This window comes from Pagrus major, chromosome 12 (genome assembly GCF_040436345.1).
Source record: "Pagrus major chromosome 12, Pma_NU_1.0".
Taxonomy (NCBI): domain Eukaryota; kingdom Metazoa; phylum Chordata; class Actinopteri; order Spariformes; family Sparidae; genus Pagrus; species Pagrus major.
The window spans coordinates 13,545,362-13,616,260 of record NC_133226.1 but is presented as its reverse complement, the minus strand read 5'-3'; the positions used below and the strand labels follow the sequence as shown (position 1 = coordinate 13,616,260).

General features: G+C 39.8%; 6 protein-coding genes across 10 annotated transcripts in view; all 6 read left to right on the top strand.

Moving 5' to 3' along the window:
• Nucleotides 1-5,121, top strand: part of fam163ba (family with sequence similarity 163 member B, genome duplicate a) — a 5,856-nt gene extending 735 nt beyond the window's left edge. Inside the window, exon 2 of the mRNA XM_073478715.1 lies at nt 4,684-5,121. Within this exon, the coding sequence (XP_073334816.1) occupies nt 4,684-5,121 (438 nt within the window). The remainder of the gene's footprint in view (nt 1-4,683) is intronic.
• An 8,171-nt stretch (nt 5,122-13,292) lies between these two features.
• Nucleotides 13,293-24,891, top strand: swi5 (SWI5 homologous recombination repair protein). 2 transcript variants are annotated; one of them, XM_073478302.1, is made up of 6 exons: nt 13,293-13,474; nt 14,477-14,525; nt 14,619-14,722; nt 15,069-15,163; nt 19,527-19,613; nt 24,829-24,891. In XM_073478302.1, the coding sequence occupies exons 1-5, from the start codon at nt 13,377-13,379 to the stop codon at nt 19,589-19,591; spliced, it is 411 nt and encodes a 136-aa protein (XP_073334403.1). In that variant the 5' UTR covers nt 13,293-13,376; the 3' UTR covers nt 19,592-19,613; nt 24,829-24,891. The 2 variants fall into 2 exon arrangements, with proteins under 2 accessions (XP_073334403.1, XP_073334402.1); XM_073478301.1 differs by lacking the exon at nt 24,829-24,891 and having other exon boundaries at nt 19,527-19,979.
• On the top strand, nt 19,532-42,749 carry slc27a4 (solute carrier family 27 member 4). Of its 2 annotated transcripts, none has more exons than XM_073478299.1 (14): nt 19,532-19,613; nt 24,829-24,990; nt 29,846-30,056; nt 30,192-30,375; nt 32,103-32,261; nt 34,358-34,427; nt 34,615-34,706; nt 34,956-35,065; nt 35,178-35,387; nt 35,955-36,081; nt 36,450-36,587; nt 36,751-36,915; nt 37,816-37,962; nt 38,135-42,749. In XM_073478299.1, coding segments are annotated over exons 1-14 (1,935 nt in total). In that variant the 5' UTR covers nt 19,532-19,611; the 3' UTR covers nt 38,293-42,749. The 2 variants fall into 2 exon arrangements, with proteins under 2 accessions (XP_073334400.1, XP_073334401.1); XM_073478300.1 differs by lacking the exon at nt 19,532-19,613 and adding an exon at nt 22,603-22,899.
• Nucleotides 42,750-46,098: 3,349 nt separating this feature from the next.
• On the top strand, nt 46,099-50,759 carry ptgdsa (prostaglandin D2 synthase a). The gene is made up of 7 exons (XM_073477347.1): nt 46,099-46,302; nt 48,319-48,458; nt 48,653-48,729; nt 49,708-49,818; nt 49,917-50,018; nt 50,115-50,143; nt 50,315-50,759. The coding sequence occupies exons 1-6, from the start codon at nt 46,210-46,212 to the stop codon at nt 50,141-50,143; spliced, it is 552 nt and encodes a 183-aa protein (XP_073333448.1). The 5' UTR covers nt 46,099-46,209; the 3' UTR covers nt 50,315-50,759.
• Nucleotides 50,760-52,014: 1,255 nt separating this feature from the next.
• Nucleotides 52,015-55,151, top strand: LOC141005494 (protein AMBP-like). 3 transcript variants are annotated; one of them, XM_073477345.1, is made up of 8 exons: nt 52,015-52,220; nt 53,347-53,492; nt 53,584-53,660; nt 53,831-53,950; nt 54,061-54,162; nt 54,309-54,346; nt 54,457-54,532; nt 54,960-55,151. In XM_073477345.1, the coding sequence occupies exons 1-7, from the start codon at nt 52,101-52,103 to the stop codon at nt 54,526-54,528; spliced, it is 675 nt and encodes a 224-aa protein (XP_073333446.1). In that variant the 5' UTR covers nt 52,015-52,100; the 3' UTR covers nt 54,529-54,532; nt 54,960-55,151. The 3 variants fall into 3 exon arrangements, 2 of the variants coding, with proteins under 2 accessions (XP_073333446.1, XP_073333447.1); XR_012179872.1 differs by lacking the exon at nt 54,309-54,346; XM_073477346.1 differs by lacking the exons at nt 54,457-54,532; nt 54,960-55,151 and having other exon boundaries at nt 54,260-54,336.
• A 1,203-nt stretch (nt 55,152-56,354) lies between these two features.
• On the top strand, nt 56,355-62,640 carry LOC141005696 (protein AMBP-like). Its single transcript, XM_073477657.1, has 10 exons — nt 56,355-56,576; nt 58,085-58,227; nt 58,832-58,908; nt 59,071-59,187; nt 59,546-59,647; nt 59,907-59,962; nt 60,335-60,428; nt 60,600-60,767; nt 62,087-62,260; nt 62,474-62,640. The coding sequence occupies exons 1-10, from the start codon at nt 56,457-56,459 to the stop codon at nt 62,494-62,496; spliced, it is 1,074 nt and encodes a 357-aa protein (XP_073333758.1). The 5' UTR covers nt 56,355-56,456; the 3' UTR covers nt 62,497-62,640.
• The last annotated feature ends 8,259 nt before the right edge of the window (nt 62,641-70,899 follow it).

Here is a 70,899-nt window from a genome sequence, read left to right as displayed (position 1 = left end):
AATATGACATGTGAGAAGAGAATCTTTCAGCATAAATCAGAAAATAGATAAACCAAAAACTCAAACATGACCAAAAATAGTTCCAGGTGATTTACGCAAAACACGATTACAAATAATACATTTTGATTCTGTCCCTGAATGCTCCTAAATCCTACACACTGGACCTTTAAAATGGCCGTGTTATGGTCACGGGATCTGTCATTTTCAAACTTTCCATTCATTTCTATGTAGGGAGACAAATTTATAAATTTCAACATGTTGATGCATTCAGCTACCTACCTACTAACATGTGCTGACACTGCTAACATAGTGATGTTTAGTAGACAGAACCTTAACGATGTTCACAGTATTAGTTTGTTGTATTAGCATGCTAACATTTGCTTCGATCGGCAGTTGGGAACATTATAGTTTTATAGGTAAAGCAAACAAAAGTTTTTACAATTCATCCTGAGGGGAACATGAATGTCTGAACCAAATTTCCTGCCGATCCATGATGTAGAATTTTCAGATTGGACCAAAGTGTTGGACCAAGCCTTCAAATGACCAAGCTGCTAGTGTGGCTAAAATGCACAATAATGGTAATGAAGCCAAATTTGATGGTATGTCAGTACTTCTTGATCCTCGTCTTGGGAATTCAGAGCCTGCTGGCCATCAAATTAGGGACAGATCATTACTGGAACTTCGGGTAAATCATCAATCATTGATTCACTGTGAGGTGTAGGGGCTATACCTGCACTCACAAAAATAAGCTCCAATTCTGTTCATTTCACACCAGTAGGCAGAAAATGAAAATGCATTTGCACTTTCCCTTTCAACAGCACTTCTGCCTCAGTCTGAACTCAGTATTCTCTCCAAAGTATTCAAGTTTAGCAAATTATTCCTTTGATCCTTGTCTCCCATTGATAAGTTACAGACTTCAGTTTCATTTCCCACGAGGGAAATCACATTGTTGTACGTTTTAAAAAGTCCGTCCATCTTTCTAGGAGCTTGTGCACTGCTATTCAGATATTCAGAGCAGCCGTCTTGGTTGTGTGAGAATAAAATGAAAACGGAATGAGGTGAAAAGAAGTGCTTTGTGTTTTCATGCTTGACAAACTCCAGTTAGGTCAAAATATCACACTAATAACACCACAGGGAAGCATTACTGCAGCTCGTGGATTAGTATTCCAGCATGTGGGCTTGTTGCTGTTTTACATTATACTTTCTAGTAATCCTCTGTGAATTTCACTGCTTGGACAGGCAATGGAGCATTAAAAATCTTTCTGTGATAGAGAAGAGGAAACAAACTGAGTTACAATTTGACCCAAGCTTATTACATTTTAGTCCGTTCCTTAAAGGAAAACTTTGGGGACTAAGCTTTGTTTTGCTTTCTGGTAGAGAGTAAGATTACCACCCATATGTCTGTTCATTAAATATAAGGCTACAGACAGCTGCTAGTTATCTTAGCTTGGCACAAACACTGGAAAATTTGACATTTTATCAGATATAAACTGGTTGCGTCATTATGGATCCCACTGCTTGCATCGTTGAGACCCCCTCTACTTTGCCTCTGATTGGCTAGGACTCGTACCCTTCACCATACTCTGTCTCTGATTGGCTTGCCCTGATATTCTTCCCCTAACCCCTTAGCAATCTCACTCATCTTACCTAAACCTAACCAACCCAGCCAACGAAGGTAACCAATCAGAGACAGTGGAGCAGTGGAGTCCATAATAACACAATCTGCAACCTCACCGCTAGATGCTACTAAATGCTACACAAAACATACTAAAAATTACACATCACTTTTTGTACGTATTAAACAAACAAGATGTAATATGTTGATGTTACAGCAGCTTTTGTTGGCATTTTATGCCAAGTTAAGCTAACCAGCTGCCAGCTGCAGCATTTACCTTACAGGCATGCAAGTGGTATCTCAAAATATCGAAGTTTTGCTTTAATTTATCAACTTCTACCCCAAATCCGCTTCATCTTGTGCAAGCTATAAAAATTCCCTGAAAGGAAACGCTAGAAATCACAATGCAATACACCCACTCAGACCAAAATGGTTTGTATTGATAAAACAAAGGAGCAGCTGCAACACCAACCAACTACCTCTGGCCTTGTTGCAGAGTACAATGCTTTGCTGCTATCACATACCTTTTAAAAACTAAAAGGCATTTTCACACCTGAGGGACTGAGCTATTTTTTAACACTAAACACTGAACCTCATCCTTGGTATCAGAAAATATGTGCGAGAGCAACCTAATCTTGTTGTCATGCGGCTCCTAAATTGAACATCTGGGAATCATGAAGTACTGTCATTACTTTAGCGTTAATAAACACAAGATTGGGATCTTAACAGCTTCGTCTATAGGGACATGAAAAATACATAATTTTTCTCAAGGGGGCCATGATAATAATCTAGTCAAAGATTTTCAAAGTCCTGCTGAAGCTTAGTTTAGAAAGCTCCTTAGAGTATTTTTATAGACTTTGCTCCAAATACTCAAATGTATTCATAAGAAACATTACAAGAGCTGTGTCTAAGTATATTTCAGTCAGACCATCTTAACTGATGGAACATAATGCTGTTTCTTAAAGGTGTTTTTCCTCTTACCAGTAGTGCTATTTATCCATTTAGATTGTTTTGGAGTGAGTTGTCGAGTTTTGAAGTTTCAGCCCTAGAGATGTCTGCCTTGTCTCTAATATAATGGAAATAGATGGCAATCGGCTTGTGGTGTTCAAAGCACCAAACAAATAAAATATATACAGTATATATTTGAGAAACTCAACAGCAATGTCTCTTTTACAAAAATCATCACCCAGTTACTCAAGATAACCCACAGACCTTTTTGTGAGCGGGTTTAAGTAGGAGCTACTTTCTCTCCATATCACTGCGCAGAGGAAAGCATACATCTATACATGAATTAGGGGCGAGCTAACTGAGCTAGCTAACGCTACAACTCAGCCAAGGAGGACGGCATTATTGTTAACTGTCATGAGCACGAGCCTCCTATCCATGAGTAGATGCATGTTTCCCTCTGCTTGGTGATATGGTTGGCTTATGGGGTCTTTAGTAACCAGGTCATGATTTCTGTGTTGCTGTTGAGTCTTTGAGCACCACAAGCTGAGTGCCATCTAGTTCCATTATATTCAAGAGAAAGCAGACATCTCTATGGCTGATATCCTCAAAACTCAGCAAATAACACCAAAAGAGAGAAGGCAGAACATTTCTAAAACTGGGCAACTCACACCAAAACAATATAGATGGATGAATAGCACTACAGCTAACAGGAAAAATATGTATTTTGATTAAAGAGTGAACTGCACCTTTAATGTAAAAAATGTAGCTAAATGGAGTTTAAAAGGAGCAGAACAAACATCAAATGTTGTGTTATTTACATTTCTATGTCTATAAAGGCTTAAAAATCTGGCTTATTTCTTTGAGGCTCTACACACAGGGATTCAAAAGCTCTGAGGGCCTCGACATTTACCACCTTAAAAATGTGAAGTCAAACTCACACTGAGAGGGGTGTCAGTGCCTCAGCAGGTAGAGCATTTATCGCAGACTCGGTGTCATCAACTCATATAGTTAATAGTGTGTGAGTGTGTGTAAATGATTTATTGAGAGGCAAATTGTAAAGCACCTCAGATAAAAGCACTACCAGAATGAGATCAACTGGGACCTAAGATAATATTGGTGGAGTGGAAATTATATGATCCTTTCCACTTAGAATTGATTACAGTTCATAGGATTCTCATATATTTCACAGCAAAATCAAAAGCGATCCCCAATGGCTTCATATTAGCTGGCGGGATGCCAGGAATGAATTTGAGAGCTACATTTTGTGGGCCAGAAATAGTAACCACAAATTCTCTGCTGAAAAGTGGATTCTCGAAAGTCTGTTTGAACTTTAATTGTTTGGGGGGAAAAACCAGAGGCAAAACACTTTTGCATCATACTGTAGCACATGCTTCACTGAGATGGGACGTGCAAACATCTTGAGTGATGTAGCCTGGAGAACACCTCATGGGGAAAATGGGCTAGATTATGAGATACATCTTCCCTCTAAAGAGTTTTGAGTGACTGCATGCTTTGATAATGTTCAAACAATAGACACGTGTTATGGTCTTATGTTGCTGATGAATGTGTACGGTTTTACATGGCCATTTTCTCCTACTAAGTAAGCACAAAATCCATGGTTTTATGTCTGCAAACACTGTAAAATAGTACTATATGACCGTAATTAGTATGATGTTGAGGCTGACCTAGACTTTATTGGCTAGATAGTAATATAAACTAATTTGCTTGCAGGCATTGGCATGCAACTCTGTCTCTTAAATGTCCTCGAAAGCAACATTATGTGACTTTTTTTACCTTCAAGGTGCAATATGTAAGAATTTTAGTTAAAAACATTTTAAAATTAACTAAGACTGCCAACAGAATGTGAAGAAATATCAGTTTTGAGTTAATGACTTTGTAGTTAGCACCTACATTTCTATTTGGTGGTGTTGGACTCGAAAACTGTGGGGGGCATCAAATCGCTTACATACAAATTTCTACATAATGTGGCTTTAACTTTCTGTCATGCCTCTTTTTAACTCCCCACCCTCTCCCTCATCTCGCTTACATTTTACATGATACTGTACTTTTTTGTCCCAAATATTCACTCTGCCTCTCCCCTCCTCCTCTCTCACCACCAGTATTATTGCTGCAAGAAAGAAGAGTCCGAGTCGGAGGAGGAGGAGCCGGACTTTGCCGTCACGTCCCGCCTCCCACCCGTCCACTCCAATCACAACATTGTGGCGGCGACGGCCGCCGCCTCCTCCATCCCAAATGGCCCCGCCCTTTTCTCCACCCCTCCTCTGGCCAGGAAACTAACACGCTCACAGACCTTCTGTCCATCCTGCACACACTATGAGCTGCCTTTCTACCTCCAGCCGCCTCAGCCGCAGCTCCATCATCAACCAGATGGGTTGAGGAACGGAGGCGACCGGATCAGCTACCGCAGCGTCCAGCAGCAGGACCTGGACCTGCCAGTGCCTGTGAACATTTCAAACTACCGTAAACCCAACCTGGCCCGGTCGGTCACCATGAGGGACATGTTTACCCGCAGCTGTAGCATCAGCACTGATGTTTAGCTGGGCGAGGTTGGAATTAATTGAGATGGCCTAATCTGGACTGGGCTTGAGTCAGACTGTTTTTGTCTTTTTGACCAGTTTAATTCAGTCTAGTATGGTCTGATCTAGTCTGGTCTTGTTCTCCTGGTCACCTCTTGCAGAATGGAGGACTCAGCTGGCTCTCAGGACAGGATTTTCAAAGGTACTATGCTCAGGTCCAGGACCTTACACTTGGGCAAATGTTGAGTTTAAAGTATTTAAAAAGTGTTAAATTATCAATAACATGAACTCCTTTGTTTTGTTCTGTTTTGAATATGTCTTTTTTAACGATAAGAATGGAATTTGTGTTACGATTTGATAAAGTTTGTTTCGCCCTACTTCCTCTGGATTCTTCTACCCATGGCCTGAAAGATAAACAGATTCCCGCCATGTCAGAATGACATAATCGGCAGGGATTTTCTCTCTGCCATAGCTGCTACAAACAAAATATGATTAGGTGAAGTCCAGTGTTTCCCCCATCTATGACGGGATGATCTGTCTGTTCCTCCATCCACAGATTACAGAGATTAAACATCACTAGACTAGAGTAGGAAGGGGGATGTCATGTTTTAGCTGCCACCCATAGATATTTTAGATAGACGTAACCTAGGCCATAATATTTTAAGACATTAAGGGCTCTCAGAAGATGGAAATCCCTGCTTGTTTTCCACATCCGTTCATTGAGGTCTGGTTTCTCTGAGGATCTGCTGACAACACAAAGTGTACATATAGAGTATACTACACTTCAGCAGAGACAGATCTCTGTGTTCTTGCAGGCTGGGCTGGACTAGGTGCCAAAGGGGGATGGGTTCTTGCAACGTGTGCATTCGTGTGAGTGTGCTTGCATGCATGTGTGTGTGTGTGTGTGTGTTTAACTCGATCAAACCAGAATTCTTATTCCATACAACTAAACACAGTCTGTCCCCCCCCCCCCCCTACTGTATGTATACTGAACCCAGCAGTGGGTTGCAATAACATTTATTATTAAGGGTGAAGGGATTGTATTAGTTCCCATGTGCCACTTTACCTTTAAATTCATTTTAAAGCTAAGAATGACCCAACCAGATGATATGACAAACTCTAGGTGGGTTTGCAACTATTTTGTAAATGTTTATTTTACTGATTAATGCTATAACATAGGTCGTAGGTGCCAGTCAGCTGAGCAAAAAGTTTTTACAGCAACACTTAACTTTACAGCGTGATATTCATTCTAGTTCTTCACTGAGGTTTCAGTTTGTGGACTCTTCACTGCGTTCCTTGTGTTGTCTCTGATTTGTTGATATATGGACTCGTGGGCTAGAGATTAATTCACCTTTAAAGGCACATCTATAAATATTTAACAGGCCATAACATACACTCCAGTCTCTCTCTCTTCTCTCGACTCGTTGGACCGAGGAATATTTGCTCTTGCTCTGAGGTACTCAGAGAGAGTTCCTTCTCGGGGCCGGTTTTATTTTCTGCGCTTGGCTGACCGGCCTGATATTCTGACTGGAGTTTTATGGACACGGGACACACATTTAATGAATGAAATTATTTACTGCTTGATTTCAAGAAGAAATGCTGGCGGTTGTGTGAGGGGCCTGAAGCTGATTGGATTGTCTACGCTGCCCCACCACTCAAAATGGATGGTAAACGCTGTTGTACCTCTCTCGATCTCTTTCTCGCTTTCTGTCTCTGTTGATCTTATCAGCAATCATGCTCATTTATTTATTTTCCCAACAGGTAAAACAGTGAGTGATTTTGTTTTAAGTTTTTCCTCTTGTGACATGTGCTTCCCTGCAAATACATGACGATACACATGCACACACACAGACACACACACACACAGTTCTCACTGCTATGCTTTCCTTACTTTTTAACAGAATTGTGACAGTTGCACAAGAAATGTAGTGCCATAAAGAATTACAAGAGAAATTTATTATTACTATTATTATGATTATTACAAGTGTTTATTCAAATGCTGTGTTGCTTTTACCCTATAGTATTTGAATTACTTGCTTTATTTTATGATCCAGCTGGTTTTTCAGACTCAGTACAGTACAGCAGAAATGTTTCTGTCCTTGTTTCTAATGTATAACTAACAGACACATTGTTTCTAATAAAATGGTGTGAAAATCCTTCTGATCTGCTTTGTTGTTGCTGCTGATTTCACCAAAGCCGAATCTTCCTGCTCAGATGCTTTTGAATGACATTAAAGGTGCAATATGTAAGACCTGGCCACCTGTCGGATTCCTACTCAAACAAATAGGAGGGCAGCATATCACCAAAGTAACTGCTAACTGTAGCTGCCATTAGCTAGTTAGCCTAGTTAGCTGTGCAGTTAGCGCCCCTTACTGGCTGACTCTGTCCGGACTGGGAGCTTGGAGTGCCATGGAAGCGTTAGTGTTGTTTACTATTTGGACTATCACCTCTTGAGGTACTAGGTAAGTGATTTGGGGATAGTAGGTTAGCATGCTAACTTAAGTAGATATCTCTGCATCACAACACATAGATGTTTTTGACAACGTCAAAACCATTATCTCTTCACATTTTAGTATATTTTTGAATGTTTCAAAATAAAAAACAACATATTGCGGCTTTAAAGGGGCAATATGTAAGAATTTGAGTTGAATCACTCAAAAATGTATTAAATTGTCACCAGAATATGAAGAATTATCAATTTTGACATTCTGATGTCCACGTATTGTGTTGCAGAAACATCTACCAAAGTTAGCATGCTATCCAGCTAGCCCCGATCTGTCCCAGTCCAAAAATCCTGTGTTAGCAGCTGTTCTGCTCCCCTGGCTAACTGAGCTAACTGAGCTAAGTAAAGTAAAGTAAAGCCTCTTGGTCTAAAGGTTTATCAATGGATATTTACTGTAATGAGAATGTGTATTCACTGGGCATGACTCCACAGGACCATATTTCTGCTTCCTGCCAAAATGTTGAACAGTGGATTCAACTAAAAGCATGGAGCATTATCCTGGATTACCTTATTTAGTGAACTGCTACACACAGGGTAAATATCAGATAGCTGAAATATATGCTTTAGTCGAAGCACCACAAAAAAGTAAAGCCATACAGAGAGTCCTGCAAGTAATCTTGTGGATTGCGGGATTCAACTTTTGTTTGGGCTGTAGGATTAGGACCATTTGGTTTAGTGATTAAAGTAGCTTTGTTTGGATATCTTTTGAAGAAAAAAATGTGCCATGCTGAATTGAAAATAGCAATCCTATTCTGTTTTTTTTCATGCATATGTTGAACATCTGTTCATCTTCTCAAGTCGGAGGAAAAGTTGTGCTGTACTCTCACAAAGCTTAAGGGTGTAAACATGTCTGAAAGGGAAACCGCTGAACCTACTAATACGTTTAAAAATATGTTAAACGATAACCATCAGGGACAGTGAAGCAGATGAAATGTTAACATAAAAGAACAGTGAAGTATGCCAAACCTCTAACCACAGTGAGAGCAATGTCTGTTTGCACACAGTTACATGCAGCCCTGAGGCGACGAGGTGAGAGTCATGACAGTAAATATGTCTGAATGGAAGAGGAAGAAACAAGAATGGGATGCTTAAGTGCAATGATAAACCTAACCTGACAGCTCGAGGCGAGGAGATGATAGTCACAATGAAAAGTCATCTGTACAGGAAAGCTAAAAGGCGAGAATTGAGAGCTTTATTCTGACAATAAAATGAGTGAGTCAGAGAGGCAAGCGGACTTATCATACAATAGAAAAACAACTGAAAACTATTTCAGAGAGGAAATAGAGGTAGTTATTAGAAGGATGAGTCAGAGCTAATGAATGAGAAATAGCACATAGCACAGAATACACAGACAGATGGAGGCGTAGAGGAGCTGATATCAAACCAAGGCCTCCCTGGCAGAGACATGAATAGCCATTTTGTGATGGCATTAATACAAAAGCACTGCTTCAGACATGAAAAACCTTTCAGATTATGATGGATTCTCTTTGAAGTGGATACATTCGAACTCCCACTTATTTCTACATGAACTGCAAGTACTGTAACATGGAATTACCGTCGCACTAGCTTTCCACCCACAAGGCAAATTGGCTGAAATGTATTTATTGATTCTCTTTCCAGTCACCATAATTTACATGTAATTATACTAGGGCAACTTCTCTGATCACACTGCATCTATGTTTCAGGTCTGGAACTTGAGACTGCCCAACAGCTCTAAAATGAACTTCCAGTTAATAAACACCTTATGTGGGAATGAGGTCCATCAAAACTGAGCTGAGATGAGATGTTGTTGATGTGAAAGTGAGGTCGGAGGCTTGTGACAGTTTCCTTCCATCATGACTTGTACTGTCCAGTTTTGTAAGAGTCTGCCTCCACAACAGCCGACTAATCTATCAGCTGCTTCAGCCCAATCGCCAAAATAAAATGTTAATATTTTATATTTATTCAAACCACGCATACCATCGAATTTGTACCTGTCATTGATGTGAGGCGGCTGCCAAGGGAGAGACCACTGTTGGTGTGGCATTTCGACATTTGTGAGCGTGAAACCTTTGGCTTTTCAGAGTCCTTCAGGCTCTGGGTGCTACTCATACTAAACATCAATGCAAATCTTTCAATCTGAAAACCTTCCAGCCAAACCTCCAAAAATGTGTGTATTTTAATGAAGACACCGATTTGTGGTTTGGTTGTTTATACTCTTTGTTTATACATTTCCTCACACTACAGGATTATACCTTTTTGTGTGTAGATGTTTGGTATAATGTGTATAAATGTTTGCACTGTATATGGGAGAATAAGTGGTTGCACAAGCCATGTGAATTATTTAGAGGCATAATCGCCTCCAGTGTAAGCAGAGCTCATAGCACGGCCTTTGGAGGTGTATCGATGTTTTATGACATGCTTTGAATCATCCCCCTCATCTACCCCTCAGCCTGCAGCAGTGTGCTCACTCTCCCTCACTCTGTCTGTCCACTGCATCTCTTGTGGTCTCTCTCTCTTTCTCTTCTTCTTGTTCCTCTGCTGTCTTTTACCCCTCCCTTACTCTGTAGTACTACATGTTGTGTGTGTGTGTGTGTGTGTGTGTGTGTGTGTGTGTGTGTGTGTGTGTGTGTGTGTGTGTGTGTGTGTGTGTGTGTGTGTCTGTCTGTCTTATGGTCCCTGGCCATAACTCCCCAACAGTGGAATTTAGATGCAGCACAGAGGAGCGGCCGGGATTCCATGAATTATGAACATGATAGATACGAGGCTTTCCAGCTAACAATACTAACCAAGGCTTCCTACCACTTCTCCTCCTTGTCTCTTATTATCCTGCTGTTTTCCTTATATTTACTCTTCTACCTCCTCCCTCTTTTGCTCAATTTTTAAATAATGCTTCTCTATGTAAGACAAATATGAATATTTCTTTAGATTGTCGACAGTGAAAGGTAAAAAGACAGTCTGGAATTTATTTATTAAGGTTTTGAGATACATGTTTTAGAAATTTCTGCCGTAATGTCTGTAATTTTGTTTGTTCAAAACATTGAAAAATAACAACTTGTCTTCACTGGGCAGGCAAATGTGGTTGTTTACCCACTATTTTAAAAAAAATGTGTGGATTTTATGCATAACAAGCACAAAAAAACAAGCACAACAAAAACAAACTTAAAATTGGCTTCGGCCTGTCGAAAGTTCCTGAAAATTATTCATCTTGGAAACAGTAGTCTGACAAAAGAAAAATTTAAAGGAGCAACTTGTAAGATATGGACAGAATTTTAGTTTAAAACATTTTTTTTTTTTAATGAGCCAACATCGTCAAATGAATGTGAAGAAAAAACTGTGTTGACATTAAGTCAAAGACGTCTATGTAGTGTGTTACAGAGATGTCTACTTAAGTTAGCATGCTAACCAGCTAGCTCCAATCCATCCTGTCTCATAATAACAATTCGTACTAGATGTGATAGTCCGATAGGCCCTGTTGTTTCAGCTGGGTGTTATATGCCAGTTTTTAGCGTAATTAATGAACAAAATAAACAAATACTCTTTCTTCTACTGAACTTGGACACGCTTAATTGCTGACAGAAACAAATTAAAACTCACCAAAACTTAGTCAAGTCATAATTTGTTTTTCCACAATCAAGCTAGCTACAGCCAAGGATAGCTAGCAAAGAGCAGAAGTCGTCTGTTGCTCTGGTGATATGCTGCCCTTTATGGTTTTGGAGCTACCTTCAAATTCTGACCATATTGTTTTTACAAATTACAAGGAACTAAATAACAAAATTGACAAATGAATGATTCCATCTGCAATCACTGAGCAATTGTTAATGTTATTAGTAAAACCTGTGTTTTTTTCTACTATGACAATTCAACATGTCTTGTACAGCCACAAGCCTCAAATAATACAACCATCCACCTGCAACCTCAACTACTTTTAATTAGGTTTGTGTAGCATACACCAACATTCTTGAGTATAAACAAAAACTGCTGGTGAATTCTGACACAATGCTGTGTTTGGGGCGGCTGTGGCTCAGGGGTAGAGCCAGTATATTGTTATCGGAAGGTCGCTGGTTCAATTCCCGTGGTCTGCATGTCAAGGTGTCCTTGGGCAAGAAACACTGCTCCTGTGCTGGTCGGCACCTTGCATAGCAGCCACCACCATGAATGTATGCATGAATTACTGTAATTCACTTGCCCTAAATGAAAATGTAAAATGTGTTCTACAGTATTATAGAATAGTCCTTGCCAATACTTTATACCTTGCCAGCACGGGGACCCAGTAGGCCTATGGACTTAACCAGATTGCCAAAATAAATACAGGCGGTACAAGCCTCGAGAGCTTTGTTAAGAAGGAGCTCTTTCCTCTAAACAGAAGTCCAACCGACACTTGTTCTGCATATCTGCTGTGACATTTTAAATAAATATTCTGCCATTACTGCAGGAACTTTTGCACATTCTCACACATTAAAACATATTACTTTGTGTCATTAACAAACAAAACTCAGACATGTGCAGCAGCCATTCAGAATATGTGATGGAGCAACACACACATGCACACAAATGCTTATTGCTGTGTCAGAGATGTGGAGAAATAGCCATCCTCCACAAATCTCTCCCTCTCTGTCTCTCTCTCTCACACACACACACACACACACACACGAGTGCGTGCAGGAGCCATTACCGCCCAGTGTGTGTAATCTCGCAATTTCTAAAAGGAGATAAGGCCATGCCTCCTGTCTGAATTTTTCATTCCCCACCCTCTCTGTCTCTGTATAACAACTGATAAATAAGCAATGAATCCTGTGGACGCAACGCAGAATGGACTTGATTTTATGTCCTCCGCGGGGCCCAACACCAGCTCCACGGGATTCACATTTTGTCTGCCTTTTCTCTTTCTGTCTCACTCTCTTCTTTTCTCTATGAACCCTGTCTCTCTTTCCAACTCATGCTCTCACTCTCTCTCTGTTTTAAGACCTAAATCTCATGCTGTGTTCCTCTTCCTTTGGTACTTGCCCAGTGAACCGTGCTGAGACTAAAACTCTGGCTCCAATATGTGGTAGAAAAGTCTCTCTCTCTCTCTCTCTCTCTCTCTCTCTCTCTCTCTCTCTCCCCCTCTCTTTCCACGTGTGTGTGTGTGTGTGTTTCTGTGCGTTTCTGTGGGTTGAACGTGACCTTTTGCTTTGTTAATCCACCACCGATTGAGATTTAAGGCGCCGGTGGTGAGCAGTTCATGGTAGCCTCAGTTTAGACTACCACATGAATATACTGAATGCCACCACATCACTCTCCGATTATGCAATATTCTTCTCAGTCAACAAGTGTGTGGGTTGCTTCAGACACACGGAGAGAGTGAGTCTGTATCTGAGTGCTGTGCCAGGTGAAGATGTGATGAGGGCAGAAATAAAAAGGAGTCAAATCAAATGGTACTTTGTCGCCATCAGGTGGTCCAATGAGGATAGTATTTAAATACACCATCAATAAGTTCGCATAATATGATTTTTTCTCTATATATAAAAAGGCAGAGGGTGTACTTAATGACTTCCTGTTTAGACATTTGACAGATTGCTGTATTTTTATTCTGTTTGCCGTGACGCAATCGCCATTTCCACACGGCTGTTGCTATGGTAATCAAACATGTAAGTCCCGCCTCTCGTGTCACAAGAACCAATCCGGTTGTAGTCTGAGTCTATTTACCATAAACCGCGAAATGCGAACTTCCTGTTCCTGTCAGTGGTAATATGCTCTTCTTATTACTTCAAAATAGCCATAAAACACACATTTTCACGACGTTTAAGGCAGTATGAACACTGAGCACACTGCTGAAACCAACCGCAGTGCAAATAATTGTCCACTTTCGACGCCGGAGGCGAAGGACTTGAAGAAAGGAGTACTGAAGAGGTAACTTGTCAACAGTTAGCCCTAATGCTAAGTTAGCTAGCTGATACACTGTCTGCTAACTATATCTAAACGCTAGAACAATGTTTCCCATAGCCTTCTTCCACTGTACCTTTGTCTCGGTGTTATAGTGCTCCAGGACTTTCTCGAGAAGATATGAGCTTTAACTGTAACGTTGTTGTTGTTGTTCATGTAACTTCAAGATGCTCAGGAATGCCACACCTCTATATGAGCGTAGGAAACACTTTTTGCCCACTTTGTTTTCAGAAAGGCTTTCTATTAGATAACCTCAGACATCATTACATGTTGCACTGTTTATTTTACATGATTTCTTTTCGGTGAAAGTGTAAATTAAAGCATTTTCTGTTGGCTGCCCATTAATCACTAGAAGTGAAAGTTTATCCACTTTAGTTGACCACAAAATCAGGAACTAGCTAGTCTTTATTGTGTTGTTAATAAAATCTAACAACCTAATTGGTTGAGGTTTCTCTAGTTATCCCACTTATTCAAATGGTTAAAAAATCCTTTAAATTAATTAATAAAACATATGGGCTTCATGCAGAACTTGTCAAATGGAAAATCAGTTAATTTCGACAGTATCATCAGAGTAATTCCTGATTTGATCATTTATCATTATTGAGCCATAGCTTGGAAATTGATAAAGACGTGCCTCAAATCTCAAATCTCTGTCAAAGGGGCTAGAAATTCAATTAATTCCAAATGATATAATGTATTACTGGTTGAATGGTTTCTGTAGGACGTTTGCACTCTTGCTGTAAACCAGTTTTCTTCGCATGTACACACACACACACACACACACACACACACACACACACACACACAATACAGCTTTTATTGCTATTATTGAACATTAGGAATGAGAAATTAAATGAAAACTGAGTGAACATGTAACCAGCTCCTTCAAAGACATTATTACTTATACATTTTCTCATTAGTGAAACGTATCCTGTCTTGAACAGCTGTTTCCTTCCTCTGTCTCCCTAGAACTCCATTCTCAAAGTTTAAGAGAGTAAACTCCAACTTCAAATCACCTGTAAGTAAACCCCCTCTTGGTCTGTAATACACACAAACACAGACACACAAATCTTAGTATCAGTGTCATGGCTGTCTGTTTTGTACCTCACAGCTTCAAGTATCTGAGAGTGCTAAAGTTAGTCCTGCAGAGGAGGTGGCAGAACTCGAGAGGAAAAGAGAGCAGCTGGACACAGAGATAGCACAGCTGGAGGCTGAGTGAGTACAGCTGTGTGTGTGTGTGTGTGTGTGTGTGTGTGTGTGTGTGTGTGTGTGTGTGTGTGTGTGTGTGTGTGTGTGTGTGTGTGTGTGTGTTAAATTAAGCATTATGATTTAGTTTAGGATTAGGAGATAGGGAATCAGTAGTGTTAATTCCCGTAAATAATAACCTGAAATAACTATAATGCATGTGTGTGTATATTTGTGCCCCTCTTAACTACACATAATTTTGTCAGCTTTAATCTGATTTGCCACATTTTGAAATGTTTCTACGTGTGTGTGTGCCTGTAGCACTTGCACAGATCTGCTTTTGATGGAGATCGATTGTATGTATGTGTTTCCCCAGGGGATACAGAGTAGAGGAGCTGGAGCATCATATTGATATGCTGCATGAATACAATGACATCAAAGACATTGGACAATCACTCCTCGGCCGTATTGGTAAGAGAAATGCTCATTTAGATGATTTAATTCACTAGTTTTAGTAGTATAATAGTGCTAATGGTAGCCTAGGATTACAGAATTTACAGGGCCAAGATAACATTTTTATGTTCAAATGTTTATTAATGAATTGTGGGTCAGCTACATACATACACCTCAAGACCAATTCTAACACAGGTGAATGGTAAGGCCTCTCCTTTCTCCTAAAACAGAATTTAATTTTGAACTGAACTCACCAGAAGTTCAAAGAGAGACACATAACCAGTGTTGGGTAATGTTTTCTTTGAAGTCACCAAATGTTAAGAAAGGAAATAACTTTCCACATTCAGTAGAAAAATACAACCGTTCACCTTGTAAAATGAATTTTCTCCTTTTCACCAAACAAATATGAGCTTTTGGTTTGATTCATTCAACTCCACTGTGAGCTTTCGCTCCTTCAGCTCAGTTCTTCATATCATATAAGCGCAATTCACATTCTAATCCATTCTAATTCTGGTGCATAGTCACATGCAGACGTAGGACTGAGTCTAATTTCTCTTCCAAGTGAACTGAGGTGTGGAAAATCTATGGTATGGCAGCAACTTACTTGAACCATCTACATTATACAGCATAATACTCAGCATGTCAGCTGATCGTGGCAGCCATTATGATGCATCTTATCTTCCCTCTGTTAGCAATAGCCTTTTTTGTATCCATATCTTATGAGTTATAAGTCGGTTCTTCACACCAACAAAAAAGATGCGTCGCAAGATGACAGGAAACCAGCACTGTCAGTTGAATGAGTTGTTTGACTGTCTGTGTGACTCATGTTAACACCTTTTGGCTCATTTATAATCAGGAAATGTGCACCCTCAACAGACTAGATGAGACATATAACAGTATGTCTTTTCCGGGTGTGATCTGGACCAAAGAAAACAAACTGCAAAAAGATGTGTGTGATCACATCTTTAAAAACTCCTTGAATATGGATGATTGTGAAAAGACACCCTTAAAAAAAGAAGACGACATCTAATTTACCACATGGTCACATATAGTTGTTGTCATCACAAACTAATGCCTTATGGTATTTTAATTGATATGTACCATTATTGAACAGTTAATAGGGGGTGAATTAATTTAACTAACTAGTGAAAACTAGTGAACTAAATACATTGTTATTTAAACATATACCACAGAAGGAAACATTTCAATAAGCTATTATCTTATCAGGTATTACAACTAGAGCTTGTTGGAAAAATGTAAACTGATGATGATGGGCTTCGCTTGGTCTAATTACAGTATGTTGAAATTGGTGGAGATTCAAATTGTTCTACAGGCAGCCACTAGAGGGCAACAGAACAGTGTGTTTCTGTCAATAGAGCTGGATTAAAAACCAAAGCCAGTCTTTCATTTGACTTTGGAAAGTATTTACACAACACTGATTATGTTTGCGTTTAGATTACATTGACTTGCCTTTCAAACATTCAATCCAATAAGCACAGACACATGTCATGGTTGAAGTGCCGCTCTTAATTGGGGCGAGCTTGGTTATACTTAGGTTCTCACCTCATACAGCTTAAATTAACTGGCCACTGACAGTCCTTTTAATTTTTTGTGTCCACTCATATGTTTGCTAATATTATCAGCATTGCCATCATACATCATATGATGAGAGAAGTATTTATTAAGTTGAAATTACAACACTCTTGATGTAATGTGTATTAATCCTCTTACTCAAATCAATGATCGGATACTAGCTAGTACAACAATTGCAGACTGCAGACCCATCACTTTTCTTTCTCAGCAAGATCAAAAAGTTATATTAGCATTTGACCTTCTCCCTAAAACTCTTGTGACACTGCATAGTTCTGTGTAAACCCCTCAAGAAGTGATGTACAGTGTGTCTGGGGACCTACCAGACTGAGGAAATAGGCTACAATGAGTGAAAGACAGTTGTAAGTCTCTTTTGAAATATATTTTCAAAACCTGTAACTGCATGAGGTTAAGGAACTGTGGAGAAGTTCAAATATTTCACCCTGTCAGGGAGGTTTTGGTGACACACAGCCAGCTCACATTATGGTCTGAGCATATGTGTCATAACAAACATGACTTTTTACCTAGTTTTTCATGAAGAGACTAGTGTGTGTTTGGTGTTAAATGTACGACAATGAACTTTCAACTGGCTATAAAACAGTCCCAATTTAATACTGATGCCTCTGACCTGTACAGGCAAACAAGATGTGTAAATAATAGTGATTCTTAATGGCTGTCACCAGGTCAGATTCCATTTTATCCAAGTTGGATAAATTGTAAAAATGAATACCTTTTTTTATGTTGGAGTGCTGAGGATGAATAGAGGGGTTTCACAGCCTGAGGGAAAAGGCTGCTCTGTAGTCTGGTGGTTCATTACATCACTAAAACAAAGTTTACCCTGTTTTACCCTTGTCATCTTTAGTCTAATGAGGCCAGCAGAATCAACAAAAAATAAAAGTTCCTCGTAGTAGCTTTTAAGTAAAATCTGGACATCCCCTGATTTTGTCTACTGATCTTTACGCAACAATGTACACAGGAACAACACACAAAGTCTTACAATTCTCAAATGCTGCAACATCACTCATTTCCCACTTCTATGGTAAACTAGGAAATCTCTTGATTTAAAACTATATTGTGAGTTAAAAGCATGCTATCTCTTTAAGTTCTCTCATTACAGTGTAGAGTCAGGATGATAATGACCTCTTAGTGAATGGAGGTGGCCTTTCCCCTCTGACACAATGACAGTCTTTCACATCACTTACACACATACAAGTACAGTCTGTGTCAGTCGTGCAGACACACGCGTACACAAACTGTCAAGCACAAATACATGCTATCATCCTCTTTCCCCCTTCCTGCGCTCTCTTTCCCTCTCACTTTCTCTACATACACATACATACACACACTTTCACAAAGAGTGTACACTTGAACACTGAGTTGCTGTCATTCTGAAAGGGTGGAGATGGTGGGCAGGCTGTAGAATGAGAGAGGAGACGAGGAGATGCCCTGCAGTACCCTCTAAAGACAACTGTCTCTTTGTCTCTCACCATGTCCATCTGTCTGTCTGTCTGTCGGTCAAGATTAAGGTCATTGTCACATCGCTCAAGAAATTTCTTTTTTTAGTCTTAAAAATGTCTATGAGCTTCCTTAATGAGGAATGAGACATTTTTCCTTAATCATTCATGCATTATTAAACAATTGAACAAGTGAGATTCTAATGTTACTATTCAGCGGTGTTATGTATATTTATATATATATATATATATATATATATATATATATATATATATATGATAAAAATTCATCCATTTGGCACTATAGTCTGACCTTAGCCTTGTATTCAGGTGCAGTGCTTTCTAAACTGAAATCTTGCAAAATGTCAGCGAAGACAGACAGAAGACATACAATTTTTAAAAGGAAACTCCCATCAAATAATCTTGTACTGTACATAACCTATTGTTTTGAGCGTTGCGCAAATGAGCAAAGATAATTGACAAAACAATGAACCTCGCTGTAGCTCAAGACCTTCAACCCCCCTCATTCCAATAGCACTGTACTATATGTAAAGTGTTGACTTCCTAAACAAATATAATTTGCATCAGGAAAAGAGAAACGATATATATCTGGATCATGCAGTCGTTTCTCTTTATATATGTACAGTATATATGAGGGAGAGAGACGTAGAGAGAGCGATAGGATTAATTAAATAAAATTCTGTTTCACATCGTTTAATTTGTTAAAAATAATATAATTTAAGTCATCAATGTTAGTCAAGATAAATTATAATGTTTCTTTCTTTCTTTCTTTCTTTTTCTTTCCCTCTTTCTTAAATTTTTTTGGTTGATCTAAAGTCCATGCATTAGCTGACAATAAAATGTAATACTTTTTCAGCTCTGGAAGCATTCTACCAGTAACCACGTTAGCATGTCGTAGTAACAAATGCCACAACTTCTACTGTATATAAGAAAAAAACAATAAAGATCTCTGTATCAGGCTCAGCCTGGCACAGCTCACCATAGCTTGGATCCACATGATGTAAAAGAGGCAGAGATCCAGCTAGTGGGGCTGATTTGTCAGATATGTTAGCTGACGTATCAACAACAACTTTTTTTTAATAAGCTGAAAATGATGATGAAGATGGGCTAAGATGAGATGACTGTCAAAAGCATTTTAAGGCCACTGTATAAAATCCTGTCATCGTGCACAAGCCTTTTGTTTAGTGTGGTTTCTTTTCTTGTACTGTGCTCTTGATCTGTTCAGTGTTTTGTGGATTGTTTGAAAAGCAGACCAGAGGGATCTGACCCTGTAATCTGCTGAAGGGGCCTAACCCCCACTTTCCTCTGTCTTGCAGCTGCTCTAAGGGGGACAACCACACGAGATCTGTACAGCCACTTCGGTCTGGAACTTGATGACTGAATAAAAAAAGACTGGTAAAAATGTACGAAAACACAGTGTTGGGAATTGTTCGTCTGGCCAAGGGTAGAGGGGCATAAAGAGAAAAAGAAAAGGCCAAAAAACTTTCTAATAGGAGGATGGATATAGACTAACTGGAGGAAGTGTGTTGACCTCAACCAGCCTCTTCAGACTGTAGTTTGCCCATTTTCTTTGTGATTCTGTTTTCACCTTTTTACAGAGAGAGATTTGTTTTTGTTTGAGCATGATAAGATGGGAATGGTGTTAGTCCAGCAGGCAGGCCTAATATTTAAAATAGGCCATCTAATCAAAACAAATGTTTGTATGTTTTTATTCTCCAGCCTGTTATCTGCCTTGGTTGTACAAGAATATAAATGTTGTGAAGACTCTAGTGGCTTTGAAAGGACTTGTTTTGTTTTGACATTTGAGCTTATCTAAATGGAGACAAAGGGTGAGTCCATTTTCCAACAGACTTTTGTTTGTTATTTAAAGCGTAAAATAAAATGTGCTAGCACTTAATATAATATGTTTGTACGCTGGTAATAACAAATAACAAATAGGCACTCGCACCACCACTGACAGGATGTTCCCATTAACATTTAACAGAACATTTAACCCACTACGGAAACTAAAGAAGTTACAGATACATTGTAGTTTTAGCAATACACAGTACACTCAATTTTTAATACTCACTTCACAGCCTCCACCACAAGCAACAACACAGGACAAAACATGAGTTTCTTCAATCAGTTAATCTATAATAGACATGGATCACCAGTTCACCTTCCTTTTCCTAGGTCACCGCATGCCCGATGGCAGACAACATTGTATAGTGATAGCAAGGTTTGTAGGAAACCAATGTAAACGCCATTTGTGTTATTATTCCATATCTATAACATTGTGTCAGCATTTACTTGATAATGATATGTTGAAGCAGAAAGCTTGTCTATTGGCAGTTTAAGTAAATACATTCATCTAAGTGAAAGTGTCAAACTTGGTCAGATAAGGTCACCAACCAGCCACTTCTTAAAAATCTCATTGAAGGGAAAAAGGATATTAGCCAACCGTCACATTTGTTTCTAGTTTCCTGTCAGTCTCCACGGGACCATGTAAGGTTTAACTACAAACTAATTGTTGCGTACCTACTTCCTTTATTTAAATAAAGTACCCAATGTTGCTCTGTTCAGTGTATCTACTGGACAGAGAACACGGGCTAGTGGCATAATACTCTGGGTGTGCCCTTATCTGTCTGAAAAAGGCTGATTATGTGTCCTCTCTGACTGACAGCGGCGAAGGAGCTTCACGTCCCTGATGATGCTCTTTTTGTGTGTCGATGGACGCCTGTTGTGAGAGTGTGATGATGTGTGTGCACCTGTACCTTTTATCTCGTTTGTTGGTCAAAGCTCAATCTATTTTCTTATCTTGATCTTTGCATCGCTTGACATTTATTTACAGTCTCACATACTTGGATCAGTGTGGTATATACAGTATACTGTATGTTAGTGTATGTGATGGTAAATGCTGATCAACGTGCACCAATGTTCGCCATGCCAAACTTTGACTTTTATCCCATGCATCTTTAGTATTGCTGCAGATGCATCAAATATGAGAAAACGGGCTGCATGCAAATTATTTTGGAAGCGTTAACAAATACATGTGTCCACATTAATAGGTGCTGTCTTAACCACTGGGGAGGTAACCTAGGTTAACCTGTAAAGTGACTTGCAGCAGTTTGTTATAGTAGGTCTTTTGTAATCTTCCCTGATTATGCAATGTGCTTTATGACATGACAAACTGCTGCAGTGAACAGTGTGTAAAATGTCAGCCTCCTTGTGTCAAAAGTAGGCCTAAGTTCTTCTGTCATGTGGGCTAAAGTTGAAGGAATCAACAAGTCAAAAAAATCATCTTTTAGTGCTGTCTGGCCCTGCAGTCGAGATATTAGAGTATATGTAAAATATATCTACAATGTTTTCACATTTATTGTTTACCAGTCGTGGTTGCAAACTGCAGGTTTTCATTTGAGAGGAGAAGCTCAGGCTTTTCAATTAATCAACCAGTTGATGTAGAACACCTGCAGGATGGAAGCTACTTGGTTCCTATTGTAGAGCCTCAAAGGACAGTTCACCCCAAAATCAAAAATACATATTTTATCCATTTATCTATTTATCCTTCTAGATTGTGTTGGTGTGAGTTGTAGTGTTTTGGAGTGGAGATGTCTGCCTTTTCTCAAATATTAAGGAACTACATGGCATCAGCTCCAGAAATTATGACCTGGTTACCCAAGATAATCCACAGACCTTGTTGTAAGCAGTTTCTTGTCCAAACTATTTTCTTTCCGCATCATCTCGTAGAAGAAGATGGTACTCTGTGCCATCTAGTTATATTAAAGAGAAGGCAGACATCTCTACAGCTAGTATGTCCGAAACCCAGCATCTCACACCAAAACAATCTAGATGGATACACTGCACTTCAGGTGATAAAGGAGAAATATATGTATTTTTGATTTAGGGATGAACTGTGCCTTCAATCCTCATATGGACATGAAAAAAGAGCCCTCATTACTGCTTTACGGTGTGTCCTTCCTCATTTAAGTCCCATCTTGTGGAGTGAATGAAGGGACGTGGTGAGGCTGCCTCCACATGCAGAGGCAGGGTTCATTTTATGCCACACGGCTCAGCATCAGGGCCTCGTCACTACCGGGTGGAAACTGCTGTGCGTGCTGGCTTCGTTGTCTGTCGGCGAGCAGGCAGGGGGCCGCACCGCATTTCCTCCTCACCAGTGCCGCAAACCCCGCCCCTGCCGGAGAGGATGTTGAAAAAATCGCCGTCCCCGATTGGCCCGCGCACCCGTCCGTCAGCGCTTATTCCTGACACACTGATGGGACGCTGACGGCGGTGGGCGGGCGCAGCTAAGAAAATTATAAGGTCATTTGAATTACGCTTGCTAGCGAGCTTATCGGCTACAATGAACCCAGAAATGATATCAATGATTGTGACAATGAACGGATGATGATCGCGGGGTCAAAGTCGAAGCGCACACCCAGGCGAGTTTGACGCCCGAGCCGCCGGAGGAGAGGAGCAGCAGCGCGTTGTGATATTAACAACAGGAGGGGATCCCGGTGCGTGTGTCCGTCTCTCTGTGCGTTTCTGTGAGCCTCTGTGAAGCCGAGCCGAGCGGCGGTGAGGAGCGGAGCGGAGGGGGCGACCAGGCTAGTCTATAAGCCGATCAAGGGAGAATCGCACCACAACGAGTTTCACGTCTGGGATTTTCTGCGCATCTACATGCTTGTGACGGTGTGAGCGAGGTGCAAGGTATGTAAGCAACAAAAAAAAAACCGACCACCACAGCCAGCCACAGCCCAGGGTGACTGTGCGCCCCCGCGATGCTCAACTTCACGGATAGGTCCGCTTATTATAAGAGGAGAAAGGGGAGGAAATTGACTCCATTGTCCTCCGTCCACCTTGTGAGCGATCGACCCACTCACGGGACACGAGAGGTGGCTCGACACTTTTAATATCTCGGTCCACGAATATGTGAACGTGGACAGCATATTCGGCACGCCGCTTTATCCTTACAGAGGCTGCTGTCACACTGTCCATCCGCTTCCTCGCTTAAAGCCGATGCGCGCAATACGCTGCGCATCCTGCTTCTGAGCTTGTTACCATGATAACCTACATCGGGACGGCCCGTTAAATATGATCCAACCGGGTCTGACGACTGAAGGCCCAGTCCGCAAGCGCACATGGCACGTTCTGGTGAGGCGCAGTCTAGTCTAACCATCAGTGGGTTGAGCCTCACTGTCGTTTTCAAATCCACTACCGCAATATGATGCTAGTCCGCGCCTCTTAAATTTCCGGGTGTAGCAGCAGCGAATGATGAAGCTCTTTTCCTACTGTGCATTTCCTTAGCTTGACATCATGTCGGACATTCACAGTAATTTAATCGTCCATGTTTGAGAAAGCTGCAGACTTGTTGAATTGCATTGATCACCATTCTAACAACATCCAAGGAGACAGAGCAGTAAATACCCAGTCAGCATCTTTGGCTCTGTAAAATGGGTTTACACCATCAGATTAAACAAATAACCCCGCAGTGTTTTTCTACATGGGCTAATAAATAGATAATAAGCAGTCATGCAAACCTATCCTTTACCACTTTGGGATCATCTTCCTAGCTATCTGGTGGCACTCAACACCAATGTCAACACATGCTGTCCTCTGCTGCTGCTGCTGCTCTCAGCTGTCACTAAGGCTGATTTGCTTTGAGTTAGGGTTTCCCCAAGGTCTCAGCAGCCTTGGGCTCTATTCAACTGCAAAAGAGAAAAAAACTAAAGTAATTTCTCGGTTTTATCAGACTGTTCCTGTGAAAAAATAGCCTATTTCACTCATACGCATGATTGTTACTCACAAAATGTTTGTATATTTTTCTCTTACATGCTCATGACCATGCAAGATGACAACATACAGTATACAACTGGTTGCGTATGGGTAAACTCTTCCTCATATCTTACAAGATGCAGTGTACCCGAGCTGCGTCAGTGGATAAAATCAGTCACAGGATGTTTGATAACATTCTTAAAGGAGAAGTTCATCCAAAAATGAAAAATCAGTCATTATCTACTCACCCTCATGCAGACAGACAGTCGGGTGAAGTTTCGTAGTCCACAAAACACTTCTAGAGCTCCACAGCAAAGCAGAGTTACAGCATTGTCCTATAAGCTACTAAAATAAACATTAAATGGTCCCATACTGCTTGTACGGTGTAGTCAAAGTCTTCAGAAGCCCTGTGATCCCAGATTGATTTGAAAAGACGTTATTTACACCCTTGACATGCACTCAGTCTTGTGCACCCACTTCAGATGGGCTGCGCACTAATGCTTTTAGCCTAACAGCGGCAGTGAAGGTTTTAAAAACGGTGTATGTAACGTCTTTTTTTTGTTTGTTTATTTTATTTTGATGTGAAGCTCCAGAAATGTTTTGTTGAATATGAAACTTCACCCTACTTTGCATCAGCATGAGTATGAGTAGATAATGACTGAATTGACATTTTTTTGGTGAACTAATCCCTGAAGTGGTTTGAGATCTAGAAGATACATATCCGAGATAATTTGTTTTGCTCATTTAAACCACATGTAACCTTTCTCCCACTGAACTGATGCTTGGTCTGAAGTGTTTTGTGATTAGTTGCCACGCTCTGCAGCCACTATCTGTATCTATTTATATGTGTGTGCATTCTTTCAGGATGATGCGTCTAGCGTGCTGCACGGCCCTGCTGTTTGTGTTGAGGCTCCTGGTGGGCTTGCCTTGGTACCAGGTTCTCCCGGCCATCCTGATCTTCTACCTGGGAAGCGGAGGATGGAGTTTCCTGCAGATCTTTGCCAGAACAGTCGGCAGAGACTTACAGTAAGCATGGGGATGTTGTGTGTGTGTGTGTGTGTGTGTATTTGCATGGTTCCATTGTCAAAGGAGCAAATTGTAAAATATGGCCACAATTTTGATTTAAAATATTCAAAAAATAACCTAACATTATCAACAGAGTGTAAAGAAACAACAGTGTTGACGTTATGTCAAAGACGTCTATGTATTGCATTGCGGAGATGTATTCTGAAGTTAGCATGCTAACCAGTTAGCTTTGAGGCTTTGTTCAGTTCCAGTTTGTTGTCGAGGCGTGGTCACTCTTACTCTCACATCAGGCTGGCAAATCCAGTTGAGCTGGTCCCCGTTGCCTGTGGTGACTCCCCCTGTGATCCGAGGTCCTGGTCCAGACAAACTGCAGGCCCATCGGCTCTACCACGGCCAGGCTAACTGAATCAAGGATAGCTAGCAAAGGGCAGCAACGGTCTGTCACTCTGGCGATATGCTGCCCCCTATGTTTTTGGAGCTGCCTTTTGAATACTGGCCATATTCCACAAATAACACCTTTAATGACACTTTAAAAAGTGGTGGAATTTGATGTTCAAGCTCCTTTTTAAACCAGTCAAGTCTTGAGTTTATTTCTGTTGTCAGTGGGAGCCACTGCCAAAATGTACTGCAGTCTCAGAGTATTTTGACAGTGACAAATTTTCTCTGGTTTTGGCTCGACACTCCAGAACATTGAACCTAAAGGGAGACAATGACTATGAGGGAAAAGTGCTGATTTTCAGCTTTTCTTTGAGTGTTTTAACATCCAGATTGGGTGAACTGTATTAGAACTGTAGTCCTATCATGCCCTCAGTGCTATGTTACAAAGTCATAGCCTTGTTTATGTACTAAAAGGGTTATGTTTCCTACAGTCCTCATTCAGTCTGCCTCTTAAATCCAATGCACTGGATACACAGCCAAAACAATAAATAAGGTTTCACTGTCCAAACACTTACAGGTATCTTCACTTTCAAAGGTCCTGGAGATAAGTGAAGTCAGCCAAAACAAGAACTTGGACATTAAGTAACTAAAATTTGACATTTGAACGCACTAGTTTCCAGTAACTAATAGTTTTTGTCCAAGTAGTGGACATGAAAATTGTGCCATAAATCAGTGAAAAGTCAGAATAGGGACTCCAAACACTTTGCAGCTTGCAAAGAAATGAGTGTAGGCAGGGGAGGGCTGTAAATTCAAATTACCGTTATCACCCCTCGACTGAATGATGTGTGATGAAACAATGATATTGACTCAAATGGGTACAAGCTAATATTGTCTAAGTCAATTATTAAAAGCACGAATTACCTCAGGTTTCACAAAAATTACAATCAGAATAAGTTTAAACTTTGAGTCATTAAAAGTTAGAAGGACATCATGCAGCATCATTATTACTGAACATGTTGCTTGCTCAATGTTGGTTAGAGGAACATGTGGAAGTGAAGTGTTCTCATGTATTTAGCCCTGCAAACACGTAGCCTGAAAGCAGCTTTGCAGAATTCACCACAAGACCCGAGGCTCCTCCTCTCCAAACCCAGTTTAGTAGCCTTCTGCTTGTTCCTATCCTACACGTTTCTAAACTTTGTGACATGGCAGGTAGTGCGAAATATTTTAGACTAAGGACAATAGAGAGGATGGGGGAGGTGCAGGTTATTTCTTAGAGCCAATATTTACAGTTGTGGGTTACCGTGGCAATGGGTTTGTGGTTAACTTCCGCCTTTCATCAATAGCTCTGGCAGTGGTAGATCAGGAAATTGTAAAATATGGGCTTTTAAGACTGAGTAAGCCAAAGTGGCCTAACCAGAAGAGATGAGTGCTTTTCTATATATATATATATATATATATATATATATATATATATATATACATATATATACATATAAAAAGATGGCCTCCCTAACTGGTGAGAGAGATAAAGATTACAGCTTCCAAGGATTTTTACCAAATTATCTTAATATAAGATCACGCTATAGTTTTAAGATTTGTTCTTTTTTTAGACCAGTGATAACCTGTGCTCCAGTTCTGATAATGTTGTCGTTATTTGTCTTTGACTAGTTTGAAACCTCAAGGTTAAAAATTCACTGTATGTAAACCTGTCAAAACACACCTTTTTCACAGTGACTCGTGAATTCCTATTGTGTAATGTACTGTGACAAGGCTGGGATGTTTGTACTCTCAGAAGGACTATGGCTCACATCTTAATGCCTTTGTAAACTAAACCAACCTCCCGTATACACATTTTGGTCCCTGCAAATGCCAGAGATTGTCACTGGGTGGTTTAGTAGAAGGCGTAAAGCATCTGTGTTTGCTAGAATTGGTTGTAAATATAGGGGTTTTTTAGTGGTGCAGTGCAACTCAGAGCAAACTATAGTCAGCGTGATAAAAGTATCCTTAAGAAAAATAATTAATTACAAACTAGTCTAGGGCTGGGCAATATATCGATATTACATTGTTACCGTGATATGACATTTTGTCTTCTCCTGGTTGGAGTAATGTGATGTAATTTACCAACCTTTTGTTCTAATAGTTACCCAACCCACTTAGTTATTATATCCACATTATTCAGTGTTTCTCAGTCAAATGCCTCCATCCAGATGAACGTTTTAGTACCGTTTCAACAATAATCTCTGTCCATACTTAGACACATGAAAGCGCATATTCCACGCCCATTCACGTACACTGGGTATGCGCCCGCCATTGTAAACAGGAAGCAGGTAGTTTACTCTGTTTGGGTGCTTAGCTACAGAAAATAGTATGAACAAGGCAGGGAAATGTGACTGCTCTTCACAGAATCTTCTTGGATAACTTGTCAGCAGACATTTTTGTCTCTTTTCAATCATTGTTTTATCAATGATATCAATGTCATTTCTAAACATAGCGTTAAACAATCTAACATCAATTCCGTCAACGTACAAAATCAAATACTCCAATATTATAATAGATCATTTACATTTCTGTCTGTCCAGGTGTAAACACTGGAAAGGCTGTTTTCGAATATCTACCCTGGCCGGAGTTTTCCAAAAGATCCGTTTTAAACGCTGTTTACATGCATACGAAAGGCCAAAACATATAGAAAAAGTTTTGTTTTAAGAAGTACGTGTGGACGGGGCCTTAGATGTTTCCCTGATCCAACACACGTGATTCAAATCGTCAGCTCGTCATCAATCTCTGCTGCCTAATAACAACCCATTAATTTGAATCAGCTGTGTTGTCGCCCAGTCCTAGCATTTATGAGGTGATTTTGAGGCAATTTAAAAGTATATATATATATATATATATATATATCAATGCAGCCTAAATAATGGAAATATAATTTTAGGCCACGTCGCCCAGTCCTAACATAGTGTAAAGTTCATGTGTCTCCTCTGTTGCAACAGAGTGAGCTCTAAACAGCTATATTGTGAAATAATGTAATAACGTAAGAGCAACTATGCAACATTAAATTACAGTTATCTCGACCAACATAAAACTAATCCCTTGTGTAATGATAAAAACATCACCCCCACAATTTAGCCATAAAGTAACTTTGCTTAATAGATTCTTATGACATTTCAGTAATTAGTAACTGCCTGTCAACCAGTCAAACAAATGGCTCCTATTCACTTACCACTGCACATATACTTATCTACTCTATTTATGCTCTCACATACCAAGTATATTTATCTACAACTGTCCATACTGTAAATGTCTGACCTAGTGTATTCACACTAGTGTCAAAGCTGTACATATCTGACTTATAGTGTATACACCATATTCAATGGTGATGACGGTCATCACTAGCTGTTTATTCATGTAAGAGTCCACTATTATCATTATTCCTAACTGCTGCTTATGCTGTATATATATCAACTGTTTATCTGAGTGCATTCACTCTGTTCATACTGTTTACACTGCCCATGCTGTATCTGTCTTAGGATTTTCATCTCTACCCCTCACTGATATTTATATATACATATATGCATTACTTTGCACTTGACTGCTTTTTGCACTTTTGGTCAGATGCTAAACTGCATTTCGTTGTCTCAGAACCTGTGCTCCTTAATAAATGATAATAAAGTTGAATCTAAAATCTAATCTAATCATACATTGCTCAGTAGGATGGCCTTTATCTGTATCTTTGTACCATAAATGTAAATTGTCAAGTGAGATCTTTCCATTACGGTAGACTTTGCCCCTTGGACCCACCACGCCTTCTCTGTCATAATGTTTTATGCCGTTGTTACATCATGCACAGTGTAGGTAATAAATTGCCTAGGTCGGTGAGCTTCAGTTGAATATTTTGCTGTGAACTTCCATTTATTTTGAAGGATATGCTTGTGGTTTAGCAGATTTTAGCTTCTTAGTTAATAATTACAGACTTCATATTACTGCTGCTGACCAAAGAATATCTTAAGTTTTTAGTTTGATTTCTCACCATTCTTCCACCCACTGTGCAGAGGAAGTGACTGATTTCAATACATGTAACTACAGTGTAAAAAACAACATCAGAGACTTACTGAGATAAGTGCTGTAACTGTCACCAAATGAGCATACAGTTGGTTTTATATTTTTGTGAAATTAATGTTGTTGTTGCTTGTTAAACAGTTGCAAATATTGACTGTTTAGAAAACTTTCCTGCCAAACTGGTACATTTTAAACTTGGAAAAACGAGAGCAAGTAGAAAATCAATCTAAAAACTTCTGTTCCTTGGAAAATGGCTAACAGTAATGGAAGTAGATGCAATTTGTAGTTAATGGGCTAAAACATGAAAAACCAATGCAGTTATCTTCTAATGGAGGTGGATTGGCTTTTACACCAAACAGAAAATGGTCTTTTAGAATCACTCCAAAAAAAGTTGACTATATATTTTCTCTTTCTCCTTCAGTGCGGCAGGTGTGCTATTGCGGGTGAAGATGAATGTCAGACGCCACCTCAGAGAGAAGAACACTGTTCCCAAGATCTTTGCCGAAACGGTGCAACGCTTCGGGGACAAAACGGCGCTGATCTTCGAGGGGACTGGGGAGAGGTGGACCTTCCGACAGCTGGATGAGTATTCCAACAGAGTGGCTAACCTGCTGCTGGAACGGGGTTTCAAGGTAGGATCTTAATCAATGGCTTTACTTTGAAAAAAAAACATTGATAAAGCAGAACTGATTAGTCTTTAACTTGTTTAAACTCTGTTGATGGCAATCAGTTTGACAAGACCCTCATTTGATTGTTTCTCTCTTCAGGACGGTGACGTGGTGGCCCTTTTCATGGAGAACAGGTCCCAATATGTGGGCCTCTGGCTGGGCATGGCCAAGATCGGTGTAGAGGCGGCTCTTATCAACTTCAATTTGAGACTAGAGGCCTTGGTCCACTGCGTCACCATCTCCAATGCCAAGGCTGTCGTGTTTGGCTCTGAGCTGACTGATGGTAAGAGCAAGGAGGATGGAGGAAGGAGGATGTAATTAGAGAAGCATCTGAAGGATATGTGGCGGATTGTGTTTATTATAGTAGAAACATAGTCAGGTTTATAGCCAAAAATCAGAAACCTTCTCAGTGGGCTTTACAGTCTGTGCAGCATTGCTGATGAGTGTTGTTAATGCTTCCGCTGTGATGATAGCAGTAGAAAGCAGCAGAGGTCATAAAAGTTAGATGGGTTTTGGAGGAGGTGTCTCTTCAGAGTCAGTCAATGGAGCTTTAAATGGTTGATGGACGGAAAGGAGGGAATAAGTGATGGAGAGAGAAGTGGAAAAATGTCTCTATGATCAGCCTGCAGTATAAAGAGATTGGACTAAAAACGAGGTGTGTACAGAAAAAAAAACCTAAAATAACGAGCTGAGTCACATGTTGTTTTTATAAATTGGCAATAATGTTAATTGAATCTCTTGTTTTCACTGATAATAATTACAGCATGTAAAATAACTAAATAGCTCTATTACCGATATGAGTTCAAGACCATTATTGAATGGGATGAATACATATTGACTGAGAGATAAACAAATGATTAATGTACAGTCAAGATTAAAGATATAAATCAAATATTACATGTGTGTATTCATATGAGTATTTTTGAAAGCCCAAATAGAAGTAATTACTATATATATATAATGTCTAATTCCTTATATTGCTTAGACTTGGGAGGCACTAATATAAAATTACAGCAGCTCTGTGGAATGGTCAAACATAAATTAGGGATCTATTTCAATCTCCTCATGACCCTCTTCTGGGTCCCTGCCCAATCTGAAAAAGCCCTGATCTCACCAGCTATAAAGAGGGAATGAGTTTTGAGCTGTTCATCCTGGGATTGATGGAGCAGTCTTTGTATTGGATCCTGCACTTGTCATGTGCTTTATGCCTTTAAGTAATTGGAAACGCAGTCTCTTTGCCGCTGAACAGGCTAAAGTCGAGCCTGTAGCCTTTAGTGCTGAGCCAGCATGACATAAGGCTTTTGAATTGAGATACAGAAAATATGAAATGTTTCAATTTGATATTTCCTTTCTTTTGTCTGCACTTCCTCTCTTTGTGTCAAAATATTCCTCTTTTCTTTCTCATTCTCCCACCTGATACCTAGGGATGCACTATATATATATATATATATATATATATATATATATATACATATATATATAATGGGAAACTTATATCATGAGCTTTTGGCTGTTAATGAAATTTTAGCCAATAGATGGAGCAGATAATCCAGGGACATCAAACTGCTGCCGCTGGGTACAGCTTCACAGTGAAGACTAGAGAACCAAACGTGGTTGTCGCTGTGGATGTTTTTTTTACAGTTTCAGAGAAAGACAACATGATTTTCCGCAAGGGCTCAGAGATGAGGAGAAAAAAACCTTTTTGCTCACTATGTCTTACCTTCCTTACTAGTAGTTTAGACCTAGAAGGTGAGGAACTTCTTTTTAAAATACAAAACTGTGAAATTATTAGTTATCTTTTCAGATATCCATATCATGCATCCAGACACCCAAAATAATTTTAATCTACTCTGACCCCTGTTACCCAGCCTTACACATCTTTCCTTGTCTATTGTTGCACCATTTTTTCTTCTCATCTCTGAGAGCTTAAATATCTTACCACATAAAGTTCTCTTGTAAATTGGGATGGAGAAATTAATTTATGGTAATGTGTCTCTCTTTCTCTCATAGCTGTGTGTGAGATCCACAATTCAATGGGGAAGGCAGTACAGATGTTTTGCTGTGGAGACTGGGACCCCAAACGAGTCCCACAGGGAACCGAGTGCCTAGAGCCTCTGCTGGACGCTGCCCCGTCTCATCTGCCAAAAAGGCCACAACGCTGCTTCACGGGTGAGAACTAGGGTTGAACAGATCCACTTTTTTTCAGTTCAAATTCGATTCCAATGCCAGAATTTGAATGTCTACTGATACAAGTACCAATCCTCGCTGTGTGGAAGAGACCGGGATCATTTTTTTATGTGTAAAACCGCATCAGGGTTCATTATAACATTGCTTTTCTAACATTGTAAAACAAAATGTAACAAATAAATACATGGATATAACAACCAATTGGCTAGGGATTATAATTATAGTTCAAAACAATACAACTGAATCAAATGAGAATGAAATGTAACTTTAAGTCATAATTAAACCACAAACAAACTTGATAAATTAAATCACAAGTCACACAAATAGTATAACAAAGTAAAGTTCCCATCATATCTCTCATAACCAATCCGGATCAAAGTTTCCCAAAAATGTGAATAGTCCCAAGCAGTTCATTTCACAAAAGCACAGTTTTTCTTTACAGTGCATTTGGGAATAACTTCAAGGTGTATTTCTCAAGCAATAATGAATCAGCAACCAAAAGTTCAGCGCCTGCTCTAACCAAAGCAACGAAGAAGGCTTTTGTTTGCTTTTACTGATAGTCGCGCACCACAGACTTGTTGAAGAGTGGTGAGTAATACTTTTGGAGCCAAGCAATGACTCACCGTCAAATAAATCACATCACTCAATCATGTTGGAAAAAAAGAAAACACTTTTACCGAGCTGAAATGTCGAGCAATATCTCTGCATTGCAGTGACTTTTTTTTGTCTTTTCATGTTTTCATACATTACATGTAGGTATATTAAGAGAAATGCAGTTTCAGTGTTGATTATTATAAATAGTATTGTTTTTATTATATTTAATATGTTTTTGACCACAAATAAATACAGAGCCAGACGGTAACTGAAATTGAATATTTTTGAATAATGGCAAAACTTTAAACGTATTATGCTCATAACCAAAATTATAGAGATGATTATTATTTTTTTTTATTGATTTTTATGTTTTATTTAGATAATTTTTTGGGGGGGGGGACTTTAGCCTTCATGTACATAGGCGAGCTTATAGAGATTAAACATATTAATATTCAAATGATGTAAATTGTATATATAGATCCCAGATTTGCCTAAAAGAGCTTTGTAGCCCTCTATTATTAGTGCCTTGGTTCAGTCGAGGACAGCTAGTTATAGAAAGATAAATATTCTGAACTTATTAGACTGTTTTGCTTGTAAATATACTTGCCTTTATCCACTTACTTATTGTATCCACATTACTTATGATTATTTATCAAAAACCTTAATGAATCGAGTGTTAATATTTTAGTACTTATCTAAGTACCAATAATCGACCCTTGGGTATTGTCGCAAAAATCAATATCAAGGCATTTGGTCAAAATTTGTGATATTTGATTTTGTCACTCAGTCCTAGCTTGTATGAAGTGCTTCTGTGGAGATTTCAAAATATTGAGATATAGCCTAAAAATACTGAAATATTAGTCCTACTCAAGTCTTACCTGCTCGCTCAGCAGCCACACAGGCTCTTGTAGCAATAAACCCTGCGACCTCTGTGCCTCTGGTGATCTGGACAGATGGCAACCAAAAAGCATCAGGATCAGATCAGTGAGGACACATTCAGATGGGCTTGGAGATGTGTATGTACACATTCAGTATGTTGTGTAGAGTGAATGTCCATAAGTACTGCACTGCTGCTGCTTAGTCACCTCTGTACACATACAAACACACAGCTGATTTGCGTTTGCCAGTTGAGGCAGCACATAGCCACAATGATCCAGCTCTCTAGCTGCATAGAGAGCTTTAAAGTGTACTTCTTTTATGATGTCAGGCACCCGCCATCTAGATCTACAACCAATTATGTAAAGATTTGGATACATCAGGATATCACCTGCTTTACACACTGTATTCCTGAGGCAAAAAAGTGAGATAACTGCTTTATTTTGCCCCATCCCTCAGAGCTGTAACTTAGTCTAAATGAGCTTGCGATAAAAACTGTGAATAGGCTGCTAATTAAGGATCAAAGCCATCAGTTAGACTCCTGCAAGGCTGATGGGAAGTGAGCATTTAGCAGAACATTTATTTCATTTCTCTGCTGTCTGTTTCAGATCGCCTGTTCTACATCTACACATCAGGAACCACTGGGATGCCTAAAGCTGCTATTGTTGTGCACAGCAGGTAGGAAGGAGCCATGCAGCTAACTAACTGACTCACAGGAATTGCAGCTGCTCGCTTTGTTGATCCTTGTAACTTTCATGTGCAGCGTAAATACTGTTGGGAGAAGATGGAAGAGAAACACATAAAACTAGTCGGTGTTGTTTTGACTTTCTTTTCTTGCCCTGCCTCCTCCCACTCTGGTTTTCAGGTACTACCGCATGGCAGCCTTGGTGTATTACGGCTTTAGGATGACATCAGATGATGTGTTGTATGATTGCCTACCACTCTACCACTCTGCAGGTAAAACTGTAACTGTGTGTGATTTTGAAGTTGAGATTTAAAGTTACAATACGCAACTTTTCCTCTTTTCAGAAAATCTAAAGTCAGTCCCTTCAGTCATTTGAGTTTCTCATAATGTTCATCTTGATGAACCAGCCTAAGATAGTGGCCACTCGACAGCAAAAATTCTATTCTATTTTATGTCTTTGAATATTTACATGTTGAGCTAGCATTCAGTGACCCTGACGGCTCCTGTTTCTTTGTCTACAGGTAACATTGTGGGAGTGGGCCAGTGTGTATTACACGGCATGACTGTAGTCATCAGAAAGAAGTTCTCTGCTTCTCGTTTCTGGGATGACTGTGTCAAATACAACTGCACTGTAAGCATAATATAGATTATAAATCACTGCCACAGAATAAATGGGCAGGGTAGCTGTTATTTGTCACTAAGCTATTTGTTTCTCATTACCATCCTGCTCCATTCTCCTCCAGATTGTACAGTACATTGGTGAGATCTGCAGATACCTGCTGAACCAGCCGGTTCGGGAAACGGAGCAACAACATCGGGTGCGCATGGCACTGGGCAACGGTCTGCGCCAGTCTATATGGGAGGAGTTCATGAACCGCTTCAATATACCGCAGATCGCAGAGTTCTATGGAGCCACAGAGTGCAACTGCAGCCTGGGCAACTTTGACAACAAGGTAGAAATGTGTCCTGAATGATTTTCCTCCTCAGTTTTCTTTGTCAGCTCAAGTGTTGTGTATTGCCACTGATTTCCCAAATTCCTTAAATTCTGATTCACGTGGTTCTGTTTCGATTTCCTTTCCAATTTGATTCAGTATCGATTCAATTAGGGATATTTTAGTCTTTATTATTATTATTAAAATGTCTGTGGAGAAATTAAAGTGATGCTGTTTTGATTTTTTGCATCTAATAATTGAAAATGCTCTAAGTGAAAACGAAATACGAAATTCATGGCCATTCAAGTATGTTTTTTCTGAGTTTAGGAGGTGCATTTGAGAGCGCCATGAAATCCCAGTCAGCGCCCGCACACATTTAGACTGACTTAGATTTCAGTGTATTTGAGGTGCAACTGAATCTACCATGCAAGTCCCTGTCTTCCCAATCTTGTTTTCTCAGTTTTGGTAGCTTCTTATCAACACAACTCACATCAGCACTGCAGCTTTTTGGCTGGTTGGAACTGGTCTGCCTTTCATCTTACCAAACTTAAACCGTTGTGGGTTTTTTTGTTGTTGTCTGTGCTTTAGGTTGGAGCGTGTGGCTTCAATAGTCAGATTCTGCCCTTCATCTACCCCATCAGACTGGTGAGGGTTGATGAAGAGACCATGGAGCTCATTAGGGGACCTGATGGTGTCTGCATTCCCTGTAAACCCGGTAGGTTTATTATATAAATGTATTGAACATCGACACTACACCCGGTAAGCCTAAATGTACATACAGAGTGGGGGCTTTAGGGAGGAAAACATCTCAGGAGGATCACACATCCCATGTTTGATTAAAGCTGGACATGTACTTTTGGCCACTTCTAGTGATTCTATCCATTTCTCCTTGTACACATTTGTCTTTCAACTTACTGGTATTAATAAATAAGCTGGCTAGCTAAGATTGGCACATGTACAGAAATGTTAGTTTATGTTTTTCCTTGTAAATAAAGAATATTAAATGAAATGATTTTGCTCTTTATGTTAAGAAGAATATACTTTTATTATGTTCTTTCAATCTCTCTGTCACCATCCCTCCAGGCGAGCCTGGCCAGCTAGTCGGCAGGATCATTCAGAACGACCCTCTTCGGAGGTTTGATGGTTATGTCAATCAATCAGCAACCAGCAAGAAGGTTGCTAATAGTGTCTTCAAGAAGGGAGACAGTGCCTATCTTTCTGGTTAGTCTCTCACTCACTCACTCACTCACTCACTCACTCACTCACTCACTCACTCACTCACACACACACACACACACACACACACACACACACACATATGGAGTTATTCACTGTATTCTTTGCTGACCGACTAAATTAATGTGATATTTCGCCCCCCTACAAGGTGATGTGCTGATCATGGATGAGAACGGACACATGTACTTCAAGGACCGCACAGGAGACACTTTCCGCTGGAAAGGAGAGAACGTCTCGACGACCGAGGTGGAGGGAACTCTCAGCAGGCTGCTAGACATGAAAGATGTTGTTGTGTATGGAGTGGAAGTACCAGGTAAAATCTTGCTTGATGAATATTTGAGAATAAAGTGTCACCAAACTGTGTTCAATGCTGAAGTGATTACAGCTGCAGTATCCAAGCTTAAATTTAATTAAATTAATTAAACCAGTTTGAAATGTCATCCCATATAAAGCTGAGCTGCACTTGAGTGACAGCAGGGACAATTCCCAGTTGCCATTTTCCAGTTGCTGTGATTAGATTAGATAACTTTATTAATATAATATATACTAATTTGGCGTGCACAGTGACAACTTACAGAAGATTACAAGTCAGACAGATCATAGCAGGCAACATATGAGTTTCTTGTGCCACAGTATTAGTAAAGTAATGACTAATGACTAGTATTAATATATAAATATTATATTATATATATAAAATGAATAACAAAGCAAAGATACTTTCCTCCCTGGTGGAATCAACACAGTGCATGCTAACACTGCTAGCAAAGGAGGTGATGAGAGATTGCCTGTTATATGTCTCCATTGTTTTCTCCTTATGATTAATGTTACATAGCTTACACTGCACATTCATTTTGTTTATATACTTGTGACGAATATACTCCAACATCACTCTTGTAACTGCTTTTCGCCACTCTACCTGTAACATTAGGTTGCGTGAGTCTGACTTAAAACAGTAATCTGTCATTTTTGCTACGTATATGGATCTGTGCAGACATTCATAGACAGCAGTGACATCAACGCGTCCCATTCAAAAATGTAATCTCCTAATATAGAACTGGGTCACTTCACTTTAATATTCATTATATGAAATAATGTGATAACTCTATACGTCAAACAAATACTAGAACACTGCATTCATGGCCTCACAAAAATCTGTCTGACATAAAACCTCCACAGAATGAATCCTCTGACATGCCCTTCTCTGTTTGCACAGGAGCCGAAGGAAAGGCTGGAATGGCAGCCATCGCTGATCCGTCTCACTCCACCGACCTGGAGAAGTTTGTGAAGGACATGGAGAAGGTGCTCCCTCCCTACGCCAGACCTGTGTTTCTTCGTTTCCTTCCGGAGGTCAACAAGACAGGTAAAATGCTGTAAAGATTAAGATATTCAGATATTCATTGTTGTTCTTTGGGGAATTTTTGCATTAGGACAGCTGATAGACATTAAAATACAGTAATTCTAAAATGGCTAAACTGCAGCTTAATTGGCTAAATGAAATACCTACATAAACTCTCTTTCTGTCTCTTTCTCAGGAACATTTAAGTTTCAGAAGACGGACTTGCGTCGGGACGGCTTTGACCCCACCGCAGTGTCAGACAGACTGTACTTCCTGGATTCCAGCAGAGGGCGCTATGCGCAGCTGGACGAGGAGCTGTACCGCTCCATACTGTCAGGGAAACACAAATTGTGATGACCAGGCTGACCACTACATGTACACACACACACACACACACACACAAAAAAAAACACACACATGCAGACACAGAGAAGAAGACAATATTGTGTGACCAGGATAGCAGAATGCAGGACCTTGTCCCCATATACACAAATGCATATAAAGTAATAGCCATACACACTCCATGCCAACACATTTACACACACACACACATCCACGTACACATTGTATTCCCAAAACCACTTTACTCTTTGCGACCCCTAAAAACAGTCTTATGCACGCCACACACACACACACATACACACACACACACAGCACCACTCATCCATCCCTCCTGCAATCTCCCCGGCAACTCCTCTCGCTACCTCAGCAAACACAGAGAGAGGCACAAACCGAGTAACCAGGTCTATTTGGTAACTTGAAACCACCCTTCATAGCCACACAATCTTTACGCCCCCCCCCCACAGGTCTCTCAAACGACCACACCTGTCCATCCTGGTCCATCGAACCAGATGTGTTGCTGTGGGACACAGCTGGCTATGCGGGATGTGGAGAACAAAACCGGCTGCCTAGCATCCAGAATGCAAAAACTTGAAAACTACAGATAACCACAGACTTAAAGAATGCTGAGGAAGAGCATGGATTCAGTACAAAAAAAATGGGTGTTGGACAACGAAGGGACTCATGAGGGCCTAAACTGTCTCTCGGCTCGTTCTTTCGTCAGCAGGATTGTTTTTGTGAAAGCGTGGAGCCCCTAATGTCGACTTCACCTGCACAATCAGCCAGCAGTGACAAACCTGTGTGACAACTACAGCTTTGTTTCCACCCTTGTTCTTAGAACTTGACATGAAAATGAAGAAAGGACACCAAGTTTTGTTTTTAAAGGGAACAACGTAAGGATGTGAGGGATTTTGGAAAGCCTTTGACACGTAACCCACAGTTACAGAAGTCAAATTAGACCAGTGGTTGAAGCTCAGAGGTTCACTAAAGTGCAATAGGGCTCCAGCGCTTGCAGTGCAATAATCAGCCGCACCACACGAGTGCTGATATAAAACAAAGCTTTGTATTTAAATATGTCTGCATCACACCAAATATATTTAAGTTGTAGTGTTTGTTTACATATTTAAGAAGTCTTAGTTAATTTATGTTTTTGTTAAAGCTTTCTCTTTTGTTCTCGTGCAGATGTATCAGGTTGTTTTTGCTTTACATGTATCCAAATCCGTGCTTAAGAAACTCATGGAGTCCTCAAAACTGAAACTGCAGTAAGCAGTTTATATCAGCTGCTGGAATACAAAGTTAAGTGATCGGACTGATTCAACCCTGGGCTAATACATGGGGCTATTTCCACATACAGGACTTGTCCACATGCTGACGTACAGTATGTTTGTGTGGCTGTATTGTGCAGGTTTGGTCCTAAAAGGTAGATTTTGCCTATCGTAGGGTGTGTGTGTGCGTGTGTGTGTGTGTGTGAGTATTTTCTTGACTGAAGAAGGAGAAGCACCACATCATCGAGGACTTGTGTTTTCAACAATATTGCGGTGCCAGATTCAAGAGAGCCGAAAGATCCAAAGATTCCAAGGCGGAAGTGCGCCGAAACAGAACGGTAGAAGAAGAGAAAATGTGCTTTGTCATCGATGTTTTGTCTGTTGTTTGCAGTAGCTGTCACCCTCCAGAGGTTGTAGCAACACGAGTGAGCATCATCAACCACAAGCAGAGCACTGTGCCTTACTGTGAGTTCACCTCCCAGATTCACAGGCCCTGGCCCACACATAGTATCTTACATGAATCCCTCTTCTACCTTCATTCAGCTTCACTCATCCCTGCCGTAGTAGCCCTGGTAACATTGGCCTAAATCTTGGGAGCTCATATATTATTCTGAAAAATCATCTGCCCGGCGACTGGCGCCTTCGTCCTGCCAGGTGCAGGAAGAGTCTGTGTTGATGTCTCACTGGGCGAGGCTGCTGTCATCACATTTTCTAGGACGCTATCCTCCTAACTTCCTGTCCTGTGAGTCTCCTCTGGTCCTTCCTTAGCCCCAACTCTAACCTTAATTTGTCTTCTAGCCATCTTATTTGTTTCTTTCTTGGGTCGTCTTATAGATATTGTTCTCCCAAGTTTCCATTTGCTCAGCACCTTTACACCAAGCCTTTATCTCCATCTTTCTGCCAAGCACTCCAGTCATTTTCATGAATCCATCTCCAATCCACTCCTCCCTTACGTATTCCTTCTCCCTCTCTCTCTCTGTCCCTTCGAGCTGGCACCTCCGTTTGGTCCTTGCTGTCTTCGTCAGGTACCAAGCTTCATTCTCTGCCATGTCTGCATCATCTCGCTGTGCTCACGTTGATTCAGACAATGGTATAAACAGCAGTTGGATACATTTCAGATATTTCCTAATTGGAGTTTGTTGGAGGGAGTTTTTTGTCCACCTTTTTCAGGATTTCTGATGACAAAAAGCTCCAACTATACACTCAAAACTGTTCTCAAATATCTTTGGCCAATGTGTGTTGTGTGTAGTCTGCCATTACCCTGTGACTTTTTGTCTTACCTTTGCAACTGACCACATTCTTAGTCACATACAGCACAGCCAGGTTAGTGAGTCATGTGAAGACTGGCTGAAGTGTAGAGGACAAATTTTTCGTCATGATTTTTGGGCTGCTTCGTCTTCTTGTGTTAAAACGGCTTATTTTTAGTTCGTACTTTGCACTGAATGACTGACACAGTTGACCTTGACGGCTGTAGTCCGCTGACGGTGATTGTCAAAGTAATTTCCAAACAAAGCCGTTTGACTGAAACCAAGATCTCATCCCTGCTCCCTCTGTGGTCCTAGTTCGAAGCTTGTCTCTCTCACTTGTATTTATTCTTTAATGATGAGTGTGAAATGTTCTCATGAATGTCTGAAAAAGCAAACGAGTGACCAATGACGATGATGATAACGAAGATGGTGATGATGATGGTGGTGATGGTGTTGTGAAGTAAAGTGTGATTTACGTATCTAAGGGAACACAGTTTGGCTGTTATGATGCTAGTGACTGAGGGTTGCGTTCGCCAGCCCTGACTGAACAGCCTCACAAGCTGATCACTCTGAATAAGATGTTTCCATTTTTCACGTTTTTTAAAAAATAAAAAAATGACTTTAAATTATTTTTTTTTGAAGGAACTGTTAATTATACTTTGATTGTTTCACTGCTAAATGTGTTTGCTTTTTTTTTGCTTTCTTTGTGTGAAATCATAGCTTTGTGATTTTTTTTGGTATAAAAAAAACGGGATTCATGAGTGTGAGACAATCGAATGGCAGTTATTTTCTGTTTTGGTTTTTTTTCTCTACCTTTTTATAAAAGGCAGTAGGAAGCAGACTTTTGTGGATCACAGTGAATGTTAACCAGGAGCCAATTTACTGTTTCCCATTTCCCAATTAGTAACTGTTGTTCTGATAAGGCAGACGGCAGACCAGATGACTCAGGTGGAACACTTGAAACAGCTGAGGGACCACAGGGAGTCACATGTCTGTGGGATAGTTGTGTGTTTTGAGACATCTGTTTGGCCAGGGGGGGGCGCTGTGTCCTTGCCAATACACACAAGTTTCCATTCCACCTTTTATCATGCAGTCTTTGGATGAATAATGAAATGATCTACTGACTACAGCTGCTGTAGATAGAAATGTATAGGTGAAGATAAAACATTACATGATGTATCTCAAAATGTGGGATGTTTTCTTCGATGTTAATGTTTAAATTGGCCTGTTAAACTCGCTTGACCCTTTTTCTTTCACATTTTTCATCTCAGAGGTTATCTGCATATTTTTACTTTATTATTTGACTGATTAAAGCTCCCAAAACAAAGTCAGTCCGTGGTGACTGATGTGAATTTAAGTTTGTCCATTTGAGCTCCAAGGTGATCAATTTTGAGAGGAAAGCCCTAGGGGCATCAAACTATCACCAGTCTTCCCAGCTCATACTGAGACAATCAGAGTCTCTGGTTGGAAAGCACTGCAAAAAAAAGGGGGAGAAGTCACCTCTGAGCTCATAGATAAGTCTGTGATTATGTTGAGATCATTTCACACCAGGCTGATTGATTTCTGTCCCTCATGCCTCTGATCAACATCTCTCACTCAGCTTTTTGCACTTTTTGTTTTTTTGTGTTCCTTTCTTGCCTGTGGTGGTCCTCAGGAACATCGAGCCGTGCTACAGAAGGAAACGAGTTTGTACATGTCTGCCTATGTGTGTGAAAGTTTTATTTTTTTTAATTATTATTATTTTATTTTCTCGTCTCATTGCGCAGGCGGCAGCTCCTAGCCTGTGCAACAGAGTGTGTAGGGGAGGTCTGTGAGGTGTGCTGTGTGTGTGAGACACACACACTGATGTCCTCTTGTCCACTGAAGGCTAGCTGTATACATCATGCATTTTAAGAAAATGAGATAAAAACAGTGCTGCAAATGGAAAATCATTATTAATAAAAACTATTTAAATTGTTCACTTGGGCTCTGATTGTTGTTCCACTTTCTTTATTTTCAGATTTAAGAGTTTGATTATACCTGATGGCTGTGTTTAGCTAATCCAGATAGATTTTTCCACACTACACTCAGAAAATAAGTTGCCTAAGATAGTGACTTTAAGTACTTTTATTACATGTAATTCTCCCCTCTAATTCTTTTACAATAAGTCCAATTTTAAGGGTCACTTTAAATACAAAGTTTATCTATCATTTTAAGTCAATGTGTATTACTTAAATAACTAGATGTGTGTTTTATTACAGGAGACAATCTATTTGAAATGCATTACTTTTATGTATAAGACTTAAACGATGTGTTTATTCAAGTGGTTTTATGTAGAAGTTCCCCTTAATTTTATATGTAATAACTGAATGAATACATAAGGTTTATGTTTAAGCCTGCATTGATTTTATTAATTTTATTAACTCAACATGAACAATATAGAAAAACTGTGACCCTCTATGTTGAACCTAATCAAATTAGACAGGAAATGTTCATGTAATTAAAATACTTGAAGTTTAGTGTATTACAGGGGTGGATTGCAACAGTTTCAACACTAACGGCATGTCCCAAACAAGGTCAAGCAGTTCATTTTGGGTCACAGACAAATGGTTTCCTGTTAGATAAGACACAAAATGGCCCCTTTAAGCCAGTCTAACAACTGAAGTATTCCCTCTAATTTACACACAGTAGGATCTGGTCTAATATCAGCAAGTCTCTCTAGAACCACAACACTTCTAAGGGACTCCATAGTGTCCTGCAAACACAGCTCCCTCCAAACCCACGTTCAACATCGGTCGTATGTTCTGTAAATTCATTTACTCTAGTCACAGCTGACCACAAGTTAGATTTTAGTTTCTGTTTTGTCAATAGTGAGGGCACTTTTTCAAAACTGTCTGTACAGTCTGCATTACCAACATGCATATTGGCCAAACAGTTAACCTCACCTCCAAAACTCCCTCGAACCATAACAACAGGGAGCATTACCTATCGTTTCATTTTATTGTAAATGCTACTATTTTCAATGTATTTCAATGTATTTCAACATGGTTAGAGAAACGCACGAAATTTGCCATCATTCTGTTTTGAATGTGTTTTTGACAGTTTTGAAAACAACGTATTAGCATTTGGAAAATTTTGTCAATATAAAGTGTTGTAGTATGAAAGAGAAAAGTGTTCATAGATTTTGGAAAATATCACTTTGTGTGAAAGCAATGAAAAATGATTCACAGTTTGGTCCACACAGACTTCTGTTTCGATGACTGTGAAGAGTTTTGATAATGTGACTTAAGTCGTGACCAATGCATGTTAGCTATCGAAAACAAAAGAAAAACTGTAAGGTTGAGCTTTACAGTAAACTGTGAGTTTGTTAGTAAATGCTCTTCTGAGTAATTTATCTTCCAAGACAGAAATTATGAAACAGAGAAACGTGAAACTGGAACTTTAAAAGGAGTTTCAAGATGAGCCTGTCAGAGGCCTCTTCAACTGAAAGATATGAGTAGTTTCTCCTGTCGTGACATGAAGGATAACTATGTTATGTGCAAACTCGTCTCTATTCATATGTAAATATCAAACTTCAATTCAAGCCAAGAGTAAACTCAGTGTTCTTCCAAGCAGTGATGGAAAACTACTGTACTTAAAGGGTAACTCCACCAATTTTAAACATCAATGTCTTGAATCTACCGCATATGTGAAAAAAATCGTTAAAGCCTTTGCGTAGTCTGATAAATGGCCTCCAGTGACGTCACTCAGAGGTTGCAGTGTGGACAATTTAGGCGCCAGGCTTTGAAAAAGAAGAAGAAAACAGGAGCTGCGGAGCTCTGTGGAGCTGCCATATCGATTTTGGTCATTTGTTTTTAAACTGTTCATAATGGGAGTGCAATGTTAGACTGGCAGACTGCCTTTCTGCTGCTGCCTGCTGGCTACATTACCCACAATGCAACTTAGCCACTAAGTGACATCACTGGAGGATAATTATCAGATTACATGCAGCTTCCTCTGGAGCCACAAAAGGCTTTATTCTATTTTTTTTCACATATCCTTTAAGTACAAATTTTAAAAACTTGTACCTGAGTATTTTTATTCCCTAGTATCCTACCACTGTATACTTGTATTCCATTACTTTTATTTAACAGCTAATTACTAGATAATTTACAGAATACAAAACACATGATACATTTCTGAAATTTGATGCCTTGTCATAGCAAACCATATACCATATAAAACAGTTCGGCCTTAACCAATGTTAACATTAAAGTACCAGTTGCACATTAATACATCTATAATCAACCAAAAATATACTAATGTAACACTGACAGGAGCCATTTTGCATAATGAATATTTTTAATACTTAATTAAAGTACATTTTAATAATACACCTGTACTGTGAAGCTCTGAGTGCAGGACTTTTACTTGTTAATGAGTATTTCTGTATCAACACCTCATCATATCTAAAAGACTAAATTTGTCAATTGTAAGCATCTCCCAAAACGACATACATCACCGTTACCATAACAACGTGAATGTTGCAGCGTTTTAAGCGACACACGTGCCGGACCTTCATCATACAGTCGCAGGTTGGTTAGGTTTAGGCACAAAAACTACTTTCAATACATTACTTATGTAACTTCTGTTACAAACGCACCCACATTTCCTGAGCTACTCACCTAAGTGACGTTGTGTTATGTAAGGACGTTACTTCACTACCTTAGAAAGTAAAAGAAACTCACTGTTGACTTCTGGTCTCACACTGAACAAACAGCTGTCTCCCTAATGAAAGTCCTGTGCTTCTTTAACCCGACATAGACTTTATACTCTTTTTATACTCACGTCCTCCTTTGCAGCTGTAATAATTACTACAGCTGCTAGAGGTCACCGCCTAAAAACAAACATTTCACTTTGAACCAGTCAACAGTATATGGTTATTTTTCTGATGAGGACAGGCTGTTCTGTATTGTGGAATTGCTACTGGTACTAAAGTAAATTATCTGAAGAGTTCCTCCAACACTATGTTAGTCTCTTCCATGAAGAACTCCCTGATCCCTGTAAGCTTCCTCTTCTCTCAGTGTGGGACAGAGTCTTGTGAAACCAGTGTGTCTACACTTGTGACAGCACATGCGTTTCAGCTGATGCTAAGAGACCACAAGCATGATATTTTCCTGCACCTCTGAAGGGAAGTGAAGGGAAGGGAAGTGAAGTCTAAGTCAGGGTTGTTTTGGAACCACACATCTTCAACACTTAGCCACTGTTCCCTGGTCCCTAGCGATGATTGGCTGACAACCCGGTGGGTGGATCAGGAGAAAAACAAACATTGCCCCAGGCCTTGCCACTCTGTACCTGTATCGGCTGACTGCCTACTAACAGTTCACTTCAGGCTCGGGTCAGATACCCTCTCTCAACCTTTTAGATCCATTCACCTGGCCTCTTCCTTTCTCCACACAGCAATGAGGACCACTATGGTCGCCGTTGTCATGGTGATGTGTGCGATGATGGCGCACGCAGACGTGAAGCCACAGAGAGATTTCAACCTGCAGAGGGTAAGAGAGACACACACACAAAGCTTTTTATGATTCATATTTGAATTGTTGAGTTGAGGAGGTTCTGCTCTCATTATTTGTTGTCTCTGTGTGTGCTGTGTGTGTGCTGTGTGTGTGTGTGTGTGTGTGTGAGAGAGAGAGAGAGAGAGAGAGAGAGTATAGTCAGAGTTTGAGAACAGTCACTCAGTCGGTGATCCAAAACAAACAATGACGGGTTTAGGTCTCTTCTCAGTACAAATTGTTTTGATTAATACATTTGTGAATCCTTGTTTTCCTGGTTTCCTCACACACGAGAGGTTGAGAGAGGTCAGTTTGACATTTCCCATGGAAAAAACGTCATGAGAAATGTCTTCAAAAAGGAAGATCTTCATGCTTCCTGTTGCTGATTTGATAGCCAACTGAATTTATCCCCAAAGTGTTTTAAGAATCCCAATGGTGGGTTTCTTTTGTATTTATCAAAAAGGTCAATGTAAAATATTGGCCAGAAACTACTTCCATTTTTTCCTCTTTCTTTCCTTTATGCCCTTCATGTCTGTTGTTTATCTACAAGACCTAAAGCAGCTCAAAGAAAATGCAGCAGCCGGTAAAACCAGGTTATTGCTTTCATGAAGTGGCATGCTCACACATGTCATGTCAGGTTCTTCAATCAGAATTCAACATTCACACTCCCTCCATCGAGTCAGTGATTTAAAGGGATCTGTGTGCGGACTTGAGGAAATGCTGTGTTTAGCAACATCAAATCTCACTTGGTTCTCCATTTGAGCCCATCATGCTAAAAATGTAGACACTAAAATACACAGTTGCATAAAAAAACAGCCCAAAAATGGCACATGTCCCATAAAAAAGAAAATTCTGTTTTCGAATGCCTATGCGAACCAGTTTGTCTGCAAAGCCTGATTCACTGTATAAAAAGCTGTAGCGGAATCTGTGGATCTTTTCTCATTAACTTGCAGACTGCTGGGCGCATACTGTAGGACTCAGTACACAAACTGGCAACTACCAAGACTGTTGACAGCTGATGAAACACAGATACCACATGATACCAACAATGTTATACTATTAGCTGACTGACCTTCATAGAATCTGGATCCCACCATTATTCTTACAGAGATAAACAAAACAATCATTTTGGGCCTGACAAACATTTCAGATTTATTGTTTCACAATCATAATAATGTTCAAGGAAAGAGATAGTTTTATTCTGCACCTTCCTACAAGCTCTGTAGATGTATTATTTTAAAAAAAAAGATTTCCCTACATAAAAATTTTATCAATATGACCTTAAAGAATTTAAGTACAACTGAATTAATATCAAGTTTATATCATTAGAAAACGTATTTGTTTTGAATCACTGCAAAATTACCTCAACTCGTCTTAAATATATTAAAAAATACATGAGCTACACTGTTGCACTGGGTGACATTTTACTTAATTGGGATAAACATAGAAAGTGTATGTGAGTCAACCTCACATACACTTTCCTGCTTCCTAGCACACCAAATCCACAGCTGAAAATAACCACCCCCCGCACAATATTTACTTATGTTTGAGTAAAATACAGCATGTCCAGCCGCTTTAGGAAATTTCTCTCTATATATAATGTGTGTGACTATATATACGTGGTCTATTTTTAAAGATCTATTTCATCAGTGGAAACCACAACTAAGGCAGGAAAGTCAGGGAGTATTGACGAACGTACACAATGTTGGTTGAGCTGTTTTCCTGGGATGTGTTGACAGTGATAAAAAATGTTGGGCTCATCCTTTAAATTTTGCAAACCAGTGAAGTTTATAGCATCAGACATGTTGACTTGTCAGAGCATGCAAGGCAAAGGCGTAATCTGCACCTGAATGATAGTTAGTCATCAAATAAACCCTCAGAAACTCCAGATCATTAATATGTCAGCTTCATTTTGTGTACATATGTGTGTCTGTGAATGTCTGAATAAGAGTGAGTGCGTTTTTTCTTAATATAGAGAGAACGTGTCCATATGTTATTCAGTGTTGCTGTGTTTAGTTTGCAGGGAGATGGTACAGAGTGGGCCTGGCCTATGACTCCCCAAGCTTTGTCCCCTACAGAGACAAAATGAAGGCCTCAATGGGCGTCATCACAGTGCTGCCAAGCGGCAACGTCAACCTCACAATGTGGGACGCTACGTGAGTACATGTTTGAGTAATTAGATGGTCACAAATAATAAGATTTAAACAAGAATTACACAGTCTAAGTACAGTTAATGTGTTATAATGTGTATATAATGTAATATAGTGTATGTATAAATGTAATATAATAGTGAATGTAATGTAAGAGTTTAGAAAAGATATAAGACATGTGTCTCCTCTGTGTCCTTCAGACCTCTCGGTTGTCTCAGTAAGGTGTACCAGTATGAGAAGACCAACGTGGCCGGACAGTTCACCTACTTCAGCACACGTAAGTCTCTGCTCACGTCTAATCTGACTCATCAGAAGGGAAACGATCAGTAAGCCCTGGGACTCTACTATTTCAATGACAATGTAAATATTTGACTGGCACACACACTGAGCGCAGCAGTAGGACAGGATTAAATTCCAGATCAGCAACAGTACAAGCAAACAACCTCAGCAAGCACACGGATGGAAGCCACAGTGCCCACACAGGACATGTGACAAGTATTTCAGTCGGGACACTTGAGTCAAGGATTTATCCGTAGGCTGTGTGGTTCTGCTCATGTGATGCTGTGGATCAAATGTGGGCAAGCTTGAAACAGTCTGCCTCTCAGCTTATAAACCACCCAAGATACAAAACAATAAACAACATCAGTTTAAAACACAGAGGAGGTGCTTGTAGGCCGAAGAGTTGCAATGCTTGAGATTAACATCTACAATAACCATCTCAGAAAATATCACTGTTTTACAGAATTACACAATTATAATTATGATTAGTTGTAGCCGCTCCAACAGTAGTAGTTAAAATAATGACCTTTAATGAAGTTGAAACAGAAAAGGGTTACTAGTTGAACAAAGTTTGTTTTTTGTTTTTTTTTATAATTTCACAAAATCAGAATCAGAAATACTTTATTGATTCCGAAGGGGAAAATTGGTACATTACAGTAGCTCCTTCTAGAAAAGGTATATTACACTATAGAGAGACTGAATAAAATATAAATAGAGAAGACCAAAATAAATAACAGTAAGTAAAAATAAAAATAAATGTAAAATAATAAAATATACTAAACTATATGTGCCAACATATATGTATAACTATATCTATATATTTACATTTATCAAGAGAAATGCTACTAGAAATAGAGATATAAGAGTCGACTAATTGCTATACAGAGATAACTACAGTGTCACCCATGTTGATTTTTATTCATTCTACTATTTCTCTGGTCTTTGTCCCTCACTTTCTGTTTGTGTTTCCTGTCAGGCCATAACATGGTGAAGGACATCACAGTGGTCGACACAAACTACACTGATTACGCTTTGGTTCTCAAACACAAGGTTTTTCACAGAGAGTACACACAGGTGGCGCTTTACGGTGAGACACACATTCACACATACTACATTTTTACATTACATATAAACATGTGAGTTAATATGTGTGTATGTGTGTCTGTGTGTGTCTCTTGTTCGCAGGTCGCTCTCAAAGCCTCAGAAACAATGTAATTCAGAGGTTTAAAGCCTTTGCCTTGTCCCAGGGTTTCTCCAAAGAGTCTATTCTAACGCCACCCCCTGCAGGTAAAGTACACACAGTGTATTTACACACAGTTGTTGTTGACAGCTAAATGACCCTGATGTTTCCTAATTCTTGTCTCTATGTTTTCTGGCCAACAGAAAATTGCCCTCCATCAGGATCTGGTTAGGTGAGTCTTTTGTTGTTGTTGTTGTTGTTGTTGTTGTTGTTGTTGTTGTTGTTGTTATTGTTATTGTTGTTGTTGTTGTTGTTGTTGTTGTTTTTGCTCCTGTGGAATTACTTATACCTGCAGGTGTATGAGTGATCTTCAGTGTAAATTAGTTTATGTTTCTCCCTGTAGGTTCCCAGATGAGCCTGAGATGAGGTTGGCAGCGTACTCTGAAAAGCTCTTTCTCTGCTTCGCACTTACTTTGAAGAGCTACACAACGGAACTCTCTTCAGCAAACATCATCGTTGTGGCTACAAAGATGATAAATAGTAAATACTGCTGTTGAAATGTACTCATCATCCTCTTTAATGTAGAGTTGTCCATATAGTTCTGCTGTGTTGTCATAGTTAAATAAACAATATTCACCTGGAGCTTATTTAAATCCTTTCTCTTTCTTCCCTTAATCACCAAACACCAAAGACATTTTGTTGTGGTGGCTGGTTTTTGTCTCTCATTAAATTGTTTAAGACAAAAAAGTCTTTGAATTAAGTTCTAAATGTTCTCCCGTACCTCCTGAATATAATCAATAGGGTTGTTTAACTGTGATGACATACTTAAATAAAAATATTAACCCCAAGACTGAGTGTGTGTGCTGGGACTTCCATCTGTTGAGAACTCCAAGTGGAGTGCAGTTCTCATACGGACACAAGGGGGCAGATGTGACACATCTCAATATGTTTATGCCGTGAAACAGACCTCCATACCTCTCTGATGTCCTACCTAGTGCTAGCTATGTAACCTAAAATTATACAGCCTATAATGCACAGATGATGAGCAGGATACTGTAAGAAACCAGGTTAAAGCCAATACCAGTAGAATTGGAAAAATGGTGACTGTGGTGCCCCCTGTGGTAGTTTAAAAAATGACACTGTAGCAGACAGCAATCAAGCCTTCTCTCTACCAGCGATCAGCTGTTAAAGGTGCAGTGTGAAGGACTTCAGATTATCTATTGGTAGAAAATAAATGTAATAGTAGTTCCACATTTTTTGCCTTTCCTTCCACTGTCTGCACAACTTCCGAGCTGGCAAGGCAAGTTACTCTAAAATAACCTGTTTGCTAATAGCACAAACATAAACAAGCTAGTAGCTGATCCCTTTTCTTTTATAGGGATTTGATCATTTTAATGCCAGGACTCACCTCCCCATATGTAAAACAACTTTCCCACAACACAATTTTGCAGGGGCGCCGTCGCTGCATCCTGAGGTAAGCGCCGCCCAAGACGATTGTGATTGGTTTAAAGACATGCAAACAAGCCAGGGCGTTTGTTCTGCCTTTACCAGATTGAGAATTGGTGCAGCCAGACCTTTGTAAGACTATATTGGGAGGGTAAAATGACAACCTATTGATTAAGCCTGATTAGGGGACATTCAAGTTCCTCTTTATGTGGCTGTCATCATGTGACATTCCTGCAGCAGCTATAGACCTTCCTCACATGTGTTTCCAGCCTACAAAACAAGAAACAAACAATTCAGTTGCCACTAAATCCTTGACTGTCCAGCTTACTTGTAATGGAAGTCAGTGGTATTGTTTCATCAAGACTCTTTGGAAACGCGTTGGTTTATCCATGATTCAATAAATGATTTTGACAATTATTATCAGAGTGACTCAGATTCCTTGTGAGTGACTCCCATTACAGGTAAGTTGGACATTAACTGTCCTTAAAGAGCACCTGATTTTTTCGCTTCTCTGTTTTTATTGATTGGTTGTTTGTTTAAGCTTCAAATTCTGAAGTCCAGTTCTGATTGTTGATTATATGGAACAACAAACGTACGGTCACATGAGCACAGTTAGTGCGCACACACGAAGGCCAAGACGAGTAAAGACAGATAAAGAGACAATCTAAACGTTGCTATATTAGCGTTTTGTAGTGTTGTGGGGGGACATTTACAAAACCAGTTCAATCTGAGAGGCTGACAGGATGCAGAGGGCAGGCAGTGTGGTTTCTCTTCTGGTGTTAGCGTTGGCCTGGACCTTGCAAGCGGTCCCTGTGCTCCACGAACCTCTTAACCTCACACAGGAGAACTTTGATCTGGGCAGGGTGAGTGGCTGAAATAAAAGATATATATATATTTTAAATTATCCCTCTTTACCAGTCAAAATGATAAAGTTTTCTTGCCATAATATAATTTCAGAAGCTCCCCTATGAGACCCTTTTGTGTCCATTGAAGGAGCAATTTGTAAGATATGGCCTCAATTTAAGTTTAAAACATTCAAAGAATGAACTAACATTAACAACAGAAGCAACAGTGTTAGCCTGAAGTTATCATGCTAATCAGCTAGCACCAGCCCGACCTGTCTCCAAATACTGCTTTGTATTGCAAGAGGCAATAGTCTTATAGCCCCTGTAGCTTCAGCCGCAAGATGTAAAAGCAGCGAGTTCTCTACTTAGTCTAATAGGTAAACAAAATTAAGTCACAAAATGTCAAGAAAGGAGATATTTTTTAACAAATTTTCCTTACTAAAGAGAAAAATACAACAGTACACCATCCAAATTCAATTCAGTAAAAATAAAACACACTTCATTCAAACTCAACATGAACAAAATAAAACTCAGCAAAACAGTCTTGGTGTGTCTTTCCACAATCGCATTGTGTTTGTTTGTCATAAATCCTCAATCTTCAAGTAAGATTTGAAAATATTCCGGCTCTATCAACTGTTTTCGCAGACTCTTTCACTCCTATGTAGCCTCACCTCTCCACTGTCCTCACCTTTTGTGTCTCCTCGTCCCCGGAGTCATAGTCCTGGTCAGAGCCGCTGTAAATCACCTCCTTACGTCAAATAAGCATCGGATGGTGTTCCTTCCCAGTCTGGTGTCCATTCCTGTTTCCTGTTAAGCTGCTGAGCCTGGTCGAGCTGAGCCATGTAGTCACTATCAGACTCACATCAGCTAATAGGGCCACTTAGCTCCAGCTAGTCACTAGAGCCAAAGATAGCTACAGCAAAGAGTATACTTAGCAGCAGTTAGCGATTATGCTACCTTCAAATTCTGGCCATTTCTTACAATTTGCACCTTTATTAAACACTCAACTAATCTAGCTGGGGATGGAAATTATCACCAATTGTATATTTTACCTGTCTTTTGAAAAAAATAATTGGACAGTATTGGAAAGTTCTCTAATATTTCTTGTCCTGTTGTACCGTAAATATTTCTGTGTCTCTTGCAGTTCATGGGGAAGTGGTATGAGGTAGCAGTGGTTTCTTCTTGTCCTCACTACATGCGCCGCAAGAGTGCAGACCCCGTCATTCTTGCACTGGACCTGCAACATGTTGCCTCTGAGGGAAACTTCACAATGACGGCCACCAGTTTCAGGTAAGACTTGCCTGCATTCTAGTAGACATATGGTGTAAAGTATTCAGTGTAACCTGTGCTGTGGTTTCCATGTGTCTGCGCCCGCATGTAGGAATGGCACGTGTAAGAAGACGTCTACAGATTATGCTTTGACCAACACTCCAGGACGATTCTTCCACCATGTTGCAAGTACGTCTCTCCAGCTTCCCTCCATTCTCCATCCTTTTTATTTAACCACAATAGCACGTTTTTGTGATGGTAAACTGAAACGCAGCGAGCTGATTCTGCCCTTAATCTACCATTATTATGTGTTTTACAAATCTTCCATGTAATGCATTGTGAAACTTTCCTTTCTGCAGGGTTCGGAGCAGATGTTGATTCCTTCGTGGTTCATACCAACTACGATGAGTATGCAATGATGCTTCTGCAGGGTACAGAGAAACCATCAGGAAATGAAACCATCACAGTCAAGCTTTATAGTGAGTTTGCACTTCAATGGTTGGGCTTGCATGATTTCTTTTTGTTAAATGTGTTGTTTTTCATCCAATAAATGGATCAGTCTGTGTAATGGTAACTCTCTCTTCCTCAGGTCGAACTTGGAATGTGACGGCCGCTGTGCTGGATGACTTTAAAATACTCGTCAGAGAACATGGAATGACCGGTGACGCTATCATCATGAATCAGAATAAAGGTACAAACGAACACATACATTCAAGAAAAACAGATGTAATGAATCAAAAAATGTCCCTGCAATCACAAGTTTCTATGACTTTTTTTGACATGATGAGACAAATCGTGAAAAACAGGAACCACCTCTCCATCTCACTCTCTTCCCAGGTGAGTGTGATCCAGGTGAGCAGGTGACGAAGCCTCAGGTAAGTGCTTCCCACTGTGATGTGCTGAAATGCCATTTGCATACTGAAACCACAGATCTATATTTGTATGATGATTGGTCGTCACCTGTTGAGGTACCCTTGTCATTTAGAATTTGGTTCCTAAGCGGTCAAAAAGAAATGTGGCGCCACATGCACAAGAGGACGACGCTGGTAATATTTGACCAGGTGAGAGGACAAGTGACTCATCGTTTAAAGGTCACATTATATAAACAGTGATCAGGTTTTTTTCAGTTTAAAAAATTGGTTTTAAAAATCCACCCATTATACAATAATTTAGGCTCTTTTCGCTCATATGAAGTGTGAGCCATCAAGGATATTTTGCCCCATATATTCATGTTTTATTGTATTTTGGGGGGTATTTTTTTGCCTTTATTAGACAGCGAACAGTTGAGATATGACGGGAAATGAGTGGAGAGACACATCCCATCACTGGCATTGTTATAAGCAACAACAGGCATTTTAACGCCTTTATTTTTGTTTCATTCGTCACACATTCTAAAGCATTGAATGGTAAAGAAGAAAAACAACATATGCAGAAATTGTCCTTCTGTCCAATTTTAGCTTGTTAATAAATGTTTGTTTACTGTTACAGGATCATGTGGAATAACTGAAGAGGAAGATTAACATATAAACTGTCACTATGCTATCATGTTGTCACACCATTAATAGATAAAAAAGCTCTGTTATGTTTAGTTAGTAGACTCTTTGTGGTATTTGAAAGACTTGTTATGTCTCAATTAATTTGTAATGTAGCCGATTTGCAAATAAAGTGATTCAGTGTTTATGTGAGTGCATTTGACCTTTTCACTGAACCCCATTTTGTATATCTTATACTACAAAGTGTTGAAATACTGTTGAAATGTGTTTTCAACAAGGAGATTATTTGATAAAAGTCTAATCCCACCGGCCAAACATTAAAGGATAAATTCACCCAAAAATGAAAATTCAGTCATTATCTGCTCACCCCCATGCTGATGGAAAGTCTGGGGAAGTTTTTAGAAAACCTTTCTGGAGCTTCACTGCAAAACAGCATTGTAACATTCTCCCAAACAGCTGAAATACACAGGGGAAAAAAAACTGGAAAAAAAATAACATGAAATGGCTCCATACAGCTCGTCAGGCATAATCCAAGTCTTCAGAAGCCCTGAGATACCAAATCCATTTGAAAAGACTCGATTTACACCGTTGATACAGTACAAGCTTGTGCACACACTTCAGATTAGTTTAGCAGCTACAGTGGAGATTTGGGGTTTTAAAAGGATGTAAATAAAGGTTTTTCAAATCAGTTTGGGATCCCAGGGCTTTCAAAGACTTGGATTATGCATGACGAGCTGTAAGGATCCATTTAATGTTTTTGTGTCATTAGTTCTTTAAAAAATGCTGCAACTCTGTTTTGCTGTGAACGACGAAACTTTCAAAATGTTCATTTTTGGGTGAACTTGTCCTTTACGGAATCTATAGTTTTTCATATTTAGGGCTTTGTTGCTTATCAGGGACCAATTCATGTCCCTCTTATAATAAAATAGGGGAGGAAGTGGATCCTTGCTGATGCTGATTGGACAGATGCTTTTTTTGATGAAAGCAATAGCTGAGGCCTACGAAGAAAATGCATGGGAAGGTTTTGATAAATCATCATCATTTCTGTATGGTATTTGCCTTTAGAGATTAACAAAATTAGAAACTAAAACTAAACCTGTAAAATATGAAACTACAACTCAAGCTGTTGTTTCCTGTGATGTACAGGGTCCTTAAAGAACTGTACATGAACAACACAATAATCAGAACAGGATAAAATGTTGCAGTTGTTAATCTCTCAGATCATGATCACGTATTGATTTTTTGATGTTGCCTAAACTTTGAGGTCCAATGTTTAAGTGGTCAGCTGCCAGAGACAGAGAAGCAGAACTTTGCTCTTTAACTTGTTTGTTTTTGACTTGGAGGTGGGAGTGCAAGCAAAACATAGGTCAATGCCCTGTCCCGCTTTGAAGAGTTGAGAGGGGGTGTAAGAAACAGTTAGGCAAGGAGGTGGGCTCTTCCTGGGATTCAGTGTCTCGGACTCCAGAGACAAGTAGGCAGACAGGCTGACAGGATGCAGAAAGCAGTGATTCTTGTTCCCCTGCTGCTCCTGGGGTGGACCTACAGCCTCCAGGGGCTCCCTGTACTCCCAGAACCTCTTTACACCACACAGGAGAACTTTGATGTGACTCAGGTGAGTGACTGAGTTCTGCAGACTTGCATGTTTCCTCTTTTATGTTTAATATTTGATAACACATTCAGTATAAAACGGTAAAAGGCAGAGGTGCAAAAATGCAACTCTGTCTTTTTTCTTACTGTTATTAGATTAATACCCTTTATGTAATATTTTCAGAATAGAATGTTTTTAACCTGCAGATTGAGGAAACTTTTATAAGTTATTGACCGAAAAATACATATCTTCAGTAAAAGATAAAACCTTGATTGATTTTCATGCATTAAAGTTGGGATAAGCGATTCTGGAGAAAGTAAATTGATTGTTAATCAGAATCAGAATTGCTTTTATTGCCAAGTTTACACATATGAGGAATTTGCTGTGGTGTGTAGGTGCAAAACAACAAACAATACTAAAAGTATTTAACAGACATAATACAATTATGAAAATATAAATAGAGTGCGAATATAAATATAAATAGATAAGGTGAAGACTGTCCAGATTTGTCCAGCAGTGCAAACAGTTTGACCTAGATTGTGCAAGGTTGCAGTAGATACTGATATTGCAATGTGCAAAATAAGAGTGTCTGGTGACTAAAGATTACATTCATGTTAAGTCTTATTCCAGATCTGGACATAAGACTCATCAATAAACAATAGTGGTTCAAACCAAGCCACCAACCCAGAGTGTCGACAATCAGTTTCTCTAGAGTCGCTCACCCCATCTTTAAATATTGAGAATGTTTAAGCAACCACAAGGAACATTCATTTTGTGTTGTGTTGTGTTGATTTTTGGCACACCCTGTGGAGAAAAGTAATAGAGTTTCTGCGCATGAAGACTACATTCCCCATGTGCACCGCCTCCTCGTTCCATAAAGATCTTCGTGTGGATAGCAAGTGCATTTGTTTTGGAAGCGAGTAAAAGAAAGACCCAATGTATCTTTGATTTAAAAAAAAAAAAAAAATTAAATACTGCTGTTAGCAAAAAAATGTTATAGGCCAATTATGTTACAATAACATTAAAGGTACAGTATGTAAAAATTAGCCACTTAATTCATTCTCAAAGCAACAAACCTGGGGGCTGCATATCACTAGAATAAACTGCTGCTATTTGTCATTGGCATTAGCTAGTTAGCTCAGTTAGCCGTGCAGTTAGCAGTCTGGACTGGAAGCTTGGAGCACCAGGGGAGTGTTGTCGAGTATTGTACAGTTATATGTTATATTGCCGTTGTTTGATTGACATGGTGTTGAATTTGCGTATGCAGTGCATATTGATGATGTTGCTTAGTCAGTCAACATGCTGAGTTTGAGTTTTGTCGACCATGTAGGATGTGCCCTTTTGAAGCGCCATGATGTAATTGTTTCTTGCTTGTTTAGCAATTTTTTTTCTTCAGCCAATTCTTTTTTCTCTCTCTTTGTTGATCCTGTGTAAACCATAACCACAAAATATAATCTCCTCCTGCTAACTGGCTAACACACAGGCAAAATGTCAGTAAAATATAAACATGTTATGCTTCCCATTTCTTACAGTTTTTGGGAACCTGGTATGATGTCGCCCTGGCAAGTACATGCCCCCATATCCAAAGTCACAAGAGTGATGCAGCCATTGGAAAACTGGTACTGCTGAGCGGCGCCACCGCAGACAAACTCAAGGCGACTCGAACTGTACTTAGGTCTGTAAGAAGTGCATACGTCATACTTTTACACACACATACTCACATAGTTTAAACAAATAGGGGCAGCATATCACCAGAGGAACCGCTAAGTGCTGCTAACTATAGCAGACGTTGGCTACTAAGTGCAGTTAGCAGGTGTATTAGCTGACTCTGCCAGGAGCTCAGAGCACTGGGGGATTGTTGATGTTTTTACTATTGGACCTTCACCTCTTTAGGTACAATGTGGCTAGGCTACTTCGATAGATACCTCTGTAAAAGAACACAGAGACGTCTTCGAAATAATGTCGAAACTGTTGTTTCTTCAACATTATGTTGATAGTTTTAGTTAATTCTTGAGTGTTTGAAACTAAAATTCTTACATATTGCACCTTTAACTATATTTGAGTTGTAACACACATTTCTTGCTACTTTTACTTAACTCAAACATCAGAGTACTTCTTCCAACACTGGTAATGCAAAGCTGACAGTGTTTTATAGCTATCTGGGACATTCTGCACAAATGACAGATTAAGTCAGGCCGGCTGCATTAGATATGACCCCAGATATAAACAGCCTCACTTGTTTTGTTCCACTTCCAAGTTATTTTTGTGTGTATGTGCAGACATGGGACATGTAAGGAGATGTCTGGGGACTATGAGTTGACCTCCACACCTGGGCGATTTCATTACCACATTGCAAGTACGTCTCTCTCTCTGTCTCTCTCTCTCTCTCTCTCTCTCTCTCTCTCCCTCGCTCTGTCTCCCTCTGTATAATCTCACAGTGATGCATCTCTCTCAATCAAGTTCATGTTGCCCCAGGAAGTTTTTACAGGAATTGTATCTCTCCGTGTCCTTTCAACAGGATGGGGGGCAGACGTGGACGCCTACGTGGTTCACGCGAACTACAATGAGTATGCGATTGTGATAATGAGCAAACAGAAATCATCAGGGGATAAGAGCACCTCACTTAAGCTTTACAGTGAGTGGACACTCTCCATAGATGCACTGGAACATTTCATTATTCATTTATTTGTTGTTGAATTTTATTTTGAAGTACCATTTCTTTTAAAAAAGTAAACCAAACCATGTGTGTTTTTGTTTTTTCAGTGGCATGCATCATTTTTAACATCACAAGTATTAGATTTCATTCATTTCACCCCTCGTTGGCAATCTTATTGAACATGAATTCATTATTTAGACTTATTAATCGTTTAAATAAAATAGAATATTTTTTTGTGAAGCGACTCTGAGTTCAATCTGAACACATCCTTGTTCCTCGCACCATATTTAAGGTTTGATTTGCATCTGCTTCATTTGATTCACTCTGTCTTCTTCAGGTCGAACTACGTCTGTCAGAGCCACAGTGCTGGAGGACTTCAAAACACTGGTCAGTCAACAGGGAATGAGTGAGGACACCATTGTGATCAAGCAGGACAAAGGTACAACACAGACACAGATCATCACACACACTCACACACCTTTATTTTACACTACATTTGAACGAAGACACATTGATGTGTCACTGAAACAGTTCAGATCTTTATTGTGCTACAGGAGGTCAGTCTTCTTACAAACACAAAACAAAAGCACAAAAAAAAATATGATAAGACAACTGAAGACATTAAAAGAGTACACATTTGTGGCTGTAAAGTGAATGGTTGTGATAAGACGACATGTTTTCTTTTATTCTTTTTGCAGGTGACTGTGTTCCTGGTGAGCAGGTGGCTGAGCCGACAACTGAGCCTGAGCCTCAGGTATTCAAACTACACTTCATTAATCTAACCTGAATTATCTAATCCATGTATGTTGAAATGTATTGTATTACATTAAATAGATATATTTTGGCTCTCGTTTTATTCTTTTTCTTGCTTTAAAGCAACATTATGTAACTTTTTGACCTTAAAATAAAAGCTTCAAAATCATGTTGATGGCACAGTGTCTTGTAATAGGGTGAATGGTGTCTCTGTATCAGCCACTCTGCCCCCCATCACTTGTTTTAGTGCTGTTGTTTAATATAGAAAAATGTAGTTTAGAGTTGTGTTGCTGTCTCAAAGAATTTTAAAACAGACCAAGGGCAGAGTGGCTTTTTATATATCTAACTGAGTCTGTCTGTGACTGTGACACAGCGGGTGAAGAGGAACGTAGTGCCCACTTTAGAGTCTGGTGGCACGGAGGGTTCTGGTAACAGTTTGACTGATGACAGTTTTTTCAACACAACCGGTAAGTAATTATCTTACTAAGCTGAATGACAGCGTACCTTTATATTCTGAGATATTATAGTGCATAATAACGTAAGAAAGGAAGAGAAGAGATGCTGATTCTGATGTGGCAATTAATGGCTATCTATCCATCCTTCCTTGTGCTGTCTCTGCTCCTCACTCTCCCACACAGAGGCCTGTGGAGCAGCGCCAGACACAGGACCATGTTTTGGGTTACACCACCGCTACTTCTACAATTCCTCCTCAATGAGCTGTGAACTCTTCAAGTACGGAGGCTGTTTGGGCAACCAGAATAACTTTGCGAGTGAGAGAGAGTGTCTGCAGAGTTGTCGCACTGAGGGTGAGGACTAAAATATGAAAATGCAATATCTTATATATATATTCATGGGATGATATTACATATTTTTTACAATATCAAATACTGAACAGCTATTATGGTATCTTCAGGCTTTTGTTTTGAAAAGAAAATGCACACTGAGCAGCGAAGGCAACGCACCTCAATATTTGAACTTTAACATACCGACATAGAAGACTTAGGTTCTAGGAAGAACACCAGCTCGCCTGTTTGGCAATATTTTGTGTTTGAAGAAAGAGAAAATGGCGAGCCAAGGGGTTTGAATGAGGCTATATGTACTCTTTCCCATGAGACAATAATATCGTCTTTCGCGATATTCAGGTCAGGACAATATCATGATATGAAATTTTGAATATCGCCCAAGCCAACTGTTGGTTTCACACAGGACACGAATAGCAGTTTGCTGGGTGAAGGTCCTGTGTATTACCTATCCATCCCAGCCAACCTCCTACCTACAGCTACCTACGTTGTCGCTCTTTATACTGCGTCACCTGACTTCTTAAAGGCTTTTGGCAGAAAGGTCTGAAGACCAATTAATGACCAATTAATAACCCAGTCCCTTGGTCCCTGACCAAGGGACTGGGTTTACCCTTTAGGGCAGAATGAAGTAATGTTGCCTGTTATGAAGCTCAGATGTGAGAATGTGAACAATAAACAAAAGGAGAGCCATCTAAATCAGGGTTGCCCCAAGTGGGGCCGCTACAATGTTCAATTTGGCCCGCCAGATGTTTTGAGTGAATTTTTTTTATTCCAGAATTATACAATTGTTTATGCTGTTTTATTTTTTTAAGTATTACAATGCTCTTTAAATATGAAGGATCCCTAATTATTAATATTTTTTCATAATCAAGTCAGTCAATTAAGGGAGCTTTGGATCCTAGTACCATTTAGCATCTTAATAATACAGCAGGTATTTGTATGGAAGCCAATTTCAGCTAGATAAAAATAAAAGATGACTATTTTGTAAATGTTGAATATTCCCATGATGCATCATAATTCTGAGATATGAAATCATAATTCTGAGATTATAAAAAGTCAAAATTGAGATAAAAGTCATTTATGAGCTAAAAAGTAATAATTCTGAGATTAAAAGTCAGCATTTATGACATACCATGGGAACTTTTTTTTCATAAAGGCAAAATTTTCATCAATTGGTTTTCTTTAACTGGCGGAAATGGGCTTCCACATGTTTGCTTTTGGCCCATGGCCCACCATTAAGTTTCATCTTTGGCCCTCTGATGGAAAAAGTTGGGGCACCCCTGCTCTAAATAGATGAAAAACACTCCTTTGATCTGACTCCACAGCTGTGTGCCGTCTGCCCTTGGTGCCCCAACCATGCACAGGACAGCCAACCACCTGGGCCTTTGAGTCCAGTGTCGGTGCGTGTTTTTCCTACAAAACGGGCATCTGCCAGGCCAACGCCAACAAGTTCTACAGCAAGGCTGAGTGTGAGGAGTACTGCGGCCTGCCGAAAGATGGTGAGATAATAAAGGAGATATAAGGAAATGCAAAAATGCCGATCTGAGAAATATTTAGACAACCCAGAGGATTCTGGCATAACTGCCAACACCGAAGGATGACGTGATGAAACTCCTCTGTCTTCATGCAAACACAATACCAAGCAACACACCAAAACTCCACCCACATATTAAAAAAGTATTTACTGTATGTTTGCTCTTTTGTTGACACAGAGCTCCTGGAGGCAGAACAGTGAGTGAGATGAGGAAACATCCCAGCTCGTTCCGAACTCTTCATACAGAGATGTAACGTGGACCAGCATCACATTATAGCACAATAAAGGAACAGGATTTGGTTGAAGCACTAATGATTATATCCAATAAAACAAGTCATTACTCCATTTCTCCTCTGTGTCTTCTTTGTTGCTGTTATTTAGTATTCATTTTGTTTATTGTTTAAAGGATTCCCATGATGCAATGGAGTGATGTAAGGATGACGTATTTTATAGGCCAACCTGGAAGTTAGCAATCGCTTTGGTACCCTCATCAAAAAGCTGATGGGATTTTCGAATTGGGTTTTGTATTATAACTGAAAAAAGGCTCTGCAACAAGAGCAGAGTTTATGATACTTCCAAGTTTTGTTCAGCAAGATAGTCTTCACAGATAACCCAGCTTTTGTGATTTTCAAAGTGTAAATTAAATGGCTAGAAGTAAAAACCTAATGTCAGGCTATAAACAGACTACAATTACTATCCACGTTTTCCATCAATTGACCAATCCACAAGCTGTAAAGTTAGAGTTAGAATAGTTTACAACGGGAGTCGGCCTGTAAAGACAGAATAGTGAGTAGATGAGTCATGATGACGTTTAATGTTAATTCTGTAGTCTCATTTAGCCACAATTTTAAGACACGTAAGCGCTTTATAATTAAATTGTGGGACATTTAATGATGTATTTTATGTTGTAGAACAAAATGCGTAAATATCTTAAACCTGTGGTAACCACAGACCTCATTTCAGGCATTTAACTGAAAACCAATTCAAAAAACCCATCAACTATGAGACAAGGGAACCAGAAGCTCAAAAATGCAGACTGATGTCCAGGTTTTAGGACTCTACCGCACCACTCTATTGCTTCCTGGTCGGGCGAGTTCGAAGATGGCCGTGGTCCCCTTTCTCGGACTACAGCCTTCTTTAAACTCAGCCTTCATTTTGATCTCAACTGCACAATTTTGTGACTGCATCTTGTCCCAGACAGCAAAATTGTACCACACACCCTCATCCGGCCCACATACCGCAAGAAATGACTGAACTTAGGTGGTCCGCTCCTGTTTGCCAGATCTGAACCAGAAGCAGGCCATTGCGTGGTGAGATGTCAGCGTCTGATATTTCCTTATTTGGTGTAATAATTCTTGAAGGGCATTCTGAATCATCCCCCCCACTAAATGTGTAATGTAGAGGGTTAACCACTGCAACTCATGAAACTTGGGTTTTTAAACTAAGGTTTAAAGAAAAGAAAGAAATATTCATCTAAAGAACTAAAGATTTTGAAATCATTATCATCACTGTATTTTATACACACAGCAGTGGGCTGTGTTGGACCACATACAGTGAAGGAACAGAGGCAATCTCATCAAAACACAAGGGTTAAATGGGGCTTTGTCTACATGGCCTCTGTTTTTCATTGACTCAGCATAACCAGGAGGAGGCGATATTGCTTCATCTATTGATGATTTGTGTGTATTTCACACCATCTCAACTTAGATACATGCACACACACTGACACATTTAAATAAACACTACACCTCCTCAAACAGCACCTCCTCATTTTTGTGTCATTAGCTCGTCTATTTTCTAACTCTCTCCTCGCTGTTTACGTTGATTGTTTTTACGGCAAATGAGTCATTCAATGCTGCAAGATCACCACATACACTCATTATTACTCTCTCTTCCCTTCTCTCTCTCTCCCTCTCCCGTGAAGGAGCCAGGCTTCCTGCTCTTAGTTCCCAGAGTTCCCGACTGCTGGCAGTAGAATGCTGGGAATATCCGGAGAGGAAGGGGAAGTGACATCACAGCGGTGACCTTCCGTACCAGGCCACATTACCTGGTGCTGGCCGGAGGAGAGCGACCAAACACACACACACACACACACACACACAAACACAAACGCACACACATTCAGATAGCGAGAGCGCACTCACTAAGAAACCTATGTGACACACTTCAGTTTGCTTTTGAGGAGAAGAGAAAGAGAGAGGGGAAAAACTGAGAGCAAGTTCTCATGAAAAGAGAGAGGAAGCGATAACTTTGAGCGGTCATGTAGAAAACTTTCCAATGCCTTGCAAAGAAAGGCAGCGCTGACCACATATTTGACAGGAAACTTCCCAAACTTTACATAATACAAGTGGACCTACATTCACTCAGGTACTGTACTTAAAGAGGCAAAGGACAACTTTCACCACCCCCGGGCGTTTCCAATTCGTATTATCGTTGGCATTGCTGTTGCAAAGACAACTGGCTCAGAGTGACACGTAACAACATCACAGCACAAAATGGGAGTTTATTCAATCATTTAGTCTATAATAGAGATGTGAAAGCAGATAGAAATGGTTCCAACGTGACTGCTAAATTGTCATTTAACCTTCCTTTTCCCAGGAGATTTCGTGCACGGTGGCAGACAAAACTGTACAGTGAAAGCGAGGTTTATAGGGAACAAATCTAAACATAGATGGATTCATTATTCTGTAGCCGTTATATTGTGCAATCAACATTTACCTCATGATAATACGTTACACCAAAAAAACCTATAATCTATAGTTTTGAGGCACATTATTGTGCTTTTACATTTTACAGGAAAACATTGTACTTTTTACTCCACTACATTTGGACAGCTATGGTTATTAAAATACTTTTCATATTCATATTTTACATAGAAACCACCTCACCTTAAACTTCTTAGATAGTTTCATGTAAATCAACATTTGTGGTAATCATGTTGATGGTACAGTGTCTTGTAATACGATGAATGATGTCTCTGTCTCAACCACTCCGCCCTGCATCACTTGTTTCTGCACAACTTCATTGAGAGGGCAGGATCACAGCGTTACATACATGTTTACTTCAAGACGTAATGAGTTTTGTTTGTAGTTAGCACCTACATTACGTCTGACAAACTACTACAGACCTGGGATTTGTATTTACGACAGTGGTGTTGCACTCAGAAACTGTGGGGGGCGCCAAAATATACAAAATGCCAATTTCTACATAATGTTCTTTTAAAGGGAAGCAGACCAGGTAGGTGACCATAAAGTAGTTAAACCAGTTACAACATTAAAATGCAGTGTACACATTAATGCATCCATATGAACAATCTAATAGTGTCATATATAATATATAAAAATCTGTCCTACAGGCCATTTTTCTGCAGAGTTCTGTACTTAAGTACAATTTTGAGGGACTTGTACTTGAGTATTATCATTTTCTACTACTTTATTCTTCCACTCCACTAGTGGTTTTACTTTCCACCTCCTGCTGCTTTAAACTTTCATTTCACTGCATTTTGGAGGCAAATATTGTACTTTTTACTCCACTACATTTATCTGATTACTTTAGTTACTAGTTACTTTGCAGATTACAGGCTGCATCAGAGCAAATATGTACTTTTGATAATTAAGTACATTTAATATCAGATACTTTTTTTACTCAATTACTATTCATATGGGTGACTGACTTTTTACCTAAGTAATATTTAACATTCTATCTTTACTTTTATTCAATTATGATTTTTGAGTACTTTTTTAAAACCCTGAATGCTTAAATACTTTTACTTAAGTAAGCTTTTGAATGCAGGATTTACATTTATATTAATTATATAATATAATAATGTATATTGAGTTGGTGAGCCCACTTTTACTTCAGGATGGAGCCGCAAAAATCCTCCACCAACCTAAAAACAAAGTGAAACAGACATCAGTGCACACAGATGGGAGCTGCACTTACACACAGGTAACATGTGGCCTCTAATGGAGATATTTACTGAGTGTGTGAGAGTAACTCAGAGGTTACATTCTTTGGGAGCAAAGGCTGGAAAACACATATATACAAACCCACGTACTTGCACAAACACAGACATACCAAGACACATACACACACAGCAGATATTGAAAGAACATGTGTCTCTGAAGAGCAGAATGGACAGAAGAAGACATGGAAGTCAACACGGGAGGAAGAGGAGAGATGAAGAGAAGGAGAGAGAGAAAGAAAGAGGAGATGCAGAAGTCCCTTAATGCCGGATCAGGAAGAGAGGGAGGAGGGATGAGCAGCAATGTGGTGAGGAGGGGAGGACGGGGGGGAGACAGAGTGTGTGTGTGGTGGAGATGACAAAAGACGAAGGGATTCTCTGGTCAGCTGCTGCTGCTGCCACTGTCTATTGTCCTGAGGACACACACACACACACACACACACACACACACACACACACACATTATTCTCTCTCATCTTGTGTTGAACATCACTCTCTTTCCTTCTTCAAGTTCAACTCTGATTACATGGCCGACCAACTGGCGGCCCCCGACATTTAAAGCCCCTGTGAACCCCCTCCCCTAAACCCCAGCTGTGTCATGTGAGCGTTTTCAGTAAGTCTGAGATCTAACAGATGTTTTCTCCAAAAAGACAGAATTTGGAACTCTGGAAGGAGTTCATGTTTGGAGAGAAAGCACTTGAATAACTTAATATCACTGAGATTAGTAGTAGAGGCTTGTGTGGGAAACTAGTGAAGTAATAAACGAAAACTAAAAGATTAGCTTTAAGAAGATAAACCTTTATTAATTCCCAGAGGAAAATTCAGCTGTCATAGCAGCAAAAATGAAACACAGGTAACCGAGATAATGAATCCAATCCAGAAGATTCATATAAGACTTAAATGGAATGACCACCTGATTGTGTCAAAACAAATTTTAATACATATTTGATTTATAAGCTGCTACTATTCCTTTACCAACCATTAGATGCACTCTTAATGAGTAGGTCATGAGTAGGTTAATAGATAGACTTAATAATTCAGTTTAAATTATTCTACTAAGCTAGCTAAGCTATGTGGCTGCGGAAACAGTTCATCCACATCTACAGTGCTGGTAAGCTAATGTCAGCTGCCAGGAGATACTGTTGTAAATTAGGTGAACTAATAAGTGGAATATAAGTTTAAATGTCAATAAAATGGCTATCAATCAGATCGAATAGACCATATTCACGCGGCAGCCATTTTCCTCTGACGTCAGGCTCGTGGTGGATAATGTTGTACTGCTGTGTTCCAGTTGCAAGTTGTGTAAAAACGTCATAATTTCACTGCTTCCTGATTGATCAGCAACTGAAGAGATGATGGACAGTGAAAATCTGGAGGGAAATCACCATATTTGATAACCCCATTAGCTAAGGTTAGCATCAGCCACTTCTTAGCTAACAATTCCGCTTGATTACATCCAGTACATTTCACTTTCAGACTCAAATAAATGTGTCCCAGATGTGCACTAACGCTTTAGAATTCATTTACGTTTCCTTTTCCTATCGTGTCGAATCGACTGTGGAGTAAATGATTATTGACTGTTTTGCAACATTTTAAAACTGACATCGTAAACACCAACACTTCAGCTGAATGGCTAACTGAGCTAACTAGTTAATTGTAACATATTGCACCTTTAAGTTCAATTAGGTGTCAGGTGATCGTTGGATTAATTCAGCTTAAAACTTTTGCTAACTGTACACACTGTACCTATTATCCTAACACAAACAATGCAACTGAACAGATTGTGTGTAACACAAATATTGAATTAAAAAATTATATTTACCACTGGAGACTGTAATGATTGTTATTGAGAGATAAATAAATGACCCTTTAGTACATTACTAATCTAACAGCACACATGACCTTCCTTATCTTAATAGAAATTCATTTTGAAATAGTCCTGTGTTCTCACTTTGTAAGCCTGGCAATTCCTACACCCGTTATAATGTATGCCAGGTTACCAGTAAGTGGTAGTCTGCCTCATCCAAACTCCACTTTAGTGAGTCACTAATTTAAGACTGTTAAACAAATAGAAATGCAGGAAAAAGCTGCTCAATTAGACTAACCAAAGTGCTTGTAATTAGATGTTTTCCCCCCACTGAGGGGTTTTATTGTCTTTAATGAAGGATGTTTTATAAGAGGAGGTGATAAATTCAGAGGCAGCTATGAATGAAGCTCCTTTCTTTCCTTTGTGTGTGTGGTGTGTGTATGTATGCGCCTCACGTAGTCACCAGAGGTGCTGAGCTCTGCATTATCGTTCATCATGTTTCTTCAGACTTTGCGCAGTAGTGTTTGAGTGTATATCGTGTTGAGCAAGACTGTCTGAATGTGTTTACATATTTGTGTTCATGTATACAGTCAGTGTGAGCTCCTAAACGTTAAGATGTAAGTTTTCGGTCTTTCTTCGTTTCTTTGTTAAAGTCAGTCCGGACCCAATGACCCTTGACCAACTGACCTCAAGAATATGCAACCCTCCACTGTCTCTGCACAGTGTGTGAAACTCTGGTCTATTCTCCTTTGATTGGCTGCTCTTTAACACACACACAAGCACACACGCTGTATGACCACTCTGTGACACTTGCAGACACAATAGGGAGACCGAGCACATTCCTTTCCCCAGGTGGCATAAAAGACGCAGCCAGATCAATGGCCTAATGGGCTCCAGACCAATGGCCGACGATCATTAACCCGCGACGAGTGTCGGTTCCTCATACCCACAGCCAGACAATTGTGTGACCACTGTGTGCTTGTATACAGACTATTGTGTGAGGGTCTTTTCGGTCGTGTGGAGCTGGTTAACTGCTGGATGAGGGGTATGAGATGGTGACAACCTGTGTTGTCTTGACCTGAGAAAACTGTGGAAAACTGGACATTAGAGATACAATGTATAGGATTTAGGAGCATCTATTGGCAGAGATCAAATTTAATATTGATAATTATGTTTTAATTTGCTTATTATCACCTTTAAGACAAAGATGTTATGTTGTGTTGAGTCCACCATGTTGCATGTTTCTACAATAGCCCAGAACGAACAAACGAAACAGGCTCAAGAGAGGGACTCTCTGAGTTGCTGTAACTGAGAAAGTCAAGAATCTCTGGTTCAAATCTGATGGTTAAAAAAATCATAATCTTTTCACTTTCATGTCTTTTGACTGTGTCCTGCAGACTTAATTTAAGACAAAGACAAATTATTGATTTATCCACCCTGGTTCCACTGTGACATAGTAATCCTTTCGTACATTTTTATACGCAATGACACCACTCATAAAAAACATCACATTGCTGTCGGACAATTCTACCAACTAAAAATAAAACATCATTAGGCATCACTCTATTCCTCACTTCACTCAGATTCAGGGTGAGCTCACTTCATCCCTCTTTCTCCTCCAGGCTTCCACTCCAATCCCACTCAGTCCCTACAGCCGTGTGTGTGTGTGTGTGTGTGTGTGTGTGTGTGTGTGTGTGTGTGTGTGTGTGTGTGTGTGTGTGTGTGTGTGTGTGTGTGTGTGTGTGTGTGTGTGTGTGCGTGCGTGTGTGGAGGACTGGTGGTGGTGGGACAATGGGCAGTAAGGGGGCTGGCTGAATAGGACCATTGAGTCTGCTCAGCCAAACAGAAAAGCATCTTCCATCTCACTTCAAAACCCACAGTTTCACTCTGTACAACCAGGCCTTTATTCTCTGTAATTACTCCCTGACACACATGTATACACACATGTGTGTACACACACATATATACACATGCATAGGGATGGAAATTGAGAACCGAAATTGGGGAGAGCAGGTTCCAAATTGTCCGATATGCCAACATCGTATGCCTCGGAGCTTATCAGTTGCTTGATGATTTTCTGACAGTTGCATGTTGCAAAACAGTGACGTCAAATGCATGGATCTATGCTGCTGGACAGCTGAAACAAGAAGGAGTCATGGCAGAAAGGAAGAAAAGTCCCAAAGTGTGGCTTCATCTCACAAATACCGCACAGTGCTGGTTGTAGGTCATCCACAACTCCATCATCCTCGGTCCTGGGCTGCCCTCTCCAGCTCTGTCCAAGTGTACTTTAATTCCCTTGGCTCTGTCTCTATTGACCTCCTCCAGCTGTTTCTGGGTCTCCCTTGTGTGTCTTTTCCCCATTGTGGGTTTAGTGTCAGAGCCTGTCTGGTTACACTGAATCCAGTTTCTGTGTCAAAATCAACCCTACTTCCTTTTCTTTACATAGATGTCAGTTTTTTTTAATTGTTTGTTTTCTCCAACAAATCTACATTTCTGCTGGTGTTTGACAACTGTAACTTTAAGATCGTTCTGAGACGTGTCGACAACGTTCTGGACTTTGTGTGTCGAGGATTTTGTTGTCCTCCATGTTTCTGGGCCAGAGAGCAGCACTGATTTAACATGTTGAATATCCAGAGACTGGTGTTTTTCTTTATTGTCACAAAAGCTGTTCTAGCCTTTCCAATTTGGGCATGAATCTCTTCATCAGGCCCTGTATTGTTGCCCACAACACTTCAAAGATAGGTGAAGATCTGCACATTTCAGTTAGATGGAGTAATTGCTGCTGTTGTTGATGTGCATTACCTGGGTCTTGTTTATGTTGATGATAAAGCCT

Bases quoted from the DNA above. Each gene is read 5' to 3' on its own strand.
- LOC141005494 (XM_073477345.1), top strand. From the start codon at position 52,101: ATGCAGAGGGCAGGCAGTGTGGTTTCTCTTCTGGTGTTAGCGTTGGCC. The intron at 54,163-54,308 runs GTACAAACGAAC...CTCTCTTCCCAG, and splicing joins CATCATGAATCAGAATAAAG to GTGAGTGTGATCCAGGTGAG. The intron at 54,347-54,456 runs GTAAGTGCTTCC...CTTGTCATTTAG, and splicing joins AGCAGGTGACGAAGCCTCAG to AATTTGGTTCCTAAGCGGTC.
- slc27a4 (XM_073478299.1), top strand. The intron at 32,262-34,357 runs GTGAGAACTAGG...TGTCTGTTTCAG, and splicing joins GCCACAACGCTGCTTCACGG to ATCGCCTGTTCTACATCTAC. The intron at 34,707-34,955 runs GTAAAACTGTAA...CTTTGTCTACAG, and splicing joins ACCACTCTACCACTCTGCAG to GTAACATTGTGGGAGTGGGC.
- LOC141005696 (XM_073477657.1), top strand. From the start codon at position 56,457: ATGCAGAAAGCAGTGATTCTTGTTCCCCTGCTGCTCCTGGGGTGGACC. The intron at 59,188-59,545 runs GTGAGTGGACAC...TGTCTTCTTCAG, and splicing joins CACCTCACTTAAGCTTTACA to GTCGAACTACGTCTGTCAGA. The intron at 62,261-62,473 runs GTGAGATAATAA...TTGTTGACACAG, and splicing joins CTGCGGCCTGCCGAAAGATG to AGCTCCTGGAGGCAGAACAG.
- swi5 (XM_073478302.1), top strand. From the start codon at position 13,377: ATGAACACTGAGCACACTGCTGAAACCAACCGCAGTGCAAATAATTGT. The intron at 13,475-14,476 runs GTAACTTGTCAA...CTGTCTCCCTAG, and splicing joins AAGAAAGGAGTACTGAAGAG to AACTCCATTCTCAAAGTTTA. The intron at 15,164-19,526 runs GTAAGAGAAATG...TCTGTCTTGCAG, and splicing joins ATCACTCCTCGGCCGTATTG to CTGCTCTAAGGGGGACAACC.
- ptgdsa (XM_073477347.1), top strand. From the start codon at position 46,210: ATGAGGACCACTATGGTCGCCGTTGTCATGGTGATGTGTGCGATGATG. The intron at 46,303-48,318 runs GTAAGAGAGACA...TGCTGTGTTTAG, and splicing joins GAGATTTCAACCTGCAGAGG to TTTGCAGGGAGATGGTACAG. The intron at 50,019-50,114 runs GTAAAGTACACA...TCTGGCCAACAG, and splicing joins TCTAACGCCACCCCCTGCAG to AAAATTGCCCTCCATCAGGA.